The following is a 68111-nucleotide window of genomic DNA, read 5'->3' as shown; positions in this document are numbered from 1 at the left end:
CAACCTTTCTTTGATTTGTTGTGTTTCCGGGTCTCTATTAAGAAAATTTCGGCCTGCGCCAAGGAGACCTAGGGTTTCTCCTATTCCATCCTGTAGTGTTTTCAGAGTGTCTGTTTTGACTTCGAGGTCTTTGATCCATTTGGAGTGGATTCTTGTGCAGGGTGATATATAAGGATCTAGCTTTAGTTTCTACAAGTAGGTAATCAATTTTGCCAGCACCATTTACTGAAGAGGCTGTCTTTCTTCCATTCTATTTTTTTAGCTCCCTTATCAAAGATTAGATGGCTATAGGTCTGTAGGTTCATTTCTGGGTTTTCAGTTCTATTCCATTGGTCCTGAGAGGACTGGGATTCTTTAGATGACCTGATGCTTGCTGTTCTTGCTTCCCTTCTTCAAAGCCCCCTTCTCGACAGCTATGTTGAGAATGACACTACTTTGGATCAGGTAAGCTCTGCATAGAGTTGATCTACTTCTTCACTGTTCTTCTGTTTCTGTGCTTGACTCTTGCTGAGTCCTCTACTTATAAAGGTTTTTCAAGCTGTGTCCCGGGCTTGAATGAATCACTAAATCAAAATTAGCTAGGATAACCTCCCCCCACCTCAGATCTCTAAGTATATTGGATAGAATGGAGGGAAAATTTCAATGACTATTATTATTTTGTAAATGTGTGTGTGTATGTGTGTGTGTGGTGTGTGTGTGTGTGTGTGTGTGTGTGTGTGTGTGTGTGTATGCTGATACTGTGCTAAAACTCAGGGCTTCAAAGATCTCTCTTGGCTTTTTCATTCATGGCAGGTGCTTTACCATTTCAGCTATGCCTGTAGTTGCAGTTTTTTTCTGGTTGATTTTAAATAACAGTCTCAAGGATTTGTCTTCTCAGGCTGGCTTCCAGTTTTGATCCTCATATTTCAACTTCCTGATTATAGGTGTGAGCCACCAGCAGCTAGCTTGGATTAATTTTTGCAACCAATTACACCAAAAATTATTTTCTTCTTGTTTGTATGTGACATTTAATTAGAATCTTGCTTTAACATTCTGGGTTCAAGATAAAGACTAAGTATAACATTTTTCGGGTGATTCAGTGGTGGTTTAGACCCTGGAAGTTGGAGTGTTCAAACCAGTACCAGACACTGGAAATCCTGCTGAGCAGAGCATGAAATATTTACATCTCCTTTTAGGTGAGAAGGAAAGGCCCTCATGAAAGTTTCATATTTACATTTCCATCCATCAGTCTGTTTCCAGTTGGTGCTGTGTTCTCAAACTTTTCAAAGAATTCATGACTTCAGGGAGTGCATTGTGAGAGAGATTCTACAATGTATTTGTTGGATTGTTTTTCCCAGATGGAAGTGGTTGGGGAAAACTTGCATATGTTTTGGATATGAGAAGCCGTTCATTTCTAGGTAAGTAAGAACCTTGAATCTTAGAGAGGTCTGTACATGTACTGGGTTTTTAATGACTGAACCTATGGATAACAGCTTCTTTCTTTCAATTCAGAACACTAAGGCAGTAAGGATAAATGGTAGCGAATGCAGGCTTCATCTATCCTAGTCACTGAGTACACTGCCCTGGGCTAAATATTTTTGAGGGAGCTGACATGTTTTTTTTTTTGAGAAAGTTATATTTCACATACAGGAAGCAAATTATCCATGTTAACTCTCTCCTACTCTAGCATGAAAGTTCCCCGACTACACAGGTTTGGTGTGCTGTGCAATTTATGATGCACTGATTTACGGTCTATACTTCCTGTCATCATTTTTACAGGGTAATACTTAACTACTCCACATGTTTCAGGGATGCCTGTTGGTTTCATATTCATTGTCGCCTTAAAATTTTCTGGAAGAAGCTGGAACCTGTGGCTCATGACCATATTCCTAGCTACTTAGGAGACTGAGAATCATAGTTAGGAGCCAGCCCAAGCAGAAAACTCTCTGAGACTATTTATCTCTGATAAACTACTCAGAAAAGTGGTGCTGTGATTCAAATGGCAGAGGGTTAAGCCTTGAGCACAAAGAAGCTTAGATATCATACCCAGGCCCTGAGTTTAAGCCCCAGGATCAGCAAACAAACAACAAAAAAAGAATTTTCTGGAACATTGATTGAACATTCATTCAGCAATTATCTCTTAGTTACTAGGTACTAGATGCTTAGGGATACATACAATTTTTGTCCGCCAGATCTTGTCCTCTTTTCTTTAAAGAGCTAAATGAGTAAATGAGGGCCATAATTTGCAGAAACATTTCTATGTTTCTGGAATGCCAAAGAGCTTAACCTAGATGGTGCAGTTCAAGCAAAGAAAAGCAGAAAGAAAACTTACCAGTCATAGTGCTATTCTCCATCTCCCAGGAGAGCTGGTGAATGTGCAATAAGAGGGATGAGAATTAGAGACAAGAAGGGAGACAGGAAATGAGAGAGAGAGAGAGAGAGAGAGAGAGAGAGAGAGAGAGAGAGACAGATGGAGGTAGACATGTAGAAAGTGTGACAATAACAGACCTAGTTATTCCCACTGAAAGTTTCCCATTTTTTAAGCAGAATAAAAAAGCAACTAGTTGAACAGAAAATAGACAAGTATTATTGTAACATGAGCCCATTTGTAAAAGGAACCCTGAAAGAGGACAAGTCCTGGCCAGCAAGCTGGCTCTGAAGGCTTTTGCTTATGGAACCTTATGTTGCTGAAGCTTCAGGTCTGTGGCTGTAAATGGTTCTGAGCCTCCCTTTCTGGATGACCTGACCTGACCACACTCTGCACGAGGGCTGCAGGGTGTGGGGAGGTGGTGGAGTGTGTGTGTGTGGGGGGGGTTTGGCGACCAGAGCTTTAGATCTAGCTCTGGGGCTCAGTTCCAGCTGACACATTTTTCTCTTTTCTTTTCTTTTTCTTTTCTCTTCTTTCCTTTTTTCCCTTCTTTTCCTTTTCCTTTCCCTTTCCCTTTCCCCTTCCCTTCCCTTCCCTTCCCTTCCCTTCCTTTCCCTTCCTTTCCCTTCTTTTCTTTTCTTTTCTTTTCCCTTTTTCTGGGCCTAGGCACTGTCTTGGAGCTCCACTTTTGAAAGCTTTTTGGTAGTTAATTGGTGGTAAGAGTCTTGTATTTTCCTACCTGGGCTAGCTTGGACCCGTGATTCCTGAGTAGCTAGGATTACATTCATGAGCAACTGGCACCCAGAAACTTTTACTTTCTTATGCTTTAATATTGGACGGTGTACTAGAAAAATGTTGTGTGTTCATTTTGTATAGCCTTAGTTCAGATTATGTATGTATGTATGTATGTATGTATGTATGTATGTATGTATATATATTTTTTTCCTGGAGCTTGAACTCAGGGCCTGAGCATCTTGCTCAATGCTACTACTATACTACTTGACCCACAGCTCCTCTTCTAGCTTTTATGGTGCTTAAATGAAGTCTCATGGACTGTTCTGCCTAGGCTGGCTTTGAGAGTGATTCACTGATATTGGCCTCCTGAGTAACTAGGATTACAGGTACGAGCCACCACAGCGCAGCTCTACTTCATATTATTATTTATTTCTGATAGTGGGATACAATACTTTCCTCAACTATTGCTTTAAAACCTAATTTGACTGGTTATTTAGGGTTTGGCTATGTCCCGATTACTGCATCAATTCACAGAATGCTAATCTTTCTATTAAGAAACCCGGTTCATTTAATTCTACCCCTCTCTCCCTACCCATTCCATTGATATCTATCAATACCATTTGTTGAAGTCTCCTTCCTCATGCCCTTCTCTTCCTCTCTTGACTTGGGCGATCAATGCTCACACTAGTCTCCCCTTCAATCTAGCCACTCACTCTTAAGTCCACCATTGTTGCTGTGATTTCTTCAATGTCACACACAAAACTAGGTCTGATACAAAAATTTATTTATTTGCAAGCTTGCAGTCATCTCCCATGCCTTTTAATGAATTTCAAAGGCACAGAGAGGAAGAATCAATGTTATGATAGAAAAAGGGAAATTCTGGGAAGGTGGCTCTGTGGTAGAGTGCTTGCCTCGTATGCATGAGGCCCTAGGTTTGATTCCTCAGCACCGCATAAGCAGAAAAAACTGGAAGTGGCACTGTGGTTCAAGTGGTACAATGCTAGCCTAGAACTGAAGAGCTGAGGGGCAGCACCCAGGCCCAGAGTTCAAGCCCCATGACCGACAAAAATAAAAGTGAGGGTGGTGGAGATTCTATCTTTATATTAAGTTGGAAACTGTTACAAGCAGGGAGACATTTTAGAAGGATTGTTTAGTAATGTATGTGGGAGCTTTCTGTGTCTGGGTATTTCTTGAAACTAAAAAGAGCTGATGGATATTTTTAGGGTCATGATATTTGTATGAAGCAACTGTGCAGGTAGTTTCTTGCTACTAACGTTAGTCTTCTACTTAATCTTTAATGGTTTCCTCTTAATTTTTAATAAAAGTCTAGTTTCCTCAGCCTGTTACATAAACCCTTAATTTTTTAAGTCTTACAAAGTATGTCATATACCGCAGCTCTTCTTCCTCTTCAATTTCCTTTATGCTATTTCTGCTACTTGGAATTTTCAAACTCCTCACTGTTAACACACACATATGCAAACACACATTCTGAATTATTATAAAAATGTTATTTCCGGATTTAATAAGGTATAACTGACAAATAACTATTGTAATTTTTGTGTGTGTTGGGGTTTGGATTCTTGCACTCTCAGTTAGATTTTTTGCTCACAGCTGTTACTCTACCACTTGAACCTACTCTACTGTCTGGCATTTCATTGGTTAGTCAGAGAGAAGCCTGTCACATACCTTTCTGTTGGGCTCACTTCAAATCTTGATCCTCAGATCTCAGTCTCTTGAGTAGCTAGGATTACACATGTGAGCTACTCGCACCCAGCTAGTAGTGGGTGTATATTGAATACTGTGTGTATAATATACATATATATACATACATTGTATATACACAATATATAGACAGTATAATATATCAAGGCATATATAATATGCCTTGATATGTATATATGATGTAGTAATTCAAATAAAACTAGTCAACATATTTTTCATCATATACCTTCCTTTTATTCTGTAATAAGGACATTTCCAGTCTCCTAGCAATTCTCAAGTACACACTACATTGCTTTTAATTGTAGTCTTCATGATATAAAATATTTCTCTGCAACTCATTCATTCTAATTGAAAGTTTGTGTCCTCTGACCAGCATCGTCCTTTGTACCTCCTCTCCCTAAACCCTGCAACTACCATTCATGCCACAGGAGCTCAACTTTTTAAAGTTTCACACATAAGTGATTTCATGTGGTGTTTATCATTATGTGCCTGGCTTATTTCTGTTATGATGAAGTCTTGTAGGTTCATTCATGCTGTTACAAACAACATTATCCCCCCATGCCACTTTAAGTCTTAATAGTTCTCCATTGTATATATGTACTCCCTTTTATTTGTTCTTACTCCAAAGAATGACAAATCCTTAGGTTAATACATATCTGGCCTCTTTTTTTTATTGAAATGAATTCCTTATATATTTTTGATATTGATGTCTTATCAGTTGTATAAGATGTTAGCAAATATTCTCTCCAAGTCTACAGGTCATCTCTTTACTATTTTTTTCTTTCCAGTGTGGCTGATATTTTCTTTTTGCCATTTAACAAAGCAGTTTAAGAATACAATATGTCTTGATCAATATCATCCCTTTTAACGTTCTCACCCATTCTTCCCCTACTCACCCTTTCCCTCACTATTCTTATTTTTGTGGGCTATACATTGGATTCTTATCTGCATTTTCTTCTCTTCTCTTCATTTGTCTACTCCTTTTCCCTTGACTCCATCTCATCCATTTCAAGAACTTGCTTCCAGGTGTTTTATTTTGCTGAACTTTGATTTTGCCTTTCTACAGAATTACACTATTTGAGCTCTCCATTGTATACATTTGCATACCACCCAAAGTATTTACTTATTATTTATAAGCTAAATCTAACTAGGGTTCTGTGTGAAAGATTTTTAAGTTAACCTACTTCCATTTATTTTTCTCTCATTCCTTATACTTTTAGAATCATTCCAAAAATCACTGCCCCAAGAAAGTTTTTCTTTTTTTTAACCTGCTTTCTTCTAGCTGTTTTACTGTGTAGGGTTTTATGCTTAAACTTTGAATCCACTTGGAGTTGACTTTTGCATATGTTGATAATATGGATGGATAATAGTCCAATTCCATTCTTTATTTAGATATCCAGTTTCCCCATTGCTGTTTATTGATAAGACTATCCTTGGCACATTTTGTGATCATGGCATCTTTGTCAAAGATTATAAAAATGACAAATGCAGGTATTTACTTCTGATCTATCTAATCCACGCTCTCTCTCTCTCTCTCTCTCTCTCTCTCTCACACACACACACACACACACACACACACACACACACACACACACACCTTCTTTTATACCAGTGCTGTGTCTTTCTTGTAATAGTTTTGTACTAGATTTTGCAGTCAGGAAGTTTGGTGCCTCCAGCATGAAGCATTTTGCCTCAGCTCCTCAGGATGGTTTAGCACTGTGTTCACCCAGATAACCTGCTCTCCCTGTAGGAATCAGCTCAAGTGCTTTTCCCTATGGAAAAAGTCACTGACTTCTTCCTTGTCTAGATTGCAAACCTCTTTTGCTCCAATAGCGAGCACCCTGTGAAGTCTTAGCATTGTTGCCCTGTTCTCCTCCTTGATATAATTAGCTATGTATTATGGGTCACCCTCCCTCTACTATGTATTCCTTAAGTGCAAAGATTTAGAAACTGCATGTCATCATCTCTGTAGTCTCAGTGATGAGCACTTAGCAGGGACTCAATAGATATGAGCACCTTGATTAAACCATTAATTAATTCTTGCTTGGAGTTTTCCTTCCATGCTGATCTTTATCCCAGTATATTACACAAAGCCTGCTCAATGAAAATGAAAGTTCAGGGTTGAGGCTCTGAATCTCTGCATTTTTTCCTCTGTCAAATATCATCTGTAATTTCAACAGCAGCTTATTATTAAAGTGCCTCAGTAGGTTCCTTTTTAATGCATATACATAATGTGTGTGCTGGTGTCCTGTACACAGCAGTGTTCTGTGACTGATGTGACACTTCTTTTATTTGCAAAGGCAAACTCCAGATGGCAGCATTCAAGCCTTTTGTTAAGGGAACTGTGGGGACATGTTCTTATAGACTCCTCTTTTGCATGCTGCATATCCAAACCCCATATTCCACTAGCTAGTAGATCCTTAGGTGAGGAAACAGTCTGTCTAGCGGCTTTCCAACAGAATTACCTTCAAAATGTCACAGTTCAGAGGTGGTTGTTGGAGTTTGAGATACCTTAAAAACAACAACCAACAAACCTCTGGAGTGAGGAAGCAATGCTTAGAATTATTTCTTTATTTCTGAGCAGGTGGTGATATGATTCTCTTTTCAAGATCCTCTGCTGAAATATTTAAGAGGGTGTTTCCTGGAGTCAGGGTAAGTAGTGGAACCTAACATAAGGAACAAAGAAAATGTGGAAGGAAGTCGGCTGGTTTTGTTCTTATGTTTCTCTCTCCCGCCTAGTGACTGGCTAGCTTTGAAATGATACATGTTTTCATGAATTTTGCATTAACATTCACCTTTACTATATCAAGAAACTATTTTATTAATGGATGTATGTCTCTAATTGTCTTGTGCTCAGATATTAGCACGTCTCTTCTACTGCAGAGAAATGTCAGGAAGTGATATGAGAGTTATTCCTTCAATGCTGACTTACGAAATAAATTATGAAGTGGGTCAATTTTTTGAAATTCAGTGTAGAAATTTAAAGTGCACATTTTTATTTACCCCTGAGCACAACATTTATTGCTAAATAAAAAGTAAAACCAAATATGTAAACATGGCAAAACCTTTGGAGCCATCTATTCTATGCATTCCAAAGAATCCTTCAAATTCCATTCCTTCACATATTTCATATCTTAGAGTGCATCATCTTACAACTTAAAATTTCCTTGCAGTGTCCCAGCTGACTGGAGACATAGGGGTTTCATGCATTTTTTTTTCAAGCTGTGTCCCAGATCATGACATACCTACCTTTGTACTAAGTGGAAGGCAGGATGGCAGCTTGGATACCACTGAAGATAGAAGGAAGTTAGTTGTCTTCAGTTGCTAGTATCTGAGCACATTTTGCTATAATTATTGATTATCTTGGATAATGTTTTTCAAAGGGAGAAAATAGTATTAGTGCGCCTGAAAAAAAGGTCAGGAAAAGAAACAAGAATTATGATAGGTCCTCTTAGATTTTACCATGTGCTCAAGTCGTCCATGCACGTTAATACTGGATGGGCCCATGGCAGAGTTGATACCATAGCATGGAGGCCCAACAATCCCCTCCTGCCATGTCCTAACAGTTTAATTATGACACATCTGAGAAAAAGAGAAAATCTAGTTGTGAGGAGACACTGAGGCAAGAGGCACATACCAGGATTACCTGCATAAACTGGAATGGATGGGCAGGCTCTGTCAACATGTCAGTGAAAAGAAGCACTAAATGCTAAGCCTACATACTTAGCACTCTGACCATCATCTGAACTTGGCAGCACATCTCAGTCCAGAGAGCGCTTAGTTTACTGCACTTTTCCACTGCTGGCTATCATGACCTCATATAACCTCAATGATTAAAACATTAAATATTGAGTGGAAAGATATATAGGAAGTCTTTGTACAGGAAACATGGAAGGACTAGGGTAGGAAATAAATTTCCTTTGTTCTCTGTACCCTAGCAGTCACATTATTTATTTATTTTTCAGTCATCCTGGGACTTGGATTTTGAGCTTTCAGCTACTACCTGAGCCAAATTCTCAGCCCTTTTATGCTTGTTATTTTTCCAACAAGGTCTCATTTTTTTGTTTTTGTTTTGTTTTGGTCTAGGCCAACATCAGACTAAGCTTCCTTTAAGTGTGTTTTCTGAGTAGCTGGGACCACAGGTGAGTGCTGCCATATATTTTGCTTGATTCTGAGACAAGGTCACAAAATAAGAATCACCAATTTGCTCAGGCTGGCTCAAATGACGTTGCCTTCTATATAGCTTGGGTTTCAGAATTAGCCTGCCTTTCACCCACATTTCTAATCTCTCTTCTGTTACCCCACTGGCCCCTGCATATCAGGGGCATTAACCTTCCTCTCTGTGCCCTGTGGGTATATTGCTTTGCTTCATATCTGTGGCTTCTGCTTCTAACTAGCCTCTACTTTTTATTTTCATGCATAGACATATAGTGTTCATATTAATTTTCTAAATCTTAGTTTTGGCAAGCCACCTTGAATGGAATTTAAGTAATTTCTTCTGATTCTAGTCAGCCTAGATATCTCATGCTATTTCTTTATTTAATTGCTGGTACTGGGGCTTGAAGTCACTGTCTTGTAGCTTTTATGCTCAAGTCTGGCATTCTAGTACTTGAGCTGGTTATTTGAGCCTGGGCTGACTTCTCTGATATTATTTTTAACTCATTCATCCCTTTGTTAATTCATAGATTGAGTGAGGCTGTCCTGAGCATACATGATGCTTGCTGTTCTCAGTGGCCGTTTTTATTTCTTCCCACTCTGGCTCTTTCAAATTCTGGGCATGCATGCTTATGGCTGTTTTCAATTCCTGAGCTTGCACTTGTGGCTATAGTAGACATTTGGGAACACAAATACAGATGTGAGACACATCCTGAGAATAATGGTAGTCAAAGGAAACATTTGAAGCCACTAAGTCCTGTAATGTGACTGACAGCACAGGACACAGGAATGGCAGGCACACTTCCAGTGGGCTTTGGTGGACAGCACCATGAGTGGCAATATATAACTTGCATTGGAAAAGACAGCTCTGAGCTAGACAGCTGGGATTCCTTGAATGTATATGCAAAATTATGGAACTCCAGAAGGACTTAATATATTTTTTAAAGGAGGAGTCAGGAGAAGTTTCACAAAAAGTTGTATCATCTTGAAGGAGCAAAAGAATCGTGACAGATGGAGAGAAGATGAAATGTGCTGTACAGACAGGGCAGCTGGTGGAAAGCCAAGACCAAGTAATCCAATGATAAGTAAGAGTAGTTTTATAGCTCTGTAAAGTTATGCACACTAAAAGCCAGGACTAGAGAAGAATGTGGGAAAACAGAAGATATTTGACTTTAGGATTATGGAACATTTTAATGTTATTAACAAGTCATGTTAATAAAACATGACTTGTAATGAAAGTTTAAGAAATGATGTTGATTGAATTGGATTCTTCAAAATAATAAGTTTCAATTGAAATTTTCTCTTTTAGTTATTGTGCTCATTATGAATAAGCCCACTGACACAATCTTAATATGATTATAATAATTGAGGTTACCACATCCTTCAGCAAAAGTATTGTTATTCTGAGCATAAGTAGGCCTTTCCTCTAAATGTGAAAAAATGTGAACTCTTATTAATTATCTGCTTTCTTGTATGTCTTCCCCTTTACTCCCAGCAATTGTCTAGAGAACACAAAGCTTAATTTTAGCCTATCCAAGCTGAGTGCCCAACTATTCATGACTAATAAGTAAGAGTAAATGGAAACTGGTAGGGGTTGCCACTATTATTATAAAAGGCAAGAATCAATCTCTAAGAAAAGGAAATTCTCCATGGTTGTGCCCTGTAATATTAAGCATAGAATCATGAATTCTCCTGTATTGCATTATATTATTTGTGGTTCTGACATGAGTAACCTGGACAGTAGCTACCATGGGAAGCAAGCCACTAGAGAATGGGTATAAAAGTTTCCTAGAATATTTGCACATTGGAACTATGTTGATAAATTTGACCACTTTTAATTTTACTCAGACGAGAGCTGATGCCATTTTTTGGTTATTGATTACAAATAGGATATTAATCTTCTCTTTAATAGAGCTATGGTCTACTTTGGAGAGTAGGTGACGGCAGTTCATTCCAGATCATCTATTTAACATACTGTCTACAGCAAGCATCGTCTCCTCCTGAAGGCTCAGATTTCTTTGTGAAAAATGGAGTAGAACTTGCTTGACCAGGATGCTGGCCAGACTCAAGTGTGGTGATGCCTCTGAATATCCTTCCAAGGTATAAGGCACTAGACAAAATTGAGTTCAATTTTTTTTTGTTGGTCATGGAGCTTGAACTCTGAGCCTGCACTCTCTCTCAGCTCTTCAGCTCAAGGCAAGTGCTTTACCACTTGAGCCACAGAGCCACTTCCAGTTTTCTGTTGGTTTATTGGAGATAAGAGTTTCAGAGACTTTCCTGCCCAGGCTGGCTTTGAACTGTGATCCCCAGATCTCAGCCTCCTTAGTAACTAGGCTTACAGATGTGAGCCACTGGCACCCATCAAGTGCTAATTTTGTATTTATTTTTGTCAGATTATCCAGTATTAGTTTTTGTATTTATCAGAAAACACTGTCTGAACAGTGAACAGAGTTTATACTACCATGACTGAGTTATAATTCCTTCCTTTTTATTATACTTTGTTATTTAATCAAGATAGTATCACATTTTATGACCCTACTTGTGTGTATATATGTAAATACAAAACACTTAGACACCAAAATAATGTGGTTAACTATAGAATAAGTAATATAATAATTATGTGTATCAAGTATCAAACACTGTAACATATTAATTCCTTGACTTTGCAGGATGATGTAGATTCAAGTTAGAGCAATTATGTCCAAGAACAGCTTAAGAACTATAAGAGGTTAGGTTCATTCTTAACCAAGGGTAGTTCAGTATCATGTAGGACCAAAGATTATGTAGGATTTGATTTTGAATCTAACCTTTATTGTTCAGAAAGCTAAAGGAAAACCCAAAGGATAATTTATTTTAAACAAGCTCTCCAATCTAGGGTCTTGTTTAAAATTATACTTAACTAGTTTTATAAAGCAATTTCAACTCAAGCTGTCATTTTATGAATATAATGTATCTTGTTCAGTGTCGCCCCTTCTATCATTCTCCCTCAATCCTATGTACCTCTCAATTTACCTAGCACCATTTCCATATATAATCTATCTATCTATCTAACATCTATCTATCTATCTATCTATCTATCTATCTATCTATCTATCTATCTATCTATCTAAGATTATGATTGCATTCACCATTCTCTTTCCCTCCCCCTTCTCTTGATCTCACTTCTCATGACAACAAATGTTTTAGCTATCTGCTATTTATTTTGTTCAACTAAAAACAGGGGTTTTGTTTTAATGTCCTCTCTGTCATATTATCAAGTACTAAAAACATTAATGACAGTGTGTGCATTTAACATGTATGAGACTCAGTTTCTTCTTTGCAATGAAACACAAAATGTGAAAATGCATCTTCTACAACAGGTATAGTAAAGACCAAAGGAGAATTGTGAGTACTTAATAAAGGGGTCAGTGGAACATAAATGCTCAACAAAAGCCAGCTTTTATTATGATTTTTACTATTATTATTATTAAAGGTATTTTTAATGTTGGTGGTTTTATGAAAAGTAAAGGTCTCTTTGATTTCAAGGCATTGAAATCAGGCTATTCTATGACTTTTCCTTTAATGTACCATCATGGCTGATGAACAGAACTAAAAGGTACTAGTGACTTTAGTTCCAAATTACTAGCCTTCTTTTTGCCTCTACCAGTTGCTAGCCTAATTACTACCAATTTCAGTATCATTTTCTTTGGGCCTGATGCAAGCCCTTGTCATGACTGAGCATTTGGCTCTCTCTCGGTAGGAATTTTGACTCCTTTTCAGGTTCTGCTACCTTAGGTTGCTATATGGAGCACGTTGCTATAACCCAGGCTATAACCAACCATTCTTCCTCATGCCACTGTTTTCTTACCGCTTCCTTCAATTTCCCCATAATGTGAGACAAGATGGACAAGAGAAGGCTGTATCTTCTGAGTAAAACCTGTTAGATTTTAGAATAATGGGTACATATTGTATATAATATTGCCTTATAGTAATGGTTTAAATCTTTTTAATGAAACACCACCTAGAGTTTCTGGGAGAACTTGGAGCATATTTGAGCTGGGGGCTGGTGGCTCATGCCTGTAATCCTACCTACTCAGGAGGCTGAGATCTGAGGATCGCAGTTCAAAGCCAGCCTGGGCAGGAAAGTCGTGAAACTCTTATCTCCAATAAACCACCAGAAAAACTGGAAGTGGTGCTGTAGCTCAAGTGGTAGAGTGCTAGTCTTGGGCTGAAGAGCTGAGGGACAGTGCCCAGGTCCAGAGTTCAAGTCCTACCACCAACCAAAAAAAAAGAAGAAAAAACAAAAAGAACTTGGAACATATTTGACACTTAGCAAATAATTGAATGGATCAATTTTTCAACTTCACAACCTCTCTAAGAGATAGGTCTGATTATTCACACTAAAAATGTGTAAACTGAAATTCATAATAATTAATGTGCCCAGCACCACCTGATAGTGGTTCAAAAGATGAGTCAAAATTCCAATATAAAGAGATTGCTCCAGTGACTTTCCACTCAGTCATTATGCCAACAAGCTTTAGGGTGTCTCTGGGAAATTGGGTGCCTTCTAAAAGTCAGATATGGCTGTTAACCATTTGAATGTGTCTCTCAAAAGTACCTGTGTTAAAAATGTAATATGTAAACCCTTTTGCTAGTGGAACTTGTGAATGGAGCCTTTTGATGATAATTGGGAGTAGAGGGGTCATACATAGGTAGAGTGTCTACATGCTATTGGAAGCATTATGAGAAGAATAAGAGGGGAGGGTAACTGGTGATAGAGCTCAATGGTAGAGGGCTTACCTGGCATGTCAAAGGACCTATGTTCTATTCTTAGCATATGGGAATAAATACAAAAAGACTAGAGCTAGCATCCTTGATCTGTCTCACTGTGATGCCCACAGACATGTTATAATGTAGGAAGAAGGCACTTCCAGATGTTGGGATTTAGGTTTAATCAGCAACCAGAAATGAGAGACAAAAGATGACTATATGTCTGTTGTTTATACTTAGCTCAGACTCATGTATTTTGTTATAGCAATGCAACATGAACTAAGACGATGGTTGTGGTTAAAACTAAAAATGGGACTGGACTCTATTGTTATATATACCTACCAGTATGGGTCTTCTGAATGCCTTTGATCTGTGGAGCCGGAAACAAATAGGCAGAGCTGAAATCTAGTCTGCCTTGTATCAATCTGTGCAAGCTACTCTGCTGCCAGTGAAACTGTGTAGTTTTCTACTTCTTATTCTGCTGGTTCTTGCTAAAGTCTGTTCATGATGGCATTACCTTCACTGGGGATTATTTTGTCATCACGTAACAAATATGCAACATAAAGTTCCATTCATAGGGTATAAACATGAAATTAGGATTGACCACACCATTATTTATGAACAGGGCTGGATCTACTTCTTTTAAGTGGCTGGAATGAAAACATCCACTAAGACTGAAAGCTGTGTTTCTTACAGTGCCCTTGACTCTATCCATAGCTCTTTCTTGGCCTTATCAGAAAATTGATAAAGCTTTTTTATGTTTCGTCTTCTCAGTGATGTATTTGTCTGTGTTCTCTAGAGAAACAGAACCAAGTCCAAAAGCTTGAGCATAACCAAGTCCAAGGACATGAAGAAATGAGGAAATCAGTGTCTCAGTCCCAAAATAAGAAGAGAGAGGGAGAGATAAAGAAGGTGAGGGGAGAGAGAGAGTGAAGAGAGAGAGAGGGAAGAGAGAATATTATTTCTCACCCAGACAGACACCCATACTTGTATTCTGTTTAGGACTTTACTGGAGCTCCACCCAACTGTATAGACTAACAGCTTTACTGATTCAAATATTATTTCATTTAGACACAACCTCACAGGCACATTGGGAAATAGCATTCAATCAAACATCTTGGTATACTCTGGTTCTGTCAAGATGATAGAGACTAGTAAACATTGTGGATGAGCTGCCTTATCTGTTTTTCATATACAGTATCCCTTGGTATACTATATTTCTCTGGGCATTTATTTTTTTGTTCATTTACTCACTGACCAAGAGGCTAGAAAATCCAAATTACCATGATCTGAATGTTAGCCTTGCCATTTGTATGACCACAAAGTTTCTTAATCTTCAGATATACTTCTTTAGTTTAAAGACAGAAATAGAGACAATAGCTATCTGATAAAGTTATTGTTAAAACTAAATGAGTTAATATATAAAACATTCTTGTACTGCTTATCAAAGTGTGGGGTATGTTTGCTATTCTTACCATAATGCACCAGCTCATTATTCATTTGTAGGGTGCACTGTATGCTAGGTAACATGATACCTGAAAGAACATATACCCTCTTGGAATTTATGGTTCATTAAAGGAAATAGACATAATTAAATAAGAGATGATGGTTCAATTTATGAGTCAAGGCAAGAAGAAGTAGAAGCATAAACCAGAGGCCTGTAAGCCAACTATAAATTAGGGGTTTAAACAAGCCTCCTGCAAAGAAAAGACTTGCAAGCCTTCAAATTAAGCAAAAAGATAAGCAAATGTGTGGAGTGAATAGGTTCACCCTTTACTTTTACAGAACCCAGGAGAGATGCACCAATTGTACTGAGTATGTTGAAGTGAATTCAAATGGAAGCCCAGTCGAAGACTCCCTGAGCAAAGTCAGGCTTTAAAAGTCCCTCTAACCTTGCTTGAATTGCAAACATAAGTAAAATGTGGGCCATTTCTTCTAAGTGCTTCTAATTGAACAAATTGAAATTTAAGCTTAGCCAAACAGAAATGGCCATGTAACTTATAATTGTCCAACTAATGACTTTCCTGTGGTAGGGGCCAAATAAGAAATTGTATAATTGCAACAAGAATACCATTGTCTCTGCCGCACTTCTGAACTCATTCTTAAAAAGCTTGGGCTACACTATGTTTACAGTGACACTATTCATAATAGCCAATTAGCTTAGGTGCCACCAGCAGGTGAGTGGATGTAGTCACTGGACTGTTCTTCAGAATGGAATCACACCATTTGCAGGAGATAGATGCAACTGAAAATAATAATAGTAAGTGAAATAAGGCAAGAGTCAGAAGGACAAAAATAATGTATGCTTTCTCATAAATGTGGAAGCTAGGTTACAGAATGAAAACAGAGGAAGGATTACTTGCCAGGAAGTAAGGGACCAGTGAGAGGAGATAGGAGAGAGAGGGTGAATGTGTTTAAAGTAAATAGTATGTAAGTATGATGAGGTCGTAATGAAATCATTATTGAGTACTTTAAAAACAAAAAGCTTGTGTATTATTTATTGTTTCATCAGCCTCTGCATATCTTTTGGCTTGGTACTTCTCAGTTTGTGGATCACTCTTTGTTCTCTTTGTTCAAATAGTGGTAACATGTATTAATTGTGTAGAAGCTTACTTTCTTATTTTTTGTTACTGCTGGAATTTGATTGCAAGGCCTCAGGCTTATTTGGCTTGTTGAACCAGAAATGGAGCTTTACCACCTGAGCCACATCTTCGAGATCAAAATAATAAACTATTAATCAATTGAGTTTTAGCTTTCTTACATTGAACATCTTTATTATTTTTAAATTGCATTTTACTTAATAAATAACTTTAATAGCAAATGTAATAAAATAATATCAAACAAGGTGACAGATCAGAAAAAAGACATATATCCTTGACTGAAGTGAAACCAGAATTCAAAAATGCTTATTAGGGGGTTAGGAACATGGCTCAGTGGTAGTGCTTGCCTTGCATGCATGAGGCCCTGCGTTTGATTCTCAGCACCACATAAGCAGAAAAATTCAGAAGTGGGGCTGAGGCTCAAGTGGTAGAGCCTAGCCTTGAGCTATAGAACTGAAGGACAGTGCCCAGGCCCAGAGTTCAGGCCCCACGACCAAAAACAAAAACAAAAACAAAAAACTTATTAACCTTACTTTTATCCTAAGCATTTTTTGTAATATTGAATTTAAAGAACTTATTTGTATTGATCTAATGTATGGGAAAGTACATTTCTGAGTAGCTTATAAATATTGCCTCTCAAAGAGCCTGAGATTAACAATATAGGTTAAAAATTAATTGGTTCCTATCTTTTGCACTTTATCATACTGAAATCTTGTGTAGAAAATAGCATGTAATCATGAACACTTGACTTTAAAAATATATCTTTTTTTCCCCTCTAATTCCCTTTTATTAAATTCTTGACATTCCTTGGACAAAAAATCAAGATATTCATTTTATAGTTTCTGAATATAAAAACAAATTCAAACTTCCAAGTATGTATTGAGGCTCTTCAGGAGCAAGGAAAGAAAGCAGTGTAGGGAATGAAAGACCTAAGACAAACTGTGAACCCCACACACCGCCACGTGACAACCGCCTTTCACCATTTCTTCCCTTAAATGCCTTCTCTGCTTCTGGTCTCAAGTCCCTCATTTACCTGCAGTCTGTCAGTCATTGATCTAGCTCCATACTCTGCCTTGACATTGCTCTTGCTTTCTTAACAGATGCTAAACCACCAATCTGGAAGGCTCAACTCCTCTGGTTTCTGTGTTCCAGTTTGGCGGCACAGGAGTGGCTGATCCCTGTCCCCTTCCTGTTACAGACAAGCTATCGCAGCCAGCCACTCTTAGCTCCCTCAGCACCAGGTGGGGTTTGTGAGTACAGGTATAGATCAATGGCTACTTCTATGTTCCTTCCCATTCAGCAGGCTCTTGGCTAGTTCTTGATCTGTGGCAAGGCTAGTTTTATGGACAGATCTGGAGAAAAGGGGCTTGGCAAGAGAGCTTGAAGTCACATGCATAGGAAGTTTTGGGGCTCCAGGGTTCAAGCCTCAAGTGTGTCTGGAGCAGAGAGGTCCTGATCTTTCTTGAGCTTCTCACTCCTTGGGGAAGCATTGTTAGAAGAAGACTAAACAAAGGGCCCTCAAAGCAATCCTGTCAGATTCTGAGGTGAATCCAAATTATCTGGAGGGTTTATTAAAATACAGATTCAGAAAGAAATGGCTGTGAGCTAAGACCTTTAAACTCTTAAGTCCCTAGTTTAAGCTGATACTGCCAATCTGGGAGTTATTTAGAACTCATTGCTCTAAGCAGGAGACCAGGAAAGAGATCTCTGTGTTGAAGTCAAAGGGGCAGGTGCACACTGACTCTAGGAGCATTTCTGGTACAGGGATAACCTAGAGACCAGGCAAATACATGGACTAGTATTTTCTTCAATCTCTGACCGTAAGGAAGTCACCCTGGCACAGACCAGTATTTGCAGCAAGTTGGCCATCGGTGTCTCCAAGGTAATATTTCCAATAAAATGACACCTGTCCATGCTTCGGATGTCAAATGTCAGATCCTTGAGGTGAGGGACCTTTTCTTGTTATTGTTGCATAGCAGCAATGATCACAAAGCTGAATTCTGCCAGAACCATGACTACATTCAATGTACCCTTTCTTTCCCATAGTTTCCTAGATTGTCATTGTTATCCTGCTCCTGCAGTTCAGCTGCAGCTGGCCACAGTAAGCCTCTAAGCTGGTACTTTTGTAATGAAACACCCAATGGATCAGGTTGCTGAGTAATCCATATAGGACTCATTTGATGAGGAAAAAATAACATGTTTAGGTTCTTCCAGGAGCTATCTGTTTACTCTGCTTTGGTGGCAAGAATTACATTAAGTCTGAAACTTAGCTGGAGAGATCAATACCAAATGGATTTATTTAGCACGTGCTAGAGAAAATGGCACAAGTGTCTGTTAACCTGATGACATTTTGTGCTGTTATTGAAAGTTCATTATTTAACTGATGTCTCTGCATGAGAAGGCTGAACTTTGAAGTCGTTGATATTCTGACTGAAGCTGAGGTGGTAGCATGTCTGAATGTTCACTTTTCTTTTTTTTCTGTGTGGTATATTTCTATATATGGGGTTACACTAAGATTTAGTTGGTAACAGGATTTTTGCCTTCTCTCTCTTGTATCCTAGGTCATCTCACATTCTATCAGAATTTCTTAGAATGATTTCATTTTTGTGTGCAGATGATCTATTGTTTCCTTGCTTTAAGAAATATGCCAAGCTGGATCCTTCCAGATAGGTAGTCTTGTCCCCTCTTATGGAATCCAGAACCAATAGGCAGCTCACTAAGTTACACAGATCTGGACTGCTACCAAATCTCAGGCTGGAAAAGAATGAGATAGGTCAAGTTCAATGCAAAGTGATCTCAGCTGTTGGGACTGGCCACATACCCTGATTTGAGCCTGGAGTCCAGGAGTGAGATTTGTATTACTATTCATCTACATACCAAGTCTTATTTTATATTAGGATTAAGCTCGTGCTATTCTATTTTAACAAGTAAAGAAATGTTCTGTTTCACAAGTCAGGCACATTAGCTCACACCTACAATCCTGCGCTTGGGAGGTAGAGGCTGTGGTTTGAGGCTAGCAACGGCAAAATGTTAGTGACATATCATTTCAACAAGTGAGTTATGTGTGGGGTCATACATCTGTAATTTCAATTACATAGGAGGCATAGGTAGGACAATTCTCATTTAAGCCACAAACACAAGATCTTATCTAAACAATAAAGAAAAAAAGAGCTGAGTATGTGGCTCAAATGAAATAGAATCTGCCTAGTAAGCATGAGGATCTGAGTTCAAACTCCAGTATTGCCTACATACATTATAATATATAATGTATACATACACATTATAATATATAATGTATCTATATGTCAGTGTGTTGTGGTCATATTGTCATGTTTCCATTTTTTCTCATGATCTTTCTACATATCTCTTTCTATATATCTCTATATGAACTCAGTGGCTCTAATTAAAGTGCGTTAAAATAATAATTTGTAGTAACATAGTTTGCTTGAATGAAAAAGACAACAAAATCAAGCTGGTAAATGAAAAATGGAAAAACTACAAGGGCATTTGTTGTTATAAGGGATTTTGCATGGTTATTTCAATGGATAGAATTAGAACAACTGTATTTTGGTCTCTGTTTAGAGTTCTGTTAGCCAGGAATTGATCAGCACCATCAATTATTCTGGGGGTAACTTATCTTTTGGGGCACATATTATATGGGGAAATCAGCTCATTAGTATCCCATTGTGTGGATGTTTACCTGTTTATCAGTGAAGGCATTTGGATTGTTTCTGGTTTCTGGCAACAAACCAGAATAACACTGCTGTATGTAGTGTGAATATGTTTTTGAATGAAGAAAAGTCTGTTTCTTACAGTAAGTGCCTAAGAAGTGAGATTGCTGGGTAATGTGGGTCAATATATGTTTAACTCTAGGAAATTGTCAAAATGTTTTTACAGTGACTATTCTACATTCCTATGCTCAAAGTCCTGTTGGATTGATCTTGCCTCACTTGATATTGCAGATTTCTTTTTTTTTTTTTTTTTTGGGTCAGTCCTGGGGCCTGAACTCTGGGCCTAGTAACTGTCCCTCATCTCTTCGGCTCAAGGCTAGTGCTCTACCACTTGAACCATAGCAACACTTCTGGCTTTTTCTGCTTCTGTGGTGCTAAAGAATCGAACCCAGGGCCTCATGCATGCAAGGCAAGCACTCTACTACTAAGCCACCTTTCCAGCCAATATTGCTGATATTTTTAATTTTAGTTTTCTAATAAATGTATAATCCTATTTTGTTTTGAATTTCAATAATGACTAATGACTAATAATTTTAAGCTTCTGTAAAGATTCCTATTTGAATATGTAAAATCTTATTGCTTATCTATCTGTTCCATTTTTTTTTTTAGTTTTCCTGAGGGTTTATTACCATACTCAAATATAGCTTTATTTTTTCTTCTCAACATCTTGTTCTGTAGCTTCCTTGGCTCTTTTAGCTCGGATACCGAAGAGCCGGGCATTGGCACGGCCATTCAAAGACTGGCAAAAGCCTTGAAGTTCTTCTCTGTGATAGCTCTAGCCTTCTCCTTTTTGTAGACTTGTAGGCTTTCCGGATGGGCATCACCAGTCCTGTCAGCTGTGTGGCCAATTTGAGTTCTTCAGCAGAGCTCTTTCCCTTCTTGGGGGCCAAGGGCTTCCTGGGGAAGAGGAGAAGCTTGGAGCAGTACTCCTTCAGCCGCTGCTGCACGTTGGCCTGCAGGGACTCAGTGGACTTATTCCGTCTGCTCGGACCTTGGTGTGGTACCTCACCAGATGATGGGCCGGATGGGGTGGGGCTGGACACGGGGCTCGGGGAGATGATGCCCGCTTTGGCCTGCTGGGCCTTGCATCTGCGGATCTTCGGGGCCGGCTGCCAGCCCTTGTGGAAGTGGGGCTTCAGGATCAGGCCATTCCGGCTCCATGGCTGCCTCCCGTGCTGGGGAACAGCCGAGCGGAAAAGCTATCTGTTCCATTTTTATCTTTCCTGATCATTCCTCACGTCTTGAAATCCTTACCTAGTTTATCTACTTTTATCAGAACCTTGATAGTCTTTTTGGTGTGTGCTTGTTGGTTTTTTTCCTTCTGGTTCTGGAGCTTGAACTCAAGGCCTGGGAGCTGTCACTGAGCTTTTTTGGATTAGGGTCAGTGCTTTACCATTTGAGTGATAGTCCTACTTTTGGCTTTTCTTTTGGCGTTTAATTGGAGACAAGAGTTTTACAAATTTTCTTGCCTGAGCTGATTTTGAACTGTGATCCTGCGATTGTAGCCTCCCGAGTAGCTGGGATTACAGGTGTGAGTCACTAGCACCTGGCACTTGATGTGTTTCTAGTTATTTATAGTGGGAAATTGAGTGTTCACCCAGTTTTTGTCTATATCCAAGCATCCTGAACTTCTTGACAGGATTGTTCATACTTGTTAACTACCTTTTTTCTATTCATCACCCCACTGCAAGTCATGTTCAGTTTCATTACTCCATCAGATAGCTCACCAGAATCTCTAGAGGCTTTTTCATTGATAAGTACAACTAGCTTTTATTTAATCTTCCAGTAGAATTGAGTATTCTCACTCTTGAAACACTTGATTTTTATTGTACACTAATCTTAGTTCTTTTTCTACTTATGTGATAGGCCCTACTTATTCTCTTGGAAGAATCAAAATCCTTTGCTTAGATATTAAATATTGGAATACTTCAGGGTTGATTAGTAGTCATTCTTTTATCCACTACTCTTTTTCCAATCAATTTGGTTTGTACCAAATTGATATATATAACTTTCTATATGCAGATGGCTTATAAACTTATATCATCAGTTCTGATTTCTCCTCTGAGTTACAGACATTAAGACCCATCTTCCTTCTTGATGTCTCAATTTTAAATTCTACATGGTTCTTCAGTTCTGTGATCCTATCTCATAGCCTACTTCCTCATCTTTCAATATCTAATATTTCACAATTGATTTCACCTCTTAAATATCTCTCAAGTGCATCTACATTTCTTTATGTCCTGTCACAATCCTCAGCAAAGCCAACATCATCTTTCACTAGGATTTCATAGTCATCTCCTTATATCCCACATTTCTCCTCAAAGAAGAAATGAGCTCCTTAACAGAGCAAACTGATCATGTCAGTCTGCCCTCTTAAACATGATTTACTTTTGTAATAATCTTGATCTTAGACCACGAATCTTGGAACAATCCTTGTCTTGGACCAGGGAACTTGCCTGATAATATGGTCTAGGCCTTACTTTCCAGCTGAACCAATGAACTTATTCATGCATCATTCTGTATTTACTGAGTAACTATCACACTTCAGAAACGATTCCATTTGCTTTGTGTGTACTGGGAAATGACATTTTTGTTTTCACGGAGATTTTAATGGGAATTTATTGATATAAAACACATATGCCTGTGAATGGGATTCCATGTGGTGAAGAGTAAAAATAGGCAAATGTATCAGGGTAAGCAGACCATGAATTAGTTGAGAGGTGTTTATTTTTAATGAGGTTGCTCAGGAGAACCTTACTGAGAAGGTGATATTTGAGCCAGGAACTGAAGAAAATGACTGAACAGTGCTAAAATATGAGAGAATATTATAGGCTAGAGAATAGCAAGTACAGAGGCTCTGAGACAAGAGTGCTTAGGTGATCTAGGATCCATAAGGAAACTAGTATGGCTCAGAGGAGTGAATCAGAGGAAGAGCAATAGAGATGACAGGAAGATGGTTCCCGTGGTCCATTTGTGTGTGGTCTTTAGGCCATAGTAAGGCTTCTGACAGCTTTCGTTTGCATTGGATAAGAGGACATGGGTAGGTGCTTAGTAGCAGCAGGGGCCTGGATAGTTAAGTCTTTGGCCAGAACTCATTGATGGACATTCTAAGGCTCTCTCTGTATTCTCTCCTCTTTCTTTCTTCTTTGTCAAGTGTCCAAGTTTTATCTGAAGTCTTTCTCTGCCTTCTCTTCTTTCTCCTTCCCTCTACTTTCCTTATCCTTCAGACTCTGCCTCATCATTTGCTTGGAATATCCACCTGACAAAAATCACCAAATACCAACAAAGCACTATGTTCATTTGGTTAACTTGTACTTCATTTCCAATTTTGTCAGGAAAAACGTCCTTGCAGTCCTGTGATCCCATATCACTGGGGATTCACACAAATCCCTGCAGTTTGAAGCATTGCCTTTTAGAGCTTGATGCAGCTTTATGACCAAGCATCTCAAAATGTCAATGCCCTTTATTTTATTAGTCAGGGTCCAATCAGAAGACAAAATCACACAGATAATTTGAAGAGGGAAAAACAAATAAGAAAATGTTAGCTACTCAGATATGTTTATCTGGAAGGAGCAGCAGAGCCTTCCAAAGGTTGCAGAAATAGCAAATGAGAAAAAAGGCTGTGACCTCTAGAAGTGAGAGCAAGTAAACAAGAAAGGAGCTAAGTACTGAGAAAACGCAGCTAGAGCTGAGATTTTGATTTCGCTGCAGGTAGTGTGGCTGCCACAGAGACATTGAGCCTGCTGGGAACAAGGAAACTTGCCAGAGGCATGGACTGGAGCTGGGTTGTAGGAATGACCCAGAATGGCTGAAAAAGTAGTGTGAGCTGGTCCACCTGAGCACTGTGCTGAGTGGTTGGAGAATCTTCTACTTTTATTCGCTATTTATCTTTAAATAGTGGTACAAAGGGGCTTTTATTTAATAGGTCAGTTTTTGAGCAGAATGCATCCTAATCAATGTTGCCCCTTTCATCCTCCCCCCTCTCTCCCACCCTACAACAGTCATAATATTCACTGTATGTATATGAATATGTGAAAATGGAGAACCTTCTAATGGAGGCTCTGTTCCCAAGTTCAGCAATAACTGCATTAAGGAACCACTTCACCCAGATCCCACTGTCATAATTTTCTTAGGATGCATAACAAAGTAGCTTCACAGAGATAATAGGAAACATATTATTAAAACTACCATTTGAAAAGTGTACCCTGGCAGAGTTTTGATTAAATGTTAGGCTGGAAATGTAGCCTGGAAGCTAGCTATTAATACCATTTTGTAGAATACACTTATGCAAATAGTCATTGCTTGTGCAAGTAGTACAAAAACAGATTAGAAATAGAATTGATTTAGAGGTCGTATTTTTTCTCCTAAATGCAACAATAATCATTTAATTTCAAAAAACAAATACAATCTGCCACATTAAAGTTAATGCTAATTTAAATTTTATTAATTTCACAATGTTGTATGTATTAACTTTGAATGTAGTATATGTTTTGTCCCAGTGTACGTGAGCTAGAAGCATAAAGAGTTTATACTCAAGTTCATATCTGTATGTTTTAAGGCACTATTAAAAATAGCGGCTAGATTTTGGTTATTTCAATTATGTATTTCATTAATTTCATTTCATTTTATAAAAGATATATATTACAGAGGTTTGAAAACTATCCCTTTAATAATTTAGTTTAAATCTATTTTACTTAAAATACAGTATCAACTTGGAACTTGTTAGACCTGCAAACTCTTAGCTTCTCTATCTTCTACCTGCTGAATCAGAAATTTAAGTATGAGCCCAGCAGGTTGGTTTTAACAAACTCTCTAGGAGACTCTGATGCACAATGGAATTTGAGAAAACTGTATGCAGAAAACAAATAGGAAAATCTCCAGTTTCATGATGACACTGTTTTTGTTTGACACTGTTTTTGTTTTTATAAATTTATTGTGAAGGTGATGGACAGAAGGTGTTACAGTTACTACTGCGCCCAGTATTGCCAGGCAGAATCCTATCCAAGTACCAACCCTAAGCTTCTGAGATCAAACAAGATCTGGCACGTTCAGGGTGGTATTGCCATAAACACTATTAAACCATTAACCCAGCAGCCATGAATCCTACTATAGAGATTCACTGCACACAGCTCTTTAGGTAGTATATTTTTGACTGGATCTACATAGACTCAAGAAAGCCTTGAGGTTCTTAGTCTGAATTTGCTAATATTAAAAACAATATATAACCTTTAGTGATTGAGGCAGTTTGAACTTTGATTTCAAAGTTATTACTTGCAGACAAGGAGACTCTGATATTCACAGAATGTAAATATCCATGTTTCTCCTATTTGTCATTGCAACTTGCATATGGCTCCCTGGTATTGCTGCCAAGCCAACCCCTTGAGAGAAGCAGCATATGTGTCATGATTGTGTAGCTTCAACCAGTCCTGTACATGACACATAAGAGGGATTGGATCAACTTTGGTCAAACTGAAATGGAATTATATTATATATTCTATTTCTCCAACAGAATCAGATAGCACTTGAGAAAAAGATAATGTGTGAGAATGCATACCTAATTGAAAGAAAACAATGCAAGTTGGTTGATGTGAGGTTAGTTCTCTCTCAGTCTCTGTCTCTGTTTCTCCATCTGTCTGTCTGTGTGTCTGTCTGTCTGTCTTTGTTCCTTTGACCAAATTCCTGAAAGAAACAACTTAGGGAGGGAGGATTTATTTTGGCTCATAGTTTCAGTCTGTCATGGCACAAAGGATGTAGATAAACAGAGCAGTTGACCTCATCATAGACAGGAAACAGAAGCATGTGGGGGTTTCTTCCTTCTTCTCTTTGCATTTTATCCAACTACCCCACATACTTGATGGCACTACCCAAATTCAGGGAGAGTCTTCCCCCTTAGTTACATTTCTCTGAGAATGCCCTCATTCACGTGCCCAGAGACGTGCTTTACTAACCTGCATACTTCTCATTCCAGTGAGGCTGACAGTCAAGATAACCTCCCACAGCTGATGATAATAATAATTGCTGTTGGAGCTTTCATTTCCTAAGCAACCACTGTATACCACTAATGATTTCCAATAATCCAAGATATTTACTCAACTAATCTCTACCTATAATTTACCAAGAAAGAGTTGTTGCCATCAATTTTCCAGTAAGTGAATAGTCTTTGCAAAGTTACCAACTTCTACAAAGTTGTAGCTCGCATAAATATAATACTATGACTTCAAGCTCTGATCCATCTAGTTCATTGAAAAAGATGGTTTTGCCAATGATGTGACATAATTGCTCTGAGATGCCATGTTACATGACTTTATTCCAAAAAATCATAGCTGGGAGCTTGTGGCTCACGCCTGTAATCCTAACTACTCAGGAGGCTGAGATCTGAGGATCACAGTTCAAAGCCAGCCCAGGCAGGAAAGTCTGTGAGACTCTTATCTCCAATAAACCACTAGAAAACCAGAAGTGGCACTATGGCTCAAGTGGTAGAGCGCTCGTCTTGAGCTGAAGAGCACAGGGACAGCTCCCAAGCCCAGGGTTCAAGTCCCACGACCGACAAAGAAAAAAAAATCACATCTAGGCTTCTGGAAATTTATTCTCAGAAATGTAAATGGGTCTGATGATTTCAATCTTAACTCAGGACACCACATATAAAAAGTCAACAAACAGTTTCCCTCATCCACTGTTTGTGAAGGTCTAAAAACTTTGCATCCACAGGGGTGGGCCCAGAGGGGCAAGAAACAGTAAGAGACAAAGGATGAGTGAATGTGCTCATTTAAGAAACAGTTTCCCAAGACCTTATGCTTTGCTCTCACATCTTCACAAAAATGAGGTTTGAGGAAATCACATCAAGATACCAATGTCAGATCATTAGTAATCCAGTCATGCAGAAACCTTTACAACTTTTCAGACCCAAGAGTGGGCTTGCCCCTGCAGGAGGCTGAGGGGAAATAAATGGGCATGGGAATGCAGATGAACACAATGTATCAAATATGTTCATGAAAAGATGGTGATCAAATAAGGTAATAAATGGTTAAAAAACTATGTGAATAATGAAGGAAGGAAATAAGAGACCAAGCAAGAACTTGCATGGAAAATATCACTGTGAGGTTGAGGTGTTTAACTACTAGTATAAGTTGAGAACAAGAAGAAAGGGTCAAAAGCTATGTACATATGACCATATAAGATGATGTTGAGTGAAATGAACCCCAAGATAGGGACACAACTTGTTTTTTTTCTTTCTTGCTATTGTTTATAATGTATCTAAAATGTACTGTGGGTTTTTTTGTTTCTCTTGTATGTTCTTCCCCCATTATATAACCCCTGTTTTCACTGTATTTGATGTCAGTGCCCTGCATCTTGTATATACATTTTTCTGATTAGGGGAGGGGAAGGGAAATAACAAAATGCTGAAACAAGGATATAGGATGACCCATTGTAACAATTAGATGTACAAGACATTATGTAGAAAATGAATTTCACAACTTGGGGGGGGGAGGTGGGGAGGTGGGGAAGGAAGGGATGGTAGGGGAAAACAAAGGAGGAGGTAACAATACTTGATAGGAAATGTACTCATTACTCATGTAACTGTAACCCCTTTTATTTTACAATAAAAAACATAAAAAAGAAGAGCGAGGGAAGAGGTGGGTAAGGGAGGATGGATGAGAATTTTGAAGGGGTTGACACTGATCAAGATATTTTATATTCATAAACTGCTTTGTTAAGGCAACTCCTTTGTACAACTACTTAAAGATAATAAAAAGAAATGGGAGATTTTGATTTGGCCTTCCTAATAAAGAATGCTCAGAGAAGTAGAGAGTAGATATTAAAGGACATGGTATATATCAAAACATGGCCAAAGTACTAGTTAGCGAGTAGACTAGAAAATCAGTGAATAAGAGAGAGAAGGTGGTTTGATCTGAGGTATAAGAATGAGGGAGTTTATTTTAGAAGAGTAAAATTTCCAGATGATTAAGAGCAAAGGGGTGGCTTAAGAAAACAGAGGCAAGACTTATTTTTTGATAACTTCATAGACCTGGGTTCTTATAGGTAACTCAAGTTGTGTGTGTGTGTGTGTGTGTGTGTGTGTGTGTGTGTGTGTGTAATATAGTACTGGAGTTTTGAACTCTTGCTTGGCTTTTTTGCTTAAGGTTGACTATCATTTGATTGATGACTCCATTTCCATTAAGTTTTTACCAGTATTTGAGAAAATATAGGATTAAATTCTGCAAATTGACTAGTGTCCTCCCCTAGAATCTCATTGCTTTGTAATATTGTGATGTGCTGGGTTCCTGGCGATTTTCTCTGTCTTTTAATTTTTTTGCCTTGATGATTGGTGGCTAAAGAAGGGAAACATGTAATTATTTCCTCTGCTACCCAGTTACGGTGGTGATATATATATATTTGGGATGTAGATGTTATTCCATTGAGGCAAGAAGTTGTATGATTACTGTCATCCTTACCATGTCCCAAACACTACCAGATATGGGTGTGAAGCCACCTATACCACTGAATCTACTCACCTGAACTCCATTCCTCACTGAAGACTTTCAGATTCTCTTCCTTTACCCTCAGATATATGGCCAAATTCAGGCCAGGTAAATACTCTCAGGTCTATCCTTTTTAAATGTATTTTTATCATCATTGTAATGGTAATGTACAGAGGGGTTAGAGTTGTAAGTCAGATAAGGAGTAAATTTCTTTTTGAGCTCTCTCCCAGTTTTCCTCTCCCATCTCCACTCACCAGTTGTATAGTTCATTTTCAACATTGTTTCTAGTGAGTATCACTGCTGCAGTTGTTCACCCTTTCTTCCTCCATTTCTGAGCCCCTCCCACCCCCAAGACAGATAAATGAACAAACAAGACAAAAGGAAAAGAAAACAAAAACAGTAACAAAGAAAAAACTCTTGTTTCCTTTTTCTGGAGTTCATTTTGATAAATATTTTATATGATCAGATGCACATAGGTATTGCACCTTTGTGATCCTCTCCTAAGAATATTTTCCTTTGGTTTCACTCTGTGTGAATGCCTGTATAATTTATCATGTGCCAGTATATGTTTTAATTATTTTTACCATCTAATGTGTTTACTCACAGATTTATAGGTACATTCTAGCTACCACAAATGAAGAAAAACATGTAACCTACATTTCTCTGGGTCTGGCTTACTATACTTAATAACATTTTTTCCCAATTCTTTCCATTTTCTTATGAATCTCTCTCTCTCTCCATATATATATATATATATATATATATATATATATATATATATATATATACATATACATATACATATATATGTATATATTCATTTGGGTCTGGCTTATTTCACTTAATAACATTTTCCCAATTCTTTCCATTTCCTTATGATTTTCTCTCTCTCTCTCTATATATATACTTATTCATCCACAGAGGGGTATCTGGGCTAATTCCATATCTTGGCTGTGGTAAACAATGCTGCATTGAACATAGCTGTGCTGGTAGTTTTAGTGTGTCCTTGTTTATTGCCTCCTGGATAATTATGCTCAGGAGTGGAATTGCTGGTTTGTAGGGAAGCTCTATGTTTAGCCTTTTGAGGAAGCTACGTGCTGCTTTTCAGAGTAGCTGAAGAAGTTTACATTCCCATCAACTGTATAATAGAGTTCCCCTTTCAGTCATTTCTCAAATGAATGTTTTATCAAATGACAGATTCATCAATTCTGTCTAGTTGATTTAGAACTGGATTCACCAAAGGAAAATAAAGACACTTGGAAGAAATATGAGCAAAAATAAACATATGAAGACATACATTGACCTATGATGTAGTTTTCCTATCAAAACTAACTGTTAACTTTGGCTTTGAAATACTCATTTCCCCAGTGTCTGGAGTTAACCTGATATATGTCCAAAGTGCTTTGTGTTTTCTCTGTTATCGACAATCACTTCCTTCAGGCCCTAGAACATAGTTTGCCTGGGCTTTTGAGATGTCCGATCATAAATGCAGAATGACTCTGGTTATATTGTCTGTTTACATTAGGGATGCTATTAGGTTTTATGTACCTCTCACTGGCTTCAAATAAGCATCTACCACTAGTGTGATGAGGTAGTTTATATTCAAAAGGACACCAGGTTTCAAAATTCTCTGTGTATTGATTTTTACTAGGAAAATGCTCTGATTTATTCCTGAACTTGGTTCTCAATTGCTTAAGATTCTTTGGGGAGGAAATAGGGATGATTAAAGTAATAATAAGCAAAGCTTCAAAAAGTATTGTTGTACTTCTTACAATGCCATTGTCCTAGCTGCTGTTGCTTAGAGCAGGGCAAGGCATACGTTTCTGCAGGAGGTAAACTTCTGCATTGCAAGAAGACTTTACCCAGATAGATAGCAGCATTGTGACTTGGCAGAATGGGTCTCATGTACTGTTGATACTGGCATTCCTGTATCAATGAACTTAGACACATAATGTGAGAAACAAGTTGGGTCTCTCCAGGTAGAGGTATATCATGAAGGATCAGTAATTTAGGTAACTACGCAAGAACAAATGAGAGATTCTGAAAAAGAAAGTAACTGGAGGTTAGGTCTGTCTACCTGAATCTCAAGAGGTGACAGAAAGAGTAGGCAGATAAGGGCAGGGTACAGGGGACATTTCTAGGGCAACCATCCTGAAGGGACTTCAGAATTTGCTGGCTTGTTGTAAATGCATTTATTTCGGCGCCCCATCTCCAAAGTTTCTGGTTCAATGGGTCTGAAGCAGGGCATGAGAAATTACATTTCTAACAAGTTCTCAGGCAGTGCATCTGCTGCTGGACTCAGGACCACATTTTAAGATTCACTGCTCTAGGGTTTTTTTTTTAAATCATTCGCAAAAAGCTACATGTGAAACAGTAATTATTTTGGGGAGTGGTATGTTTCCTAAGTTCAGGGACCTCAAGCTTAGCTCAGGGCTGATAATGCTCAAGCAGAAGGGTAGGGATAAAGAGGTGAATTCTAAGTTGCTACTCTAGCTGAAGGAAAAATGATCATACAAGAGAAGTGTTTGCCTTCATGCTTATAGCAGCACTATTTATAACAGACAAGCTATGGGGCCAGCCCAGACTGAAGATTAAATAAAAAAATATAGCACATATATAAAATGGAATATTACTCATCCATTGAAAAGAATGAAATTAAGTCATTCACAGGCAAATGAATGAAACTGAAGATAATAATATTAAGCCAAGCTTAGAAAGACAAATAGTGCATGTTTTCACTCACAGAATCTACACCAAGATAGTAATAATAATAATAACATGACATGATCATAAAAGAGTGAAAGTGAATGAAGGCGAGAACAGAGTGTGCAGACTGTTAGAATATTATAGAAGTACTACATATATATATAGATGTTATATATCACACACACACATATATACATATACACACATATCTATGTATATATATGTATACACATATATGTTGCCTATCTATATAACTATGCATAGACATATGCATATGTATATGTGATATGTATCAATACTATATGTATGTATATTTTATGTATACTATATGTAATTATATATGTATATATTTTTTATTCATATATATATATATATATGAAAAAGAACAATGACACCCATAAAAGCTGCCAAAGAAAGGATGAAAAAGAAGGAAAGCAGTTAAGGAAGGGTAACAGATGAATTTTGATCAAAATACATTAATTACAAATTTATAAATATCACAATAAAACATTATTGTGCAATTTATTTATGCTAATGAAATGTGAAAAATAGGGTTGTTAAACAGAATTATAATTTAAAAAGACACAAAGTTTTGTTCAACAGCATGAAGTTTATATGTCAAGATGTATTGGTCAAGTGCAAATCTGTGCCAGAACACAGCAGTACCAGCATGGGGTTAAGGATGGACACCAGAAAACTGACCTGAGCTCAGCACTGGTGCACTTGGTGTGTCTCATTTGACTGTAGGTGACTAGGGTTGGTCCAGATATGTACTGTGACAGTAAATTCAGGCCCACTTACCTATAGCTGGAATCAGGCCAAGAAGTAGGTCAGACCCAAGGCTCACAGAAAAAGTCCAGAATGCTCAGATCAAAGGTACAAAGGGGTTGGCAGGTGGTTTCAATCCAAAGGATTCTCAGGGTAGCAAGAGACACAGACAGGAAGCCATGGTATAAGCTGTCACAGGGCTCAAAAATCTGGCAAGGGAGGGAAAGGAGAGTTTTTCAGGAACCAGAAATGGAATTAATATGCTCGTTAGATTTTGAACACTGAGTTAGTGGACACCAGGGTTAAGCAGTTCTCATCTGGATGCATGAGGTGTGTAGCTTGCCTACTCCAGTGTCTCTGTTAGTGCTGCCACAAGAGAGGCTGGAAAAATTAACATCCTTGTGTCTAGATTATTTTATCTCAGAGTCAATTGTTTCAGCAATGATCAAGCATTCTAAATTCTGTTATTTTATTAACTGGAACAGCTAGAGCATGGTTATTTGAAAGAGCCAAACCACATTGCTTTTAAAAATATTAAGGTCATAGACTTCTGTATATATTACAAAAAGTCTATTTGATATGCACCTATATATACACACACATAATACATACATGTGTATCTATCATCTATCTTCTATTTATAAATATGGATACTCACCCTACATTTGGTTCTGCTGGCCTGTGTTGGAGTAGAGCAGAGAAGTAAAACTATGCCAGTTTTCTGGAAATAGGGCACAAACAATTCAAGGTGCCAACCAGTGTCCCGTAATTAGGATTTTAAATAATTTGTCTATGTATTATATGTGTCTGTTCCAGTTGTCATCATTCATAACAATCAATGCTTATTATTATCAATGATATTCTGATTATTTTGCTAGATATTACAGATCTGGATTTGCATAAAGCATAGTCTTTATTTTCAAAGAATCTGGAGTCTGGTACACAGGAATCATAATGCAATGTCTGGGCCTATCATGGAGTGTGGAGGACAGTATAAGAACTGGTAGGCAGTGGATCCAGGCTTGTGGGTCAGAAAGTCCATCTAGGACAGGTTTCTCCTTCTCCATTGCACTCTATATCTGTCTGACCCATCCTTCACTACCAACTTCAGGAGGATGTTTCTGCATCCTTCGAGAATATGTGTGTGAATATTAGGGAGAGGCAGTAGCAGGAGAGCATGGAGCTGTGGGGTAGGATTGAACATGTTCACTGTTGTGATGATCACTTAACTTCTCTGAGCTTTGCTCTCCTTGTCTGTAAAATATTGCTGGATAATAAGCATCAAGAGACAAGACAAATGCAAACTCACAAACCGTAACATGCCAAATAAATAAATAGTGGGACTCAAATCCCCACTAGACTCAATATCCATTGCTTTTGCTCTTATTGCGCCTATTACCACCACACCCAGGAACACACATACAATTCCCAGTTCATTGGAAAAATTTTATGTTAACATATTTCTTCTTTCTCTGGGGACTTCCATTGTGATCTAAGCAGGCTGTACCTAGTGCATTGTCACGCTCCTCATAGATCCTGGTTATGATGCCCCAAAGCCCCAAATAAAGTATAACTAAAAAAAAATTCCTCCAAGACTTCTTAAACACTCCCAATTATATAAAAATGGATGCTTCAAATTCTAGGAATATAGATACAAAATAATAAGAAAAAAGATGAGAAAACTCTTGACAAAAGTGTGTATGATTTTTATATTAACAACTGAATTGGTAGAGATAGTACATTTGACACACTTTTATATTGTTCAAAGAGCAGCAGGACAGAAGCAGGGAAACTGAGGAGGAAAACAGCCTCACCCACCTGATAGAAATTAGACATAAGAGGTGTTGCAAAGGGACATTTGCTTTCTGACCCACAGGAGACCAGAGAGCAAGAACGCCTTATGTTTTGGAGGCCAAACTTGCAGCAAATCAACTTCTAACATCATTTGGGATAATGGCTTACCTGGGTGTCACAAGTAAAAGGAGCTTAGGGACGTTAAAAATAACATTAGAGCTCTCAGTGCAAGTTTTGATCACTAACAAATCCAATGTTCCTGCTTTCCAAGCAACCAAGGTGGCCGTCCTTTGAGCTTCTGTGTTTTTAAGAACAGACAGCCATGGAATGACCAGCCATTATCTATGGGAGGCATCCTTGAAATGCATTCATTCTATGAGAGAAAGGACCTGGGTTGCTGCTGTTAATGCCCAGGCATTTCTCTGCTGCTTTTGGTATGACACTAGGCAGCTCACAGGTCATTCTTTAGGAATTTGACCATGGCTTCATGCTGGTGTCAAGTATTTTAATTCTACTGAAGTATAAAAAGCTTTAAAACTGTAGCTCTGTGGATTGGATTGTAGGAATGTGAAATAAGGAAACTGTGTTTAAAAATCTGGCTTCCTGCTGGGCGCTGGTGGCTCCTAGCTACTTAAGAACCACACCCAGTCTCTGAGTTCAAGCCCAAGGATACACACACACACACACACACACACACACACACACACACACACACACATCTGGCTTTCTTACTAATTGTTCTTATTTGGATCAGGGAGCAAACACCTCAAAAGAGACGCTTCACTGGAAAGTGATCATTTACTGGGCCAGTATTTCTGTCAAATGTAGGACCACGACTTAAAATAGATGCCTTGCCTTGCAAACTGCCTTCAGAGTCAGTTTACAACACACACAAGTAAACTAGTTTGTCTCTTTGAAAGCCTTTCATTTCCTCATTTATAGTTTAAATATCTTAAAATGATCACCTCTGACCCTACGTCCAAATTGCTTTCGGGTGGAACCAGTGGTCAAATCTTCCTTGCACCATTTAAAATATACTCAAAAGAAAGTTCTTTAAAATAATTCCCAAGAACATCTCACAATATAAAGCAATGTCAACATTACTAGAATAAATGTGTAATATATAACCTGCCAAGATTGGTATTTTGAAGGAGAAAACTCATTGTTAGTGGGTGAATTCTGTTGTGTTTGGCTGAAGAGTATTAAATCATATTACCATGCATTTTATCTAAAACACAAGGCTTTTTATTATTTTATATTGTCTTCCACGTGTATTTCTTAAATTTCTCAGAGTTACAAACTTCACCGCCTGATATCTCATAATCCTTAGAATTGTGTCTGTTTCATAAGAGTATCACTTGTTTAGATGTTGACAATTCAGAAGTGATGGAGTTTCATTCATAGTGGACTTTAGGTAAATTTGAGTATACAAAGATACATTATCTCTATTCCAAAGACATTTTTATTCTATTCATCTTTATTCTATTCACATTATATTTACACATATGCACACACTCACATCTCTCTCTGATAACAGGAGCCGGTAGGAAGAAAAGAGAGAAACACATGAATGAGAAGGAAGAAATAAATGAATTAATTTAAATTCTGCAAGGAACATTTCTTCTTAGAACATGAAAATTTGAGCATATTCAGAAAGAATTCCTTATAGTGTATATGAATCTTACCAAAAAGCTATTTGCCACATTTACCATCTTGGAGAAAATATTCTAGATATTTAAGTTTAACATTTAAGTTATAGAGGAACCAAAATTACAAATAGAAATACTTTACAAGTATTCAGAATCAAAAGGAGAGAGAGACTGGTGAGGGGTGAGGCTGATCAGGATGCATTGTATTCATAAAACATTTTGTTAAATGACCCCCCTTTTGTACAGCTACTTGAAAGATAATACAAATTTAAAAAATAAAGATTTATCTTGAGGTTCATTTGCCTAACATCAATGTATCTGACCATTTCTGCTTGTCTCAGACATATACTAGTTGTTGCAAATAAGGGAAACCATGGGACCTGTGTGTGTGTGTGTGTGTGTGTGTGTGTGTGAGTGTTAGAGAGGGTGTAAGCAGTACTTTTCCCTATAAGTTAAAGACAACTCACATTAAAAGCAATCTTCAAAGAAGAAAGCATTTCTTAAAAAAATAAAGATTTATGTATTTTTTCTTAATTTGAATAAATTGAAAATAGTTCACAGATTAAATAGAAATAATTCAAAATCTAAAATTTTATATGGCATTCCCTATTGGAATCACACATCAACCCCGAAATGCTTACAAGTCTCTACCTTTTCAGTGGTGGAATCTTATTTGGCTGTACCATTTTTGGCCGCCCTATAAAGAAGCTGGTGAATTACCAGTTAAGGCAGTAACAATGTCAAAGATTCCATTGGGGAACATTTCTTAGGTTTGCAGAGCACTCCCTTTGGTTTGTGCACACTAAAAGTCCGTTGATGTACTGACACAACCACCTTTTCATTGTCCTGCCATGTTTTTATGAAGTTTCCTTATCCATGCTCTTCAACTCCCTTTCTATTATAATACAACTCTGGAAAAGTCTCCAACATGACTAAATACAGCCCTGTAATTACTGTCTTGTTGTGTGCATGAGTGTGAAAAGTGCTCTCCTTTGCTAACTGATCTAATGTTAAATAACCACTACTAATGTAGAGTTGATCATTATCACACTTATTGGTCCTATTACATTTCTCTGGTCACTTTACTTTTCCACTCATCATAACTATCTTATATCCCTCCACAGCTTGATGTTCAAGCAAATTACTGTCAATTAATTGCTTTGTTAACATTTCACCAAGAAAATGTGTTATATTGGATATCCGACTGAATTAAGAGATCAGGTTGATTTCACTTTGGTTTATTAGCAATCAGCAGACAAATCATCTAGAAGGTCAAGGTCAAGATTACAGGTGAGTAGCTATCCATCTTTTCTCTTGTTCTTTGAAGAGTCTCCTTAAGTTTAGTCCAAAATAACCAGTAGAGATGACATATCTACCTGATCACAGGAACCTAGAAACAGAGAGGTTTATTTACTTTTCATATTTTTATATGGGGGACCAACCCACCCATGGATCTTTACTATTTTTAGCATGGCAGCCAACACAATCCATTTAGAGCAAAAGTAAGGAAACAAGGGCCTCTGCTGCTCAAAATATTCCAGTTGTTCCCTATTGCCCTTGCAATAGTATCCAATACCATGATGGTTGAATGTATTTTTCCCCTGCCAGCTTTTTCTTCATTTTTTTTTATGTCCAAGAGTGGTATTTGAACTCAGTGATACTGTGAAACTGTGAAACATAATTTTTCTGACTGTTTCCCTCCTCCACTCCTCTTCTTACTCACCTTCAGCCCCACAAATGTCTTGCTACTGTTCATCAAACCTAGGAGAATATTACAGGTCAGATTTTTGTACTTGTTGCTCCTACTAATTCCTCTGGCTCCAATTTTCATGTCTTGTATCATCATTACTAAGGTTGCTGTTCATAGAATGGTGATCATTAGAGGCTAGAGAGTAGGGGGCAGGGGAAGGATGTGGTAAGGTTGCTTAGTGGGGACCAAGTGATAGAGAGGACTGAGAGTTTATGTTGTCCTATTACATAGCAGGCTGCAGAAAATGACAATATTCCATGTGTTTTTTAATCATTTATCCATACTTGATACTAGACATTTGATTATATTTTCTTTTCCATGAGATATATGAACATAAGGTCAAGCAACATTGAATTCATCATTTTATTTCTTGCACTTCCACTGTAGCTTATTACATATTGGCTACTTGGTCAAATGTTTGTGGAATGACCATGCATGATTCACATTCTACTTACTGTGGCTAAGATTAAACAAAATGATCTGGCAGTCATTCCCTCCTATATCCTACCCAACCCACTTGAAAGTACATGCCCTTCTCCTTACCTCATTGATTGTATCGTTCTTTGGGTAATGAAAACTGTCTCAGGATATAAATGTGTCAGAAATATCCAGGACCACAGAACTGGCTGCAGAAGTCTACTCACCTGTCTTTAGTTCCCACCCTTGCCAGTCAGAGCAAGGCATAAATACAGGCTGGGTTTTAATGAGTAGCTTCAAGTTACCTTACAGGAAAAATGTCTTCAAATGCTAGTATGCATTAAAAACACTATATCACTCCGCTTCTGCTATTTCTTTCAATATTTAAAGATTTCTCATTAAAATACATAATTCCCATTAGAAAAGAAAGGTGGGAGTAATGTTGCTATTGTTAAAAGCAGTCACATATTCATAAAGATACCAAAGAACATTTTGAGTATAATAAAGAATCCAATACTTGATAGAAAATGTACTCATTACCTAACTGTAAACCCTCTGTACAGTATCTTTACAATAAAAAACTTGAAAAGTAAAAAGAAATAATGAATCACTTGTCTTCTAAAACATGGTCTCTATTTCAGACCCTTGTTTCTTCTACCATGGAGATTTAGCTTGCAAAAATATTGTTCTCTATTGTTTGCTTGCATATGTCTCCTACAATGAATGTAGTTCATGGCACTTCTAAAATCTTTTCTTTAATTTGATGCCCCTTGGTCACATCATACTGCTAGTTTCCATAGATTTTCCTTCCTCCCTCTCTCCCTCCTTCCTTCCTCCCTTCCTTCCTCCTTCCCTCTCTCTCTCTCTCTCCTTTCCTGCTTGCTTTTTTTCATCAGGAGTGGGGCCTGAACTCTGGGCCTGGGTGCTGCCCCTCAGCTCTTCAGCTCAAGGCTAGCGCTCTACCACTTGAGCCACAGAGCTACTTCTGGCTTTTTCTGCTTATATGGTGCTGAGGAATGGAACCCAGGGCCTCATGCATGCAAGACAAGCATTCTACCGCTGAGCCACCTTCCCAGCCCTCCTGCTTTCTTTTTCTTATTTCATCTTTACCTTTTCTTTCTTTCTTCCTTTTTTTCCTGCTTTCTTTTCTTATTTCATTTTCACCTTTAAGTAGTTGTACAAAGGAGTTGTCACTCTACAAAGCAGTACATGAATACAATGAATCATGATCAAGGTCATCCCTCTCATCATTCTCCCTTAACCACAGCAGGCTTTCTACTAGAATGTATTCATAACTATAGGATGTGCTGACATGACAATGAGGTGCTTGCTGAATGAAGAAGTAGACATTTAATTCGAAGAACAACAATGTTATCCAAACAGTTGACTGAGGGTCCAGCTGTATTTGTTGCCTAATATGCTGTTGAGTGATTTTCAGTAGTAGACAGTAGTCCATGTGCCTTTCCATGCTCTTTCTAACATCCTGACAGAGACAAGCTATGCTCTTAGCACTCAAAGCCAAAATACAACAGGAAGTGAGGGCTGGAATATCTAAGAGTCATAAATTTCTGGGAAATTGGCCTTCTCACAGATTGTGTATTTGCTTGTTTTCATAAACAATCTGTCACTGTCTAGTGTACAGTTTTCCTTAGCTTCCCATGTTAGGAATAAAAAATCAACACACACACACACACACACACATTTCCTGCAGCATCATGGATATCAACACACCTTTTCCCATTCCTACTATTAGCATTCACTGAGTAGTTAATGGGAGATAACAGTTAATACACAGAACAAGTGACAGGTGCATTCACAGTTCTACCTACTATAGTATAGAATACTTCTTATTTGGGTAACTGGACTTTTCCTGTTAAATTTTTACCTGCAGAGTAAATTTTTAGTTAGTATTGAATTTTGGATTTTATAACTTAAGGACAGTGTCCAATAGTTAGAAATAAGTATTTTCCTACTATATATACTTATATTTGGATGTCTAGAGAGAAAGTAAACTCATCTTGTCTGAATAGAATTTAGTCTCAGCCCCTGTCCTATAATAAAAGGGGTAAATGTGCCCTGTTTTCAGGGAATATGACTATGAAATGGTGAATGTTTATGTTTGTGCTCAAGATAATAGTCTTGCTGTACAGTTCAAAGCTGAAAACAAGATCAAGTAGGGAAGACTTTATTTGTCTTTAGAAAGGTTATTGTCATCTGCTTCCTACTTAAAACTTGTATTACCTGAGGAAACCCTAACCTTAGAAAAGATGAAAGGTAACAATCAAGCTCTAGAGTTTCAGGAGCAGTTCAGCCACTGGCAGTTAACCTAGCAATCTCCATTTTCACAGGTGGTGAGACAAAGACCTGGGTGGAGATAGTGTCTTCACTGGTTGTTCATGCTTTATAACCTTTCTCATATACTCAATTGTAGTGCAGAAAAATGGGAAGATAGATTGCTCTGTTTATCAGACAGTATTTGAGCTTGACATAGTTAAGTAAATGACAATCTTTGGGAATAATATTATTTAGGTAGAAATTTGAATAAAGTAAAAGTAGTGAACAATACACAACCAAAAAAATGTTCAAGTATGCCCTCCTCTTATAGACTGATATTTCATTATTGAAATCATTGACTGTATAGTCAGAAACCGCCTTAGAAACCTGTTTTACAAAAACACAGGAGTACAGTTATTACCTTCCTGGGTCTTCTGATTCTACTCATTAATGATTAGAAAAGCTACATTCCACAAACACAGGAGTGTTTGTGAATAACTGGTAACTGACTCTAACTTTGTCTGTGTGTATGTGTGTATGTGTGTGTGTGTGTGTGCACATGTGTGTACATATGATCTTAGAAAAAGTTTTTCCAAAGAGCTACTGACCCCATTCCCCAACATTACACTCAGAAAACTTCAGAATGATTTTTCTATATCATCAAATGACTCATGTTACCTAATTATTTTAGAGCCTCTCACGACATTGAGAGAGAGAAAGCTTTTAATTTTCTTTCTCTATGATCAGTATAGTCCTGATAATTTATGCCATAAAGGTAAAACTCAATTTTACTTATGAATAGCAATATAAAATCTTGAAATAAAACATTAAGAAATTGAATCTAGCAACATATGAAGGCTATTCTCTTCAATAGTATGAATTTAAGAATGCAAGGATGGCTTAATTTCAACTATTCAGAGTTTAGTAAATCTATTAAAATTAAATATTAGTAGAGAGTAAAGGACCTAAGTCATTACATATTTGTAATGATTGTAAATGACATTCTAAATTGTGTTTGATACACATTTAACAAGCATGTTTCAGGAAAACTATTGATCAAATTTAGTATTCATTGAAGAGGACTTATTTCTTTCTCAAACCATCAACCAGAATTTGCTTTGAAAAGACAATGATCTTCTGCAAATACAGCTATTGTCATTAGACATAATATTTTCATTCATACTCAAGCCCATGGTTATTCAGGAACTTAATGAAATGAAGTTATTAATATAACATAATTTAAATATACTGGATTATGAAATCAATATTCAATAATTATTATTTTTCTCTAAAGACCCCCCAAATTAAAAAATAAAATAGAAGAAAATAGTCAATGATCTGTATACCACCTAGGAACAAAGTTAATAAAAAACATAAAGAAGGAAATGTAAGTGTTCTCTGAGACATCAAGGATTCCATATGTTCATAGGACTGAAATTTTGCATCTCAGAGGAGAAAGATAGGAAAACTCTATCATGTAAAGATATGAGTAATCTGAAAATGAAGTCACAAATATAATAATTTATATTTTTGGAATAGCAATATTAATTTGTTTGCAAAAAAGCATTTTATATGTTCATACAGAAAAACAAGATATAGAAGAACCAATAGATTTCTGAAAATGAACACGAAGTTGTCTTTTTAGATTTAGAAGGTATATTTTTAGATTTAATAATATTAGACTCTTGTTACAGTATCTATTATCTATGTGCCTATCATTTATCAATATTCTATTATCTGTCTCATAAAATTGCTGATTTTCAACTCATCATGACTGAAAATGGTCATTTCATATGACTCAACACACAATGTAGGTGTTGGTCTAAATCTATGGGTAAAACATATCAAATTACAAAAAGACATGAAAGTCCCTTATCCTTCATCTATAATAAGTGTAAGATATGCATAATGATTTAATATATATTTAGGACTCTAAAACAAAAATTAAATTTAAATATACATGCTTTGACAACTGTCCAAACAATATCACACATTATTGATGAGTTTTAGATTAGTAGCAAGTGCTGGGAAAACAATTTAGCAATATCTGTCAAAAGAGGCACAGATTTTTTCCTAAATATATCTAGTTGAAAATATTTACATCACTTGGGGTTGGAAACATGGTTCAAGTGGTAGATTGCAGCCAATTAGTAAAATTATTAGATACTAAGTTTAACTCCTTGTCTTAAACAAAAGGATTGTAATCCCATATACAGTTGAACATATGTGTAAAAGTTCTCCACAGGAGTACTAACTTTTATTCATAATGACAAAAATAGAAAGCCATCTAAGTATCAACCAATAGGAGACAAGTAAACTCTGGAGTGAGACATACCTGTTGAAAAGAATGAAACAAAACATGTATGCTTTTATATAAGAAATAGTGGAAGGTGGGTGCCTATAGATTATGCCTATAGTCCTACCTCTCAGAAGGTTGAAATCTGAGAATCACAGTTTGAAGCCAGCCCAGGCAGATATATCCAAGAGATTCTTATCTGCCAGTAACTAGTAAAAGGCCAGAAGTAGAGGTATGGCACAATGGTAGAGTTAAAAAAATACAAAACAAAACCATGTGAGGGTACAAGGTTTTGAGTTCAAGTCTCCCAGCACCAAAATAAAAAGGAAGAAGTAGAAATAGGTAAGGGAAAAAGTAAGGAATAAGACAGAACAAGTGGTAGCCTATCATGTGCATAAAAAAAAGAGAATGAAGATGGGAAAACCCTTCATAAATAATAAATGTCTAGGCTTTGTCTGGAACACTACTTTGAAAGAGGAGTGTGAGTGTTTTGGAAAGAAATTGTGAAGCCGGGGGTTTAGGATGAGAAGGAGATAAAGTTGTCACTTGGTGTCCCTTGTTATGAATTCAAAACATAATATTTATTTATGTTATGATTATGATATTCAAAAGACTCAAAGTTTCACATTAAATTTTTGGGAGAAATTTGTCTCATTGGCTATCATAAAGGTCAAATAATTGTGGAGTGAGCTATGCCTTGCCATAGAAGAAAATGGGTTGACAAACATCCCAGATTGGAAAAGACCACTTCCCTAAGTGTGGTGGTGTAGTCATAAAATGAGAAATGGAAAAATGACCTGATAATCTTTCTTGCTGAAAACCTATGGGACACAACATACCTACTTTCTTGTGTCCTATAAACCTTTTATATGGAAGTATATTATCACAGCCGCATTCTAAAACCCACATTTGAAGTCTCTCTATTTCTCTTTGGGAAAAGCATATGGGGAAGAAGTCTATATGATGAGAAAGCCCTTTTCACATTTCCTTCTCACTCTCAATAGTAACACCAGCAGGAATGGCAAATAATGTTCGAGTCTGAAGGCAAGTACGGCAACTACAGAGACCTCCTTTGATACTTCTGAAGTCATTTTTAAATGGAGCCATCCATTTTGTCTGAGTTGTACAACTCATCGAGAACCTAGTACAGTCATCTATTGTTGCCCGCTGATCACCTGTTCCTCCCATGATCTCTGCGTTTGATCTTGGCGACATTAAGCAGCATGGGGAGCGAAAGCAACCTTGGGTACCCTGCCACCTGCCCTCATCAATTGACTTGGTGGAGAGAACCTTTTTATTTGCCATTTACCTACTGCCAGTGAGGGTATGCTGGGGTGAGTAGCGTATGTCTGAAGAATTCAGCAGGGGGTTCAGCCTACAAAAAGATAACCAAGTTAAAACACAGAGAACCCTAGTGCTTTTAAGCAAGGAAGTGATGTCAAACGCCAGATTGATTCCCTTAAAAATGGAATCCTCCTAAACAGTTTGAACAATTGCTTCATGGGATAACTTTGCACTCTCCTTGAAGGGTCAACTTGGTCTGGAGCTCTTCTCAATGGACTCAGTAGGAAGTGCCAACAACTCCCTAGCTAATAAAGAGACTTTTCTGTTTCATTTTTTTCCATGTGGACTGCAACACTGAAGTAAGTACTCTAGGAAAGGCAGTCTATGTCTAGGCGTGATTATCTGCACATGCAGCTGAAGTCAACAGCAAAGATATCAATACCTAGAGTAGTAGATGGTTGGCGTTGGGCAGAACTGCCTAACTTCCAACAGAGGAAACTCTACCATGTTTAGGGGCCAATGGTAGTAGTCTACAGGAGAGCACAATAGTGGAGGTGAGGAGTGCACTAAACAAGGCAAGCACATCTAGTTTTCTCACCAACACGCCACAGTGCTCTATGGGCAGAGAAAACTCAAGGGTTGGGTGGTTATAAATTTAATATCCCTTGGTTCTTATTTTTTCAGAAGATTTAAATGAAAACTAGGGAATGTGTATAACAATTGTCATTCTGTCTTCTAATTCTGGATCAATCAAAATAAATACCTATTAATTTGGAAAAAAATTCATTTGAAAGATTGAATTCATTTTAATGAAATAAAATTATTCTTTTATAATAGCAGATACTTATTTCTTATATTTAAATGTATCTTAGTATTGCATTTTATGGTAGGATGTCTAAAATCCAGATAGGTTTTGTTTTCACCATGCTGGGGAATCTACTCCATGGCTTCACATATGGTAGGCCAGCACTTTATCCTCAGCTTAAGAGTATTTTAATTAGTTAATAGATGTTATTGTGTGTTTCAGCTATATCAGTCCAACAAACTTACCAGGAAGGCTAGATCATCCAATCCAACTGAGACTGTGGCCCATGTTTTGTTTTTGAAATTTGTATTTGGTTCTGGATAAAACCTCAGTTCTCAAAGTGTATAGAAAGAGAGAGGTAGAAACTGAACTCTAACCTTGAAGAAGAGACAGATGATGTTTTATGTAAGCATAAAAAACAAGGGGATAGGGAGGGTAATTTGCTTTCACTCTGGGCTTAGATACTCTACAAATCTATTAAGTAAGAGCATTGACCTGTTTCCTCCTGTGGCTACTACATTTGTTCATATCTCATCAGGAGGCATTCCATTTTAGTACCTCAATCTGGGGAAATAATATAAAGTTTCTTTCTTTTTTTCCAGTTCTGGGGCTTGGACTCAGGGCTTGGGTGCTGTCCATAAGCTTCATTTGCCTAAGACTAGCACTCTACTACTTGAGCCACAGCATCACTTCCAGCTTTTTCTGAGTATGGAGGTACTGAGTAATAGAATCCAGGGCTTCATGCATGCTAGGTAAGCACTCTACCACTAAGATACATTCCCAACCAATAAAGTTCCTTATACTTTAAATTCAAATATGCTACCCAGATGTTTCTTTATTGATTAAAAATTTGATTTTGAATTAGTACAAATTATATTATGAAGAGGTTCCATTGTGATAATTCCATACACGCACACAGTATACTTAGAACAAATTTACCTCCTTCTTTATGGATTTACTCCTAAAGAAATTCAGCAATGATCTTCAGAAGCTACCTTTGTGTTCCAGAACATCTGTGTCAAGAGCTGGCTGGTTTGTTTTATACAAAGGTAGATCAAGGTACAAATGAGCATGAATGACAAATAGGAGTACAAGTTATCCACCTATGAATGTTTAAAAATAATCACTGAAATGAGACGCCTCAAGTTCTCACGCCATTAATGAGAAACTTTACCAAGACAAAAATAAGCAATGGAAATGTAAACTTATTCTATCTCCAAGGGACCCTTTAGGGGACTAATCTTCAGGCTCTTTCCTTACAAAGACTTTTTAAAAAGTAGATGTTGCAAGGGTATTAATTAACAACTTAATTAATATGTAAGAAGTAGCTGCTTATTAACTTCTACCACAGGAGAACAGCATTTAAATACCACATTTCTACATGCATCTGTAGCTCAGACCTCTTCTCTGCACGTTTATATACTTGATATCATTTTAAAACACATCTCCTTTTCTGTCCACCCTGCCATATTCCAATTAGTAAATGAGACTTTAACTTAAATTTCTTGGCCCTAAGTTTTCATCTTGATATTATCCATTCCTTCATGGCCTACATCCATTTTTTCAGTTCCAATAATGAGCAGGTGCATATACAAATGTGGACACACTCATCACATTGAGTCTTGTGGACTCTGCTTCACAAATAGAAGTTGAACTTTCTTTAGCAGCTTCTTTGCTCACTCTCTGTCAATGAGGCTCTGAATTAGCTTCTGAACTGGCATTTACACTGTCTGTCTTGTGCCTTTACAGTTCATCTCCAACTGAGAAGAACAATTTCCTTAAACTAAAAATTGGGTCATGACACATTTTTTTCTTTTTTAAACTCTTTGTTTGGAAATAAATTTTGGCTTACAGAAGAGTGCAGAAATAATATGCAAGCCATTTACTTCCCCTCCTGAAAGAATAACACCTTATATGACCCTTGTACAATTAGGAACAGTAAGAAATTAAAATTGGTATATAAAACACTGTTAACTAAACTAAGGATATTTTATGAATTTCTTCAAGTTTTTCTACTAATGTCATCTTTTTTTTCTGTCTCCAAATCTCAATTTTATAGTACTTTTCCACTTTAAAGCTTACAAGGATTTCCTGCTGTTTCAAGAATAAAACTCAAATTTCTAATTATGTTCTACAAAGCACCGCATGCTCCCTGCTCAGCCTATCTTTGCAACTCCATTCTTTTCAATTCTGCCCTTTGCTCTGCTCAACACCACTGGTCATCTTTCAGTTTCTTCAATACCCTGGGGTTCTGCTCTACTCAAGGACTTTCCATGTCCGTTCCCTCTGCATGGATGTTTGCCTTATGTGTCTTTGAGCAACCAGCCCTTTCTTTTTTCCTTCTGTCAGCTTAAATATCACTCTTTCCAAGATCTCTTGAGACATAGGTTCCTTATTGCATTCTTTCTGCTTATTTCTCACCCACTCAGTTTTGAATTCTTTGCAACTATTTTTTTCATTCATCAGCTCATTCTATTCTTGGTTAGTCCGTTAAAATGTAAAGCCCCAGGAGAGAAGAGACCATATGTGTATTAGTTTTCTATTGGAATCATACAGAATTGCCATAAAAGTTTCAGCTTATAATAGTACAAATTTATCTCACAGTTATGTAGGTCAAAACGTAGTGGGTTTAGCTCATCTGTTGTGAGTTGGGTGTTTGAGGGAGAGTGTGAGAAAGAGAAAGGAAAGAAGGATGGAGAGAAAGAGAAAGAGTGGGAAGGAAGGAGGGAGAGAGGAGGAGAAAGAGCGAATGAAAGAAAATCAAAGAATGAGAGAGAGAGATTTTCTTGAGATTGATTCCAGTGACTCACACATATTAGGTAAGTGCTGTACCACTGGTCTTGGTCTTGAAAACAGGACTTAGATATTCACAGGGCTTTGTTCTGGTTCCCTTTTCAGTGCTTTGAGAAAAAATATGTTACTCGGGTTGATGGTAGAAGTCTGCTCCATGTTATTAGAGGACAGAGCTCCCATTTGTTTTCTGGCTGATGATCAGGGTCATTTATAACTTCTGCAGGCTATTTGTATTTCCTACCTTGTGTCCTTCCCCATTTAAAAGCCAGTGACAGTTGTGAGTTCAGTCCTTATATGCTTAATTTTTTGTTCTGCTTCTTTCCCTATTTTTCCTGTCTCCCCTCAGGGAACGTTTTCTGTTTTGAAAGGCTCATATGATTAAATTGGGCCCACCTGGATAGCTCAGGGCACTGTTCATCAGAGACTGCACTGTGATTTCCCCAGATTTGTATGCTGAACCCCAAGACTGAATGTCATTACATTAAAAAAATAAAGCTTCTAAGGGGGTAATTAAGATATAAGGAGGTCATATAATGGATCCTTGGTTTAATAAGGGTGTGTGAGTGTGTGTGTGTGTGTGTGTGTGTGATTCACTGAAGGAAAGCCATGCAAGGGTACAATGAGAAGGTGGCTACGTACAAAAGAGAAAATGAAGTCTTACCAGACCCCAGCCTCGGCAGAATATTCATCTTCCAGAAGCATGAGAAATCAATGTTGGTTGTTTGAAACAGTCAGTTTGTGGTATCTTGTTATAAGAGCCATGCAGACTGATGTTCAATCCTATTTCAAGTCCCTTGACCTTAGTCACATCTGCAAGGTTCGGTTTGGCATGTATGATGACAGTCATAACAGATTAAGATGTGGCATTTTCTGGGACACATATTTATCCTTCCACATTATCTGTTGCTTTGGCTGTTGTATCATTAAGTGATACAGTTTCAAATGGATTTATTCAACTTCCTTGAGAATTATTCAAGAAATTTAATCTAGACATGACAAAGTCCTTCCCCAATTTCCTCCCTGTACTGTTTTCCCTATCCTAGTGCATCCCTGAGTCTTAATCTGTGAATTCACCAATTCTGTTGAACAGAAAAATTATATGTATTGTAATGTCCTCATTTTCTTGAATTTGTATTAAGAATTCTATTTAATGTATTTTAATGTCTTTTTGTGCCATCCTGGGTCTTGTACTCAGGGCCTGGGTGTTGTCCCTGAGCTTGCTCAAGGTTAGTCTAGCTTTACCACTTGGGCTACAGCTCTATTTCTGGCAATTGGATGTGAGTCTCTAAGACTTTCCTGCTGGACCTGGCTTCAAACTGCAATCCTCAGATTTCAGCTTCCTGAGTAGCTGGGATTACATGCATGAGCCACCAATACCCAGAGATATTTCTTATTTTGAATTGTTAGTAGAGTATGTGTGACACATCTAAAGATCTGTTTTTCCCTCAATGACAATTCTCCTTGTGGCCAATCATCTTATCCTATATGCTACCAAGTCTGCAGATTTAACGTGGGCATGACACATTAAAAACTTGCAGCTGATGTTCTAGTGACCTCTGTTTAAGCAAAGTTTCCTGTGCTTCTTTCCTCTAAGATAACTCTGTTTGTCCACCATGCTCATCTCTGCTGAAGCAGTGGCAGCCAGTATAAAGACTGAACATGTGTGTGTGTGTATGTGTGTGTGTATGTGTGTGTGTGTGAAAGGGGGAGGGAGAGAGAGGGGTAGGGGAGGGGGGGAAAGCAAGAGAAAGCCATTGCCTAAGCTAATCCTCTTCTGTGCAAGTATGCACAAGAAGGCTTAAAAACAACACTTTGTTCTTGAACTGTGGCATTCAGCTCTCGCTATTATTTAATTTTGTGTACACATTTGTTGAGAACAGTATGGTTAATTGTAGAAGCAAATATTTTGAACCAGCAAATTTCAACTCAGATTTTGCCTTAAATAGCTTATATGTGGGCTGGGAAGGTGGCTCAGTGGTGGAGCTCTTGCCTTGCATGCATGAGGCCCTGGGTTCGATTCCTCAGCACCACATAAGCAGAAAAAAAGCCGGAAGTGGCTCTGTGGCTCAAGTGGTAGAGTGCCAGCCTTGAGCTGAAGAGCTGAAGGACAGCGCCTAGGCCCAGAGTTCAGGCTCACAACCAGACCTCCCCCAAAAATAGCTTATATGTTCCTTAAAATGTTGAGCCTCAATTTCCTCATAATAGAGGTCCCTTGCTAAGGATTATGTCATAAGGATTAGTTCATGCCGTCACTCATAATTGTTTCAGTAAATTTAGATAATGATAAGAGGGATGTCCTACATAGCTTCACACCTACAAAATTCCCAAACACAGATACTCATAACACTACTCAAAGGTGGCGTCAGCAGAGATTGTTGTTGATTTGGTCATGGGGAAGACATTTGGTTAATGATAGGAATAAAAAGTTTAGGTAGATGGAATAAGCAGAGGAAATGGAGGAACTTGTGTAAATTGCTGGGATCAGAGATTCAGAGGCACTTAGGGCAGAGAAGATAAATATTTTTAACCAGTTTACCTCTTCTGTGTGGAAGAAGACCCAGAATTTTGAGGGATGTTCTAATCTATTCTTGGCATAGTTGTATTTGAGTATGTGTGTATGTCTGTGTGTGACAGAGAGAGAGAGAGAGAGAGAGAGAGAGAGAGAGAGGAGAGAGAAAGAGAGGAGAGAGAGGGGAGGGAAGCAGGGAGGGAGGGAAGGAGGGATAAAATGGGGGGAGAGGTTTGTTCTAACATTCAACACCTTCACCATATTCTTGAATTTTACCTTTGAACACATACTCTCACCCATCTGGTTTCCTATTGTGAGGCAACATGAGTTCCCATGGCACTTCAGACTTCTTACTAAAAGCTAACTATCAAAACACCATTATTAGCCAGCTCAGCTGGCTTCAGGTTTCCAGAGAGGTCCTTGGGCACTGACTTAGGCAGGCTGGTGATTGGGAGCCCTGCAGAGGCTCAGTGGAGAAAACTGCATGGGGCTGAGAGGGAGTTAGCAAGTTCAACATGTCTGTTTTTCTCCAAACAGGCTTCTGGTAATGTAGGATGATATTATGCATCTTGAAATCACAAGGCTTTGCTGAGAGTGAGTCTGAGTAAATCAGAATAGGTAGGCACATTTTTGCTTTTACAGAAAATGAGCAGAAGCTGTGGCAGCTACAGTTCACTACCATGCACTTCTGTTTTGTAAAGAAAACTCCACCTGGGTCTGTGCTGAAGATCACCACCATAGAAATCAAAGCTCACAGCTGACAGATAAGTATGTTGAGAAGAATAGTAGCTAGGCTTTTGTCTAGAGAATAATAGGGAATATCTTTGGAGTGCTAAGGGAAAAATAGAGAAGATAAATCGATTCAGCTGGTTTTCCTACACTGAATTAACCGTGAGACCTAAAATAAATAATGCTTACAGAAGGGTATATATTGAATGAAATTAGAAATTGTTGCTATATTTGTGTTTGTTTTCATCTGAAAAAATTAATGTATTTTTAGGGATCTTTAAACAATAGTAATATTCAGATCCAGGATCATTCCACTGGTATCCTTCCTTTATCAGATATCACCTTGACCACACACATTAGTACCTAGAATCCTTTTCATTTATACTTTTCCATGGCATAATAGGAAAGGACTTTCCAAATTGTAATAATTAGATAATGAACTAATTGTCTAGAAATTTGTTTTGATTATTGGGAGAAGAGCTAAATAAAAAAGTTAAGAAAAATCCAGTATTTTAGAAGTCATTACCACTGGGCACTGGTGGGTCATGCCTGTAATCCTAGCTACTCAGGAGGCTGAGATTTAGGGACAGCAATTCAAAGCCAGCCCATGCAGGAAAGGCTGTGAGACTCTTATCTCCAATTAACTACCAGAAAACCAGAAGTGTCATGGTGGCTCAAATGGTGGAGTGCTAGACTTGAACTGAAGAGCTGAAGGACTGCGCCCAGGCCCAGAGTTCAAACCCACAACCAAATACACAAAAAAAGGAGTGCGCTGCCATGCACACCTCTCTGGGCATCAGCTAATGCCTGCACATGTGAATTTGTAAAGCAAGCATACAATTAGAGCCTAGGAAATTGAGATAATAGATAACCATGAAGCACGTTAAGTAGATATGTTTTAGAGACAAAACATACAAGAGAAAAGACCAGAAAGGAACAAGTTAACATACAAGAGAAAAGACCAGAAAGGAACAAGTGTGTGCAAATTTGGAAAATTCATAAATAGAAGTCATAGTAAAACCTCGTAGGCCAGATTATAACTAGAGGAAAGAGCAACAAACTACAGGGTAAATCTGTAAAAATTGAGACTGTAGTGTGGCGAGTCAAAGGATGGAAAGTATAAGAAGACAGTAAGATATGTGGATGAGATGAAAAGTACAACTATATATTCATTGGCTTAGTGCTGAAAGTTTTTGGAAAAAATGGGCATGGTTATATTATGCTTAGGAAATGTTATCAACAATCAATTCATTGTGCATCCATTGGTCAACTAAAAAAAAACTAAAGACCAAAAAAAAAGCTGTTAGAAGGAAATGACTGATTACCTATAATATAAAAATAACCAAAATTATAGCAAACTTTGGAAGCAGCAATCAAGGAAAAAAATAAAGCTTGAGGAGCTACATTGTCAATCTAGAATTTTTATGTTCAAATAAACTATTTGAGGAAAGTGAAATATGCAGATATTCTTGGAAACAACTGAGAGTTTCCTTCAACAGACTTTGAGTAATGGAATGTTCTCTGGGTCTACTGAAGGAAATCAAACAAGAAAGGAAACAGTGAGCAAGAAAAGTTACATGGTACATCATGCCTGTAATCCTAGTTTTTCAGGAAATACATCCAGAGGATCAAGATTTGAAGCCCTGGGCAGAAAAGCCCAAGGGGCTCCATCTCCAATATAACCAGAAATAAACATGGGTGGAGGTGTGGCTAGCAAGCAGAGCAAGCATGGGGCCCTGAGTTCAAAGCAGAAAAAGGAAGAGACTTAAACTAGGACTATCATGAGACATAGCAATCTTTCTTCAGTATCTAAACTGGAAAAAAATTTAATTCCTACCTCATAAAGATGTCTGCATTCCCATGTTTACTGAAGCATTATTCAAAATAGCCAAGAGAGCAACACAATCCAAATGCTTATCAACAGACATGGAACTTACAAAAATATGGCATATATACAAAGCATTACTTTAAAAAAAGTCTTTAAAAAGAGAGGTTCTGTTGTTTGCCACAATGTAAATCAGTCTGAAAGACATTATGCACAGTGAAATCTGCTATACTCACATATAGAAAAAAAAGAGCTCAAATGCATAAGAGAATCAAAGAGGGATTGGCACAGAATCATTGCATCTGGTTTTCACCAATTAAGTCCAGGTATTCTATCAACTCTGAAAAATTAGCATGGTCAATACCCCTCAGATACAACCAAGGCTGTGTGTTGGAAAAGGTGTTTTTAGAGATTATCAACATGGTTGTGTAAGCTCCTCTTTCGCCAAGTAGAATCTTGTTCTCTGGTTTTTCTCCTCAAGCAAATGTTTGATTGCACACTGAGTCATTACAGTGGATCCCTTAAAGACTGCATTGTTGCTTGGCTACTGAATTAAATATCTCCTCTTGTCAGACAGTTCTGTTACTTCTAACTAGTGAGATTTCTGAAACACACCACAAGAGCAGTTACCTTTTCCTCAGGAGTTTCTGGAAACTGCAAGCTCAACTAACAAGACAAGACTTGTCTTGCCAAAATAATGCACTATAGCAATAGTCTCCAAACTAAGAATAGAATTATTACACATTCCAGCAATAAATGTCAATCTAAAAGTAAAATCTTTTGAGAGTAGTACTGGGTTTGAACTCAACTAACAATAGAATTATTAAAGGATGTGTTACACATTCCCGCAATAAATGTCAATCTAACAAAATCTTTTGGGAGTGGTACTGGGTTTGAACTCAGTGCTTCATACTTGCTAGGCAGACATTCTACCACTTGAGTCATGCTTCCAGACCTTTTTGGTGGGGGGCATGAGGCTTGAACTCTGGGCTTGGGCACTGTCTTTCAGGTCTTTGGCTCAAGGCTAGCGCTCTACCACTTGAGCCAGAGTGCCACTTCCAGTTTTCTGGTGATGAGAGTCTCACAGACTTTCATACTCAGACTGGCTTTGAACTGTGATCCTCAGATATCAGCCTACTGAGTATCTAGGATTACAGGCCTGAGACACCGATGCCCCACATGTAGAAGGTCTTGCTTTTTCTCTACCTAATCTTGAACCACAGTCCTCCTGATCTCAACCTTTAGAATACACAGAATTACAAGCATGAGCCACTATACTCGGTTTAACGATAGCATTGTTGAATTGTTGCCAATAAAAATTTTTGAGTTTTTACAAGTTATGTAGGAAGTCAGTTGTATTATTCTATTTGGCAAAGAAAGAATATGAAATTCAGAATGGAAACCTAATTAAAGTTGATTGATAATTTGTTTTTTTCCCTTCTCCTCCACAAATTATACCAACATCAAATACAGTGAAAGCAGGGTTATACTGTGGGGGAGGGACATACAAAGCAACTAAGAAATAATCTTATAAATATGTTAGAAACAATGGCAAGAAAGAAAAAAAACATTTGAATATTTATCTTGGGGTTCATTTCACCTAACATCAACTTATCTGACCCTTTCTGCTTGACTCAGACATATACTCATTATTGCAAATAAGGGAAACCACGGGACCTATGTTTCTTTGGGCCTGGCTTACTTCACTTAATATAATTTTTTCCGAGTCTTTCCATTTCTTAACAAATGGGGCAATGTTATTCTATACAGGTGGACCCATTGCAACAATGAGATGTACAAGTCATTATGTAGAAAAATGAACTTTACAACTTTGGCTGGGGGGGTAGTGGAGGTAGTGGGGTGTAGGGGGTAGTGGGGAGATGGGAAGGGATGGGAAGGGGAAACAAAGGAGGAGGCAGCAATACTTGATAAGAAATGTACTCATTACCATGCCCATGTAGTTGTAACCCCTCTGTATGGTATTTTTACACAAAGAAAAGCTGATTAACTCAGAAGTATTGTTGTCTAGTTGAGACTGGAACTCAGTTTATTGTGAAACTAAACCCAAGATTCTTTCTGTTACAACAAACTACTCGGTGTAATTTATTGAGGATTAGGTTCTGAGACTTACTTAATAAGTTCCTTTGTGGAAATCTTCAAAGGGTTTTGTCTATTAAAAAGGAAAATGTGTTTTTAGCCTACAGTGATGAACTAAAAACTCTCATAGCATATCCAAATTGAACAGTGATTTTATTTGAGTTTAGGAAGGGTGTGGTCATCCATTCTATTAACTGACTATTTCTGCTTGTCCTGTTTGGGAACTTACTTAGATTTTCAGATCTCATATCTTCACTTCTTTGGTTTTATTTGTATCTGGTTTGTTTTGAACAATTAAACCCACAATGAGGGGTTGAGAGTAAATTCATAGTTTGCTACTTTCTCATTTGTATTTATTTTTTGTCTGTAAATGCAAATGTCCGTGCTTGAGGCAGGTTCACCTTAACTTACCTGGCTTCAGCTAGGAGGGTGAACCAGAGCCCATAGCCAAACAACAGCAACACAAAAGTATTTGCAAGAAATATGCTTTTTAGTGTCTAAAATTGTGTTGTTAACAAGAACATAACCTATTTTCTCTGATTGCTTTAGAAGTTAGTTCTTAAAGTGAATTCAACTACCACCAAATTCAACCAATCAAATACAAACAAAAAAATTCCTCATCAACAACTGTAATTGAATTTAGGTCCCTTTTTCCTAGAGGTAATTAGGCAGAGGGTAAAGAAATGGATATGAAAGGCTAGAGGCATGGTTGCCTATGTTATATAATGACAAACATTTGCTAAAAATGTTGTCTTCACTAGCAAGAGGAAGAAGCTGAGAATAGAATGTTAGTTCTGAGCTATGACACAAACTCAGAACAGTTAGCTAGTGTGTAAAAAGAAATAAAGGATATAGATAGTGTTAAAGAATTTATGGATATGTAAGCTTGAGAGAGACATTTGCTTTGTAACTGTAATAATTAAAATATAAAACAAAAATGTTTTGGGAAAACAAAGATTGTTTATAACTCAGATTTGTTATCAGGAAAACATCAATGGTATGATTGGAATAGGTTGTCTCAGAATAATACACTTAAATTCAGTTGGACAAAATAACTCTGAGAGATGACAATGGCTAATCTAACTTGGTTGGTATCAGGGTTTAAACTCAAGGCCTTGTGCTCATTCAGCTGCTTGCTCACTGGTACTTTACTATTTGAGCCAAACTAGAGTGAAGCCCAGCTTTTTTTTTTAGTAAGTTTTTTTATGGTGAAAATACCGTACAGAGGGGTTACAATTACATGAGCAAGGTAATGAATACATTTCTTATTAAGCATTGTTTCCTCCTCCTTTGTTTTTCCCCTACCATCCCTGCCCTCCCATCTCCATGAACACACTCCCCCCTTTCCCTGCCAAAGTTGTAAAGTTCATTTTTCGACTTTGTACATCTCATTGTTGCAATGGGTCCACCTGTATCCCTATTTAAACAATTTGTTTTTTTCCCTTCCCCTCCCCAAATTATTTTATGCTGGCATAAAATCTTGAAATTTCTTGCATGGGCTAGTTTCAAACCATGATTTTCCATATGTCAACTACCTAACGAACTAGAATTACAGACGTGAGCCTCCTGAGCCCATCCTGAATACTTTCAGATTTATGCATGTCTATAAATTATGGAATTAAGAAAGTAAATACACAAACATAAGCATATACACACTCTAGGAATTATAAGGAGAAAAAGGAGTTTAAATACTATATATAAGACTATTATAAATGAGCCCACTCTGTTCAAACCTTTTCTCTTGAAGACTGTCTAAAATTGTTTAACACTGAAATTCTGTTTCCACCTGTTTCTCTCCATCTAAATGGAATGATTTGAAGTTAAGCCTTGACCTCCTTATGTACTAACCACATCAACTCTGGCTAGTAGCTGATTCTTCTATATTCAATTCACTTATCTATTTTAAAAAAGAAAAATACATAATTCTCATTTTGCTTAGAAGCATTGGAGAAGAAAGGTAGAAAATAACATACTTGGAAACACTTTACAAAATGAAAAGAATGGAATGATTATTCTACTAATAATTATGTCCCACATTCCAAAGTTATGTGTATACATCAAAGTCCTTGCTCCTATCAAAAATTTCTTATCACAGTGAAAACAAAGTGATATCTTTTACCTCAAAGATGATAGAATGCTTACTGAGGTTCTCATGTCTGAAGACAATATACTCCTTGGAATCTTGGAAGCTCTTTGCAGCCTAGGTTATATCCTTATTCCCGAGTAATCAAAATCACCCAACATCTAAATCATGACCTTTATTTCTGTCATTTTCAACTATTTTTACTTAAGTAATTTTCTAAATACCATTACCTCAACTCTCCCATAAAGATAAAATGTTTATATCCTTACCATAGCAATTAACTTAATATGCCTACATTATAATTATAATTAATTTCTTCTTCTCCTTCTCCTCCTCCTCTTCTTCTTCATTTACTTTTACAGTACTGGTGTTTGAACTCAGGACAGGCAGGCACGCTAGTACTTGAGCCAGGCCCTCAACACTTGCTTAGTTTCAATTAATTTTTTTAGATAGGGTTTTTTTCACTTTTATTTTTATTTTGTCTAAGGCTAACCTCAGAATATGATCCTCCTACTTCTGTTCCCCACGTAGATAGTATTATAGGCCTCACTATTGTAGCTGGCCTATAATTAATTTTCTAACTTCCACATTAAATAGTCAACACAGTGTGCAATCATGTCTATGTACATTTTTGCATGTATAGAGGTGCTCATTCATAAAATCAAGTCTTCAAGTCTATATTAGATTTAACAGAGTCAAATTAAAATCATCATATTTAAATTAATTTAGTGTAGCTAAAACTCCATAGTAATACCATAATATAAATAATTTCTAATATGTTTCTCGCTATCAAATATGTTTGTTGACTTTAACAATGTTTATAGAATATAAATATTTATTGAATACAAATTACAGAATGACAATTTCTAGGATATAACCTTATATATCTAGCTTGATCATGTAAAATCTCTTTAATGCCTCTCATGATATGAGCTCATGGTGTAGGGTGAGCACAGGTTCTGAAATGCCTTGGCTGTGAGACAAGGACAACCTTGAAGCTCTCTGAGGTTCAGTTTTGTAGAATTGATGGTGGTATCCAGCTCCTTGCCCTGCTGTGGGGTTGTAGGCAAGCTGTTTTTGATACATGACAATCACTCATATACATTTTTTTCCCGGGCTTGTAAGAATGACTTAATTTTCTTAGCATCATTTTTTCTCTCTTCTTTCTCCTTGTATAACCTGGAAGCTATCTTCCTTTGTGTAAAGGTACATAAACATTTTTTTCTTTTTTTGTCAGAAATGGAACCTGAACTTTCCCAGCTCTCTTTCCCAGATGCTTTTTCCTCACTCTTTCCTTCTCTTTCCCAGCTCTCTCTCTTTCCCAGCTCTCTTTCCCAGGCCTTTCCCAGCTGCGTGGAGGGCAAACATGGCCTGGTGCCACCCAGAATGATGAATAAACCTACCCCTTACCTGAATACCATGTGTGTGGTGCTGTTCTTACTCGGCAACCTCTCTTTAAAAACCTAACATAAATGGTGCCATGACTCGGATAAAGGGGCTTAAAGTCAGGATAGGTGGAATTCCTCTCTGTTTTTTTTTTCTGTTTTTCTTTTTCCCCCTTTGTGCTCTGAGGATTACCCACAGTTCTGACGGCCTTTTGTGAACTGTCTGTCTGCTGCAGACACAGCGCATCGATACCATTGCTGGCCTTCACATCCACGTCCACACCACTTCTCTACTCTGGTGAGTGAAACTACTCTCTCCAGTTCTCTGTTGCTCAGTCTCTGTCCAGATGTGGCGCCATGCCAGAGAGCTCCTATGACCTTTAGCTGAAAGGCTGGTCACCTCTGAAGCCAAGGACGCCTGGTTTGGGAGGCTTAGCCATTTCTCTCTAGAGGGCTTGGGGGGAAGTTGGGATGCTGCTCTCGTTCACCAGACTGACTCTCCTACACATTTAATGGGTGCTGCTAATCACGCCCGAGTGGTAAAACCCCTTCAAAATGCCTCCTGTGCTCCCTGGAAAGCTAGAGTGCCATTTTTATGCCATTTGCAGATGTAGACAGTTTTTGCCAATGCAATGGTAAATGGTCAGAAGTCTGTTAACTTTGCTCTCTCTCTCTCTCTCTGCCATTCATGTCCAACTTTCCCTATTTCTCCCTTTCTCTTCTACAGCATTTTGGCTTGTGCCCTGAATAGTGCAATGCAGGCTGGGTCCCGGGAACCCCCCTCTAGGTTTCCTCTCAAAGGCTGGCTAATCTAGGTTTGATCTATTTGTTCAGGGTTTCTTTGCATTTTTTCAGAAATTCGCCATCTTGGTGCCACATGGTGGGTTAAGGGTTCGGCCCCATCTGACCCTTAACCTTCCACCAAGTTTACTACTCCATCCATCTATTCTAAAGTGCCTTGCTAACAAGTTGTTCTTTTCACAGGCCATGGTAACTGATCCCAACCAGCTGATGTGCTTTGTTAGCAAATATGTCTAAATATTGTTGTCAAAATTTTAGGTTTTTGAGTTTTGCCTTTTTTTGTTTTGTGTTGTGTATTCTACTACTTACTATGTGGTTCTAAAATACTGGGCATATCTGTGCTAAAATTCTCATCATTGCAGAATGAGTTTTGTCATTGCAAAATATTTGTTGGTCAATTCTTGATAAGAACCAGGTAAGCTCTATTCTATTTGATCTCCTTGTTGCTTTAATTGGAAATAATAAAGGGCTTTTGTGGCAAAGATTGCAGTTCAACAGCCCGGGCTTGAGAAATCCCTAAGATTCCATCTCTCAACTAACCTGCAAAGAGCCAGGCTGGAAGCATGGCTCAAGACTCTTATCTCTAACCAGCAAACACTGCAAGTGGTTCAGTGCTGGCCTTGAGCAGAAGTGCTCAGGGAGGGCTGGGAAGGTGGCTCAGTGATAGAGCACTTGCCTTGCATGCTCAAGGCCCTGGGTTCGATTCCTCAGCACCACATAAGCAAAAAGAAAAAAGCTGGAAGTTGTGCTGTGGCTCAAGTGGTAGAGCACTAGCCTTGAGCTGAAGAGCTGAGGGACAGCGCCCAGGCCCAGAGTTCAGGCCCCATGACCGGACCCCCCCCCCAAAAAAAAATAAAGAAGTGCTCAGGGACAGTGCCCAAGCCTTGAGTTCAAACCTCCTTGAATACCAACTGAGACAAGCCATCCCAGCCACGAGCACCTAGACAGCCAGTCTGGGGAACAAGGGAACATGGAAAGGAGTAAGAGGAGATGATGTCACATCAGCTACTTTGTGCCTGCCCTTTCAAAATTAACCAGAGCCGGGAGGTCAGTAGAAGTAAGAAGCCTGCCCACCTAATGTCTATACTTGTCTACCTATTAACTGAACAGGAATTTATATTCTTGCCTTTGTTACCTGACTTCTCTATCTAGTCACCAGATGTCAGAAGTAGCTAGGGACATTCCTACCAACATTTTCAGCCCCAAGTCCTTCCTCTTGCCATTTATTTGCTCTCTAGTATTTTTTTCCAGCCCCCTCAATGCCTCATGAGAATTCTTCAGACTTCATCTAAGAACTCATGCCACCAAGGAACAGCTGCTGCTCACTGCCTTCTCTGGGAGGGGACCAAATTTCAGCCTTTTACCCCTAATGTCAATGCCCCTTGTCAGCAGGAAGTAGCCAGTGAGAATCCATGCCCTATTTCATGATTATTAAAAGGCTGGAATGTAAGGCCCTCTCCTGGATGGTGAGCAGACTCCACCCTCCTCGCAGTAAAGTCTCCACCCAGTACCTGAGTTACCTAGGCAACTGGCACACCTGGAAGAGGTCACATCTGCATCTGCTGAGGTCACATCTGAATTTGATGTGGCCACACCTTTCTCTGCCCATACCCTAGATAAGGCCTATCCCAGGCCTAGAAGCTCTCTTTCCCAGCTCTCTTCTCTTTCCCAGGACTTTCCCAGCTGCGTGAAGGGCCAACATGGCCTGGTGCCAGCCAGAACGATGAATAAACCTACCCCTTACCTGAAAAAAAAAGGAATGGAACCTGTACTCTGTGTCTGGACATTGTCTCTCAGCTCTTTCACTCTAGGCTAGTGCTCTACCACTTGAGCCACAGCACCACTTCCAGCTTTTTCTGTTTATGTGATGCTGAGGAATCAAACCTAGGGCCTCATGCATGCAAGGAAGGCAAGCACTCAACTAATGAGCCACCTTCCCATGCTTTACATAAACATTTTAAAATACATAATAACTATATTTTTATTGATGACAGGCATCTTCATGGACTTCCTTATTTATTTGGTTAACCCAGGTTCAAGACTTTGTTCACAGTAATATTAAAAATATTATTTAACAAACTGAATTGGATTCTTCTAATTACATTGTCAATGCTGATTTTAATTCTATTTGATGATTAAAAAAACAAACTACTGATTCAAGGTTTTGCAGATGTTCCAAAAACAATGTCAAGTAAATAACTTCTTTTAAGTGAGTACCTTTTCTTTTGAAGTACAAAGGCTTTTTAAATTTTTAATTTTTTTATTGTAAAGATACTGTACAGAGGTGGTACAGTTACATGAGTAGGGTAATGAGTACATTTCCTATTGAGCATTGTTACCTCTTCTTTGTTTTTCTCCTACCATCTCTTCCCTCCCCACCTCCCCAACTCCCTCCCCAACATTGTAAAGTTCCTTTTCAAAATAGTGTCCTGTATATCTCATCATCACAATAGGTCAACCTGCATGCCCATTTAAGCATTCTGCTATACCCCTTCTCCTCCCCAAATTACAAAAAATGTATATACAAGATGCAGATCACCGGAATCAAATACAGTGAAAAGAGGGATTATACCGTGGGGAAGAACTTACAAAAGAAATGAAAGAATCACCTAGTGCATTATAAGTACATTAAAAACAATAGCAAGAAAGAAAAAACGCCTTGTGTCCCTGTCTTTGGGTACATTTCACTCAACATAATCTCATATGATCATATGTACATAGCCTTTGACCTTCTCTGTTTGTTGCAGACATGTACTAGACATTGCAAATAAGGGAAACCATGGGACCTATGTTTCTTTGGGTCTGGCTTACTTCACTTACTATAATTTTTTCCAAGTCTTTCCATTTCCTAACAAATGAGGTAATGTCCTTCTTCCTGATGGAGGCATAGAATTCCATTGCATATATATATATATATATGATTTGATATACATATATATATATTTGATTTGAATTTCTTTTATGGCTAGAGAGGTTGAGCACTTCTTCATGTGTCTATTGGCCATTCTTCTTTCCTCTTCAGAGATGACTTTTTTAGTCTTTAGCCCACTTATTTATTATACAGTTGTTTCTGAGGTTTTGTTGTTGTGGGATTTAGTTTTTTGAGTTCTAAGTATATTTTAGATATGAGACCCTTGTCCATTGTATGGCTAGTGAAGATCTTCTCCCAGTACCTCGGCTTTCTATTGATCTTGCTAGCTATGTCCTTTGCCTTGCCTTGCAGAAGCTCTTCAGCTTCATGCGATCCCATTCCTTTCTTTGATTTGTTGTGTTTCTGGGTCTCTATTAAGAAAATTTTGGCCTGTGTCAAGGAGACCTAGAGTTTCTCCTGTTCCTTCCTGTAATGTTTTCAGGGTACCTGCTTTGACTTCAAGGTCTTTGATCCATTTGGAATTGATTCTGGTGCAGGATAATATATAAGGATCTAGCTTTAGTTTTCTACAAGTGATTAACCAATTTTGCCAGCATCATTTACTGAAGAGGCTGTCTTTCTTCCATTTTATTTCTTTAGCTCCCTTGTCAAAGATTAGGTGGCTATAGGTCTGTGGGTTCATTTCTGGGTCTTCAGTCCTATTCCATTGGTCCTCATGTCTGTTCTTGTGCCAGTACCAAGATATTTTGATTATTATGGCTTTATAGTAGAGTTTGACATTTGGAATTGATATTCCTCCAGGGCTGTTCTTTCTACTAAGGATTATTTTTGCTATTCCAGGTATTTTATTGTTCCATATAAACTTTTGGATTGCTTGTCTTATTTCATCAAAGAATGAGGTTGGGATATTGATAGGTATTGCATTGAATTTGTAGATAGTCTTTGGCAGTATTGCCATCTTTACGATGTTAATCCTCCCAATCCAGGACCATAGAGGTTTTTCTGCTTTAATTTCCTTCTTCAGGTTTTTAAAGTTTTCATTATAGAGGTCTTTCACCTCTTTCGCTAAGTTAACTCCTAAGTATTTTTTTTTGTGGTGCTATTACAAAAGTGGTTGCTCTCCTAATTTCAGCCAAGCTCTTCTCGTTGTTGGCATACAGGAAAGGCATTGATTTCTGAGGGTTAATTTTATACCCTGCTACTTTACCAAAGTTTCTGATCAGCTCTAGTAACTTGGAAGTGGAGTCTGTGGGGTTCTTTGGATATAAGATCATGTCATCTGCAAAGAGGGGAGAGTTTTACTTCCTCTTTCCCAATTTGGATCTCTTTTATGTTTGCATATGTTTCCCAATTTGGGTCCCCTTTATGTCTTATTGCCCTAGCTAGGCATTCTAGGTTGAAGAAGATTGGAGAGAGTGGACATCCTTGTCTCATTCCTGAATTTAGAGGAAATGGCCTTTTTTGCCATTAAGTATAATGCTGGCTATAGGCTTGTCATACACTGCTTAAGTGAGTACTCTTTATATCCAATACTGAGTGTAAGAAATATTAAGGCCATCTCACATAACAAAAATGTTCCTTTCTGAAGAAGAACTTGTTCACTGTGGTTATTCTTGACCAGTAATTTAAATCAAGTTTATTTAAATCAAAAGAACCTACCACATATATAAAAATCTATGGATAAAATATTGTGTAGTGTTCAGAATGATAGTGGTTAAAATTACTTCGGTTCTTTGCCTCAGATCTTCTCTAAAATCTCACCAACCTCAATTTGCTCATTATTTGGTACAAGTTGGCTTCCTTTCTTCATTATATCAGAAAGTAGAGCTTGATCCCCTGTGAATCATATTTTGAGATGAAATCACCTCCTGCATTTAGGTAGGATACCTTTTTTAATATTTAAGTATTTTTCTATTTGCTGTTTTCAAATAGTTGTTCAAAGAAGTTTTAAGTCCACATGTCCATTTATGTGTATAACACATCTTGATCAGTGTCACCTCTCCATTATTCTCCCTCCCTTCTCATCTATTTCAATCTCACCCATCTCCTCATTTCCTACTTTCATTTTCACTTATGTACATTCAGTATTGTAATTATATTTATCCATCATTCCTCTCTCATTTATCTATCATTTCTTTCAACCCTTTCTTTCCCCATTGGACAAGACATAGTTCAGCTTCCACATATTTATTTGGTTAAGGTGTCATTTGTTCAAAAGACACTGGAAACCAACCCCAGCATATATCATATGTTAATCAGTTCAGTGATGAATCTATGCATATGACCTCCATAGATGCTTATTTTTTACTTCTAATGTCCACATCTGAGAGAAAATATGTGCCCTTGGTCTCTTTGAGCCTGATTTACTTTACTCAATATAATTTTTTCAGATCCATTTATTTCCCTACAATGATATATTATTTGTCTTGATAGATGAATATAATTCCATTTTGTATATATGTGTGAATATATATGTGTGAATATATATGTATATATACATATACACACACACCATGTTTTCTTGATTAATTCATCAATTGTAGGACACCTGTACTGTTTTCATTCTATAACATGATTATTGTGAATAGTACATCAATGAATATGAGTGTGTAATGCCTTTATTTTGTCCTGACTTGAAATCTTTCAGATTGATGGCTGAGAACAGTGTCTTTGGATCACAGGGTGCTTCAATACTTAACTTTTTGAGATATCTCCATACTGACATCTTACATACTGTATATAATGGTTCCTTTATTCCCCTACATAATCATTGTCATTTATTATTTATATTCTTGATGATGCCATTCAGTCTAGAGTGAGATATAATCTCAATGTTGGTTTTGATTTTCTTTATGTCCAGGGTGTTCATGTATTTATTAGCCATGTATATTGCTTTTTCTTGGAAGCATGTATTTGGCATCTTTGCTTATTTGTTAATTGGGGGCATAGTTTTTTGAAGTCATTTTATATTCTGGCAGTTGTATTCTTGTCATACATATAGGTAGCAAAGCGCTCCCATTTTGTAGGCTCTCTTTTTAGCTTAGTGACTATATCTTCTGCTGTGAAGGAGCTTTTTAGCTTGATGCACTTTCATTCATTAGTTCTCTCTCCTATTTGCTGAGCCCTTAGAATTCTATTCAGGAAGATCCTGTCTATGCCAACACATTTGATTATAATGACCATTCTTTTACTGGATGAGATTCTTTATAATTGTATTGCATCCTAGCCTGCTCTAAGTGCCTTTAAGTTTGAAAATGCATGAACACTGAGATAGTTGCATATATTCTTGTTAACTCAAGGTCAATTTTGATGAAGGCTCACTTTCAAACTCTCCAGACCTACAAAGCAGGAACAACTGAAATTGATAGAAAATATTAAAGTGTGTGCAGGTCTTTTTTGCAGGCCGCACTGATTTGCAAGTGCTCCCACATTGCTTGGAAATTATATTTCTTTTATAAGATTCATTGGTCCTTATTCTATTATGAGCAATTCTATCTATATGTTATCAGCTCATTTATATTTTAGTCATAGTCAAAAATCAGTATGCTTACCATGGAGAAAGGAAGTGGAGAATCAGAAAAGTACTTTATTTTTCTCTCTCAAAAATTCTACCTCACTATTTATTTACAAGATTGTTGAAGAAGCAGTAGTAGGATGCTATTATATTTGTTTAGAATGAATTTTTAAATCTGTTTTTCTTGTAGGGTTGATTTGCTTTATAAATATATAAAATATACATGGCATAAAATTTATCATTTTAAACATTTTAAGGAGCATAATTCTATGATATTTAATATATTCATACTGTTATGCCACCATCATCACCGTTTATCTCAAGAGTGCTTTTATCACTCAAATTGAAAATTTTCCCATCAAACATTAATAGCCCCTTATTCCATTCCTTTTGTTCTCCCAGCTCCTGATAACTAATGTTCTACTTTTTGTGTTTCTGAATTTGGTTTTTCCTAGCACCTTACGTAAAGGATGGCAAAATGCTTATTTCACTTTGGATAATGTTTTCAGTGTAGCATGTATCAGAACTGTTCCTTTTTAAGACTAAGTAATACTGTATTGTATGCATATAGTACATTGTGTTGATCCAATCATTGGTCAGTGGACATAAGGTTGCTTCCAACTTTTCACTGTGGAACAATGTTGCTAGGAATATTGATGTACAAATATTTGTTTGAGTCTCTTCTCGTTGTTTGAAGTAGAATTGCTGCATTCTATGTTTGGTGATTCTATGTTTAATTTTTTTTGAGGAAGTGTTATGCTTTTCTCCACAGTCATTTCATCATTTCATTTTCCCCCAACAACACACAAGAGATCCAATTTCTATGCACACATTTTCACTGAGTTGTTATTTTGGGGTCCTTATTTTTTTTAAAAAATAAATAATAGCCATTCCTAATAGAGCTATTTTACTCTGTTTTCTGTTGGCTAGAACAAAATACATGTGGCCAAGTACTTCATAAAGAAAAGGTTTTTTGTTTTTTTTTTTAGCTGGTATTTTTTATTATATTTTTATTACGAATATACTGTACAGAGAGGTTACAATTACATGGGCAATATAATGAGTATATTTCTTATCAAGCATTGCAGCCTCCTCCTTTGTTTTTAGCTGCTATTTTTAAGGGCCCAGAAGTGTGGTTCTGCTTCTACTCAGCTCCCAAGGGGGTCTTCTCATTGCCTCACCTCATGAAGGATGGTGTCATGGTCAGAGTGCATGTGAGGAGAGATGGGGTCGTGAGACATGGTAACTGAGAGAATAGGGTGGGGGCTTATCTTGTGATGTATATAACAACCCACTCTCATAATAACTCATTCAGTTCCAAGACCAGCAGTAGGCTATTCAGAGTATAGCACCAACCGTCACTGAAATAGCTCTGTCAATAACCTCTTAGTGATGATGCACTGGAAATCAAGGAGCCCCTGGAGGGCACATTCAAAGCATGTCCAGATCACAGTAGGTGTGAAATATTTGTTTCCGATGACCTTTGAATGATAATATAGTTTCAAATGTTAATCAATTGAACTAAGAGGAGAGTACACCAATTTTCTATATTTAATTAAGTTTACTCATTTCTGCTTAAAATTTGCCAAATATAAAGTCAAATAAGATCTATTCCTTAATGGATACATAAATATTGTATCATGGATCCAGTTGGTTGCATATTAGAAATGAGTATTTGGGAAATACTCAGTGAAGATGAGAAATTGAATCAGATGAGTTGTGAACTTTTAAAAAATTGTCTGTAGTAGTTGCACTGTGATGGCTCTTACTAGCCTGCAGAAATCTTTCCAGTGTTAGGACTTTGAGTGTTTTATTTCTCTGTGGATAAGAAGTTTCTATGTAACAACCAAACCACACGATTTCACTGTTACTTCTCTGTTTAATAGTTGGAACCTCAGTGATGTCAACTATTACAATGAGAAGAAATCTAAACTTGCCTATCACCCAGTCACTACTAATAGTTGAATTATGCAGCTGTGCCTAGAAATCACCTCAGCCTCCTTCTCAGGACCCACTATGAAAGTCACTAGCAATTATTTCTGTTTAGGCCCTCAAGCTACCAACTGCCAGCTTGGGATTAATACACTTCACAATGCAAAAAGAAATAGAACCTTTCTTTCAGAAAGAGAATCTTGCTGCTAGTGTTGCTGTGAAGAGTTTCTCTTTAAAAGTTGAAAAGCAGAAAACTCAGAAGACACTGGCCAAAGTCTAAGGCTGCTTAAGACCAGCTTGCTTCCTGCTTACCCTGGGAAATTTTGAAAAGAAGTTGAATTTACCTTTAATACTAGATTGAAAACATGCAAAGATGCCATGAAACTTTCCCTTTTATTTTTATTTTTTTTATTGTGAAAATACCACACAGAGGGGTTACAATTACATGAGCAAGGTAATGAGTATATTTCTTATCAAGCATTGTTGTACTTTCCCTTTTATTATAGAATTAAAAGTTAGAATAACATTTCTTGTTTTAAATTTACCATTCATATTTTTTCTGACTTTAATATGTGTTCAGAACAAAAGTTTATCCCACAATTTCCCCATTAAAATTGTATTTTTGAGATTCATTGTTTCCCAATATATTTCTTCAGGCCAAGAAAATCTGAGGAAAGATAAACCTCACAGTTGAAGCTCCAAAAACTCCAAATATGATCTCTCATAACTTAAAAATCATTAACAGTCCAGTCATGTCTCCCGAACTCCAAATATTTATTTTAGGAAGCAATCTTTCTTTCCCTAGCAATTCATAACCAAGCTTTAATTTGGCAGGGAACCAAACTTCTCCTGTGACATGGATCTCTGAATGACTGCTGACCCTTAAAAAGGTTCATGCTTTATTAGAGTATGTGATTAAAACATGAAGGCAACTGGTAAGACCAACTGGGGAGACCATCTGAATACATGGTCTGCTCTCAAGGGAAGGCTGGTTTGGGGGTCTATTAAAATGAAATGATGTGGGGGCAGATGTGCTCTGAGCTATATGCTATGGAGCAGTTCCATATGTGCTACCATGCTATACTTGGGAAGCTCACACTAGCAGGTCTGCAGGCACCAGCCCATCCAACTAAATTGGCTGCTTCTGTCCACACAGCTAAGGCCTACCCTGTCTTTATTTTTTTTTATTTTTATTTTTTGTGAACATATTGTATAAAGGGGTTACAATTACATGGGCAAGATAATGAGTACATTTCTTATCAAGCATTGCAGCCTCCTCCTTTGTTTACCCTTCACATCCCTTCCCAGC

At 37.6% G+C, this 68111-nt stretch overlaps 1 pseudogene; it reads right to left on the bottom strand.

Annotated features, from left to right (window-relative positions):
- Window positions 1-20644: 20644 nt before the first annotated feature.
- Window positions 20645-43478, bottom strand: LOC105988894 (annotated as a pseudogene).
- Window positions 43479-68111: the final 24633 nt, after the last annotated feature.

The sequence above is a fragment of the Dipodomys ordii genome, unplaced genomic scaffold, assembly GCF_000151885.1.
Source record: "Dipodomys ordii isolate 6190 unplaced genomic scaffold, Dord_2.0 Scaffold52, whole genome shotgun sequence".
Lineage (NCBI taxonomy): Eukaryota > Metazoa > Chordata > Mammalia > Rodentia > Heteromyidae > Dipodomys > Dipodomys ordii.
Note: the sequence above shows the minus strand (reverse complement) of the source record. Positions and strands in the feature narration are given on the sequence as shown.